The sequence below is a fragment of the Gouania willdenowi genome, chromosome 13 (assembly GCF_900634775.1).
Source record: "Gouania willdenowi chromosome 13, fGouWil2.1, whole genome shotgun sequence".
NCBI lineage: Eukaryota > Metazoa > Chordata > Actinopteri > Blenniiformes > Gobiesocidae > Gouania > Gouania willdenowi.
In genome coordinates this window covers 31,049,244-31,110,191 of record NC_041056.1, presented here as the reverse complement: position 1 = coordinate 31,110,191, position 60,948 = coordinate 31,049,244, and the positions used below count along the sequence as shown (strand labels likewise).

Below are 60,948 nucleotides of genomic sequence, written 5' to 3'. Positions count from 1 at the left end.
TAATCTGTCAGATTCAAAGTTTTACTGTAATTGCTGTTTGAACAAAAGTTATGTTCCCAGTCTCCCCCCCAGTAATGCTCTGGACTTTATCACTGCAAATCAATGGGTCATTTTGGACAGCAGATAGACATACATTTGAATAAAACTGAAAAATGTCAGAATTAGGAACGCTCTATTTTTCAGGGTGTTGACGTGCTAGTAATCCCTTGTTTATTATGGTCCATGGTTGTTCTTTTTATTTTATTTTATACCTGTTTGTATAAATTACAGTGCTGGTATTAATAATAATAATAATAATAATAATAATAATAATAATAATAATAATAATAATAATAATAATACACTTTACAGCATAAAAACAACAAGAGCATTGATAGAAAAAAATATGACATAGAGAAAAGAAGTGAGTGGGTGGGTGGGTGGTTTAAACATTAAAAGCTGAGTGAAACAGGTGAGTTTCTAGAAGTGATTTGAAGGATGGGAGGTCGGTGCAGTTGCAGATGTGGCTTGGTAGGGAAGTCCATAGGGTAGGGGCAGCAACAGAGAAAGCTCTGTCCCCCCAAGTTTTGTGCTTGGTCCTGGGACAGTGAGGAGGTTTGCATCTGAGGAGCGGAGTGTAGGGGTGGAGCAGATCTGTGAGGTAGTAGGGGGCCTGATTATTTAGGGCTTCATGGGTGAGAAGAAGGAGTTTGAATTCGATGGTGTTCCCAAGTCTGGCTCCACAGAGGTGCTGTTCTAAATTATTTTAGATGCTGGATAGATCTCCTTTAACACACAATTAATCTAATTATGTCATCATGTAGACTTTGGTGCCTGATGTTATTGGTGATATACTTGGCTAAAGTGTGTGTGTAATTCCAAGGGACCCTCACTCCCCTTTTTTTTCTTCTTCTTTCTTTTTTTCTCCTCCTAGCTGCTCTACAACAATTTTTCAAGACAATAACTGGACTAAACTTCAAGTATTAAATATGATATTTTGATAAAGCTTGCAAGTAAAATGCACAACAGGTGACCTGTAAAGGTTTGCTTAAAATCAGTCTAATTTTGAAGCAAAAAAGAGTCAAGGTCAAAGACATCATTAAACTTGGACCTTTTTAAGCTGCCAATCACTTCTTTGACAGCTGTTTCAGAGACACATATAATTTTGCAAAACTATTTTCTATTAAAGAAAACATATGTCCAGTATTTTCATTTTTAATCAGTTTTTGATCGTGATACCCATCTGAAAGTTTTTTTTTAGTAATTCCAGGCACATTTGCACTAGATTATAAATCTCATTAAGTACATATCGGGAATCACTGGTATAGAAATTGTATTTTTCTACAAAACTTTATAGGAGAGTTGAATTCTATAAGAATTATAAATAGTTGTATTGAATACACTGTATAGGAAATAGCACTAAAACTTTTTTGAATACGTGTACACATTTTTGAATAGCTCTGCAAACTTTATGTCACTCAGAACTATTTTGTTAGTATTTAGGACCAGGAAAAGGTCAGATATTGAGAAACAACAGCTGCTTTTCTCCTATTATGTTAGAGGTTTAAAATTGTTGATTAGTTTTTTTTTTTTTTTTTTTTTCCATTCATCTTCTGTACCAGTTTGACCCTGTGCAAGTTTACAGGTGTGGGCTGGAGCCAATCCCAGCTACAACCACTATTACTGTATGTTTGAAATTAGGTTTAAAATGGAAAATGTGGAAAATGTTCAACCCTGCTCAAGTTGTTTGTTTCATTGGCTGGTTCTAATGAAAGTGTAGATAACTAACCATGGCCAATATTATCTCACTGATAAAGAAGCTCCATCTGATAGAAAGTGAGTGTTCTTATCTTTAGACGCTCACTTTAGTCCTTTATCATCAAACATATTTGTGCTCGAAAAACATCATCTGACCAAAAAGTGTTGTCTGTTGGACAAACTGTCATTATAAATCAATCTAATGCAGTAACAACTGCAGTTACTACTGAACCCTCGCATGTCTTTATAAAGTTTATATCACCTACACAATGATTATCAGGTGGACTTTGCCCTTTGGTCCAAACACATGCACTGCTTGCAGTGGATATTTAAAGGGTGGGAACATTGTACCATCTCTCTTCTTTGACAAACCTACGTGGCAGCAAACGCCTGTGCTGACACATAATAATTGAAAATGCCTGCAGATTACAATGGACGCTGGGAGATGGTGAGCAATGACAACTTTGAGGATGTCATGAAGGCCCTGGGTAAGTTGCAAACATACAGAACATGGCAAATGCTTTATAAAGGACAAATGACAGCAAGGGGGGAATGAAGGAAAGAAGCAGCCGTGTAGAGAGGGCTAAATAACTCTGAGTGTGAGAGAGAGAAGAAAGAAAGAAACTGAGAGAAAGAAGGAAGGGGAAAAGGAGATCTGCAGCAGTGTAATCTGCTCATTGAGCTGCTGCCAAACCAAATTAACCTCCACTCTGTGTACGCATGCCATATCTTACACCACCAAATAAACATTGATTGACCCCTGATTACCGTCTTATCTCCCTGATCGGAGGTAAAGGTAGATCCTGTGGAAAGACTTTCAAAAAGAGGAAATGATTACAACAAAAAAGAAGAGTGGAATCGATCGGTGGTAACATTTTCATTATTCACAGCTCACGCACACAGTCCAGTAAATCCACGTTTGCTTCCACCTCATTTCCATCAAGCTGATGGGTAAACGACATCCTTATGGAAATGGCTCAAAAGTATCATTTGTGTGGGTAAATACAGGGGACTTATCTGTAAGAGTGATGGGAAGAAATTGAGTTTCCATTTTGGGGGTAAATGAGATATGAATACCTAAACGATGGGATGGTTGGTCGTTACGCAGAGCCCTCAGCCGAAGGAACTCATTTAAGCCCAGAGCAAGGTCATTTTTAAAGGCTAAATGAGATTGTGTCGTGTGCACAGACACATGGAACATAGGATGAGAGATTCCAGCTCAGCATCATCAACTTACCACCCAATAAAGCCAACCCTGATATTAGATTTACTTTCATCTGTGCAGACATCGACTTTGCCACTAGAAAGATAGCCTGCCATCTTCATCAGACTAAAGTTATTGTCCAGAACGGAGACAAGTTTGAAACCAAGACTCTCAGCACTTTCAGGAACTATGAGGTCAACTTCACAGTGGGGGAGGAATTTGAGGAGCATACCAAGGGTCTGGACAACCGCAAAGTCATGGTGGGAGAGGTTTCTTAATCTGTATACGTCTCAGGAATAATCCCGTCCCACTTATAGAATGTGTGTCTGTGTGGTGAACCTGCAGACTCTGGTGACCTGGGATGGGGACAAGTTAGTGTGTGTTCAGAAGGGTGAGAAAGAAAATCGTGGCTGGAAACATTGGATTGAGGGAGACCTGCTGCACTTGGTGAGAAACAAAAGCACAAATTACATATGTACAAGGAAAACAGTTTTCTGCTTCTTTACTTTACAGAAGCAATGCACAGTCAGACACCCATGTCAAACTAATGGCCTGGGGGCCTAATCCTGCCCTTATGAGCCTCCAAATCGGCCCTCAGGACAAAGTAAAGATGAAAGAGAAAACATGAAACATTGTGTAAATGAACTTAAACAATATGTGCAGAGGCTCAGAGTTTTCCCGGTGCCATTATTAACATTAAACAGTTGAAAAAACTCAGACTTCTTACAAAATTTTCTTCCTTCAATTTTCCTCAAATTACTACACAATATTTCCTGTAATTAAATAGAAATTGGTCACACGTATTATGGCCCTACGTAGAAGTGCAAACAAGGACACAATAATGTTAAAATTACTCATTTTCCTGAATAAAATCTGTGGACTACTTGAGATCAAACTGCTCCGCATTTGGCCCCTGAACTAAAATGAGTTTGACACTTCTGCTCTAAATGCTTCAATACACTCATTAAACCATTTCCCAACACACTAATCCGTGTCTTATCTATTTGTAATAAAGGTATCATGATCACTATCTAAAGAGATGTGGTTCTGTAACCAAGGGTCATGTAAATATGTTGCACCATGTTGGTGTTAGAGTCTAAAGGTCTCTGCTTCTTCTGCTCTTACAGGAAATGACCGCCCTCGACAAAGTCTGCCACCAAGTGTTCAAGAAGGCCCAATAACCTTCATCTGCACAAACCGTCTGCTGAGTGTTATATTGCCTATTTATAAAGGAATTTACTGCTCTGTATTAAACTAATGAAAACATCAGGTGTTTGACACTGTCTTCTTTATTATTATTATTATAAGGGGACAAATGGCTAAACAGTCAGTCCCTAATCACACAACTTCATAAATGACACAAAGGTACTGGTTGATTTGTGTTTTTTGTTGTGTTGTGGACAGTAGCCTACTTGTTTATGAGAATAGAAGATTATGATATATATATATATATATATATATATATATATATATATATATATATATATATATATATATATATATATATATATATATATATACACACAGTATATGAAAAAAAAGGAACACGAGAAACTAGAGAAATACCAGGGGCTCAGAGAAGAGTTGGAGAAAACCTGGAGGGTGAAGGCATCAGTGGTGCCCATGGTCATTGGGGCACTCGGGGCAGTGACCCCCAAACTGGAAGAGTGGCTCCAGCAGATCCCAGGAAATACATCAGACATCTCGGTCCAGAAAAGTGCAGCTCTAGGAACAGCAAAGATACTACGCAGAACCCTCAAGCTCCCACGCCTCTGGTAGAGGACCCGAGCCTGGAGGAAAAAAAGAGGAGGGTGAGGAAGAGTTTTTTTTTTTTATGAATTACATAGTATCATAAGATGATGAGGGATGATTTTCATATATAATTTCAAATAATTATATATATATATATATAAAATCATAATATATGCTTTTGACTAGAGATTGGCACAAGCAGATCTGGTTGATAAATAAGAAAAAAAAAAAACTATTAATAAATAAATCATGGTTTATTTTCTGTTAGACTCGTAAAATACTACATATTATTTAATAATGAGTATTACTTGTGTGTTAAGGCGTGTTTCAAAGCTAATATTCTGTACATCTATTTTCCGCTGTAGTTTCCCTCACAGGTACAACGTGTTCTGCCGGATCTGCTGCTCTGTAGAAGGCAGTGCATCCACGTCGCCAAACGCCAAACTCCATCAAGTTAACATCTGCATAGTAACACAAAACAGGAAACACAACACCTCTGTCTTCAACATAAAAGCCAAAAAAACCTTTGCTCACAACAAAACCTTTAACTTTGATGGATAAACAGGCATTAGTTAAATTAGTATGGGATGTCACTGTTCTTGATATAATCTGTATGTGTTTTTGGTAAACTGTTAAACATCAACATTAAACTTGAAGTTATTTTTATTGTGTAAGGAAAACCTCAAAGCTCACTTTAACCTCCAAAGAGTCTTTACAAATGAATGTTTTTGAGTGCCATTATATTTAACTACGAAAGCATATTTCTCTTAAATTATATAACACATGTTTGCAGTTTTTACCGTGTGGTTCACAATTTTCTACATTGAAGTCGATTAAATAATTAGACCTCTTATTTTGAAATATTTTTCGGAAATGGTTGGTCTAAGCTTTCACAAACAAATTTAAACTTTCTCTGCAGCCTGAAGAGAAAAGGAACAGTCGAGGAAACATGGTAAGAGCACCGTATAACCAGAAATAACTTTTTATAACTCCTAATTTTTTGTCTGCGGCTTCCTTTTTGTGTTGTCACGGCTGCTGTAACAACTTAAATACACAACATGCCGTGAAACAAACTGCTTCTCTCGTCTCCTTTTTCGGCATGTACAAAAAAAAAAAAAAAAAAAGTCAATGTAACCATGTCGGAAATAAACTGAATAAATAAATAAAAAAAATAATCACAGCTGTAACGCGACAAATCATATTTTTGAACACGCTTGTAGACGTGGATACTTAACTGTCTGTGTTTTCATTCATTTTATGGATATAGTTCATGGTTTTTAAACGCTTTATTTGCTGACAGGGTATAACTAAGGGCATTGGATGGTCATTGTTAGACACACCCCTTCGCAATAAAATTCCCATCACGTTTGTATTAAGTGAACTAACATGTGAACTTAAACCTTATTGGGTTTTATGAATGATGATCATGTCTTTTGCACTGCTTCCTCTAAACATATTGGTTGTGTAATTTGCATGTGCTCTTTCTCAAGTCTGTATGTCTGATTAAAAATGTACTTTGCTTTCTGAACCTTTGACGGTCACAGAGCGATTGATGTTTGAGTTAAAATAAGCTGTAATCTCTCAGATGCTTGAAGAATTTATTGATTCTTCTAATTTAAGAAATAAAGTAGGGATGCAGCGAAATGAAAATTTGTAGCCGAAGCCGAATAAAATATAAACGCTTTGCCGAATATCGAATGCGGTTAAGTTTTTCACTTTTTTTAATTTTTTTTTTTTGTTTTTTTGCTTTTTTGTTTTTTTTAAAGAAAGTGAATGTTTATTGAAAGTTTTTCATTTATATTATCCCTTCAAATAAAACAAAACATGCATTCCAAAAAAAAAAACTAAAGTGCTTAACGGGGAGGTATGATGAAAAAAATTACTTTTTAATGGTTTTACTACAGCGATATACTGTACATTCCTTTAGCGTCATTCAGAGGGCCAAAGTTGAAAAAGTTCTGTTTCCTCTCTCTCTTGTTATTCCACATTTTGTAAAAAGTCAGCTTTAAACAGGCGAGTTGGATTTTGCCCGCGTTGGCAGATGATGTCACCTAACACGCCTCCTAGAATGTGAGCTCCTCCCTCTCCATCTATCCAACAACTAAAACAACACTGCGGTTTAATATAGAATATATATTATACTTTATTGCCATATATGTAAATACAAACTGCACTACTGGACGCCCAAACTGCACTACTTCTTCTGCTGCCGATCGTGTTGGGAGTCACTGCATTTTTACACACATCAGCTGTTAGCACTCCGTGCTAATGCTACACCAGTCTATGCAGTGAGACCTGACATCGCTTGTGAACTGAGGAGGAAACAATGGGGTTGTTTACGAATTTGTGGCTCACAGCGCTAACAACGGACTCGGTTGTAGAACCAGAGCAGCAACAGCCGTCCTGGCTTCCAACTTTTATGCGGTGATGGGGGAGCGATAAGCAGAAAGGAGAGAGTCTGGCTGTGTTTGTGTGCATAAAGGAGGAGCTGCTGTTCTGCTTCTGCAGCAACTGACACACTTTTCTGACTCTAAATCACTGCACTTTGTTTGATTGCATCATTGCATCACGGGCTATTATTTGGCCACTAAACCGAAGGCCGAATGTTGCTTTTTTTGCAATATTTGGCCAAATATCCGGTGCATCCCTAGAATAAAGGCAGAGCCGGTGTAGTGAAAAATAATTCTACGCGTGAAAGCCTCCTTCAGTTGCATGCGCACTAATAGCGTTGTAAATATTTACACGTTTATGTAAAATATTTTGCTACCTCAAATTTTATTTTCCTCTTATGATAAACCCGAACCCTAACTATGATGGACGCGCATGCGCAATTCGCCAGGTGCGCATGCCCGTTGTCTACCAACTTTTACGCTAGGTTTATCTACACTACACCGGCTCTACCCAATGTGGTGTCCTAGGCAAGATTTTCTTTGGCGCCCCCCCTTATCGGCGATTTACTTAACAAAATTAAGAAATTGAATAGAGGGTTTTCCGGGCGCGTCATCAACCCAGAAGTTGCCATTTTGAAGATAAGCAGTAGGTTTACAAACAGCACACACAAGAAAATCCAAAATTCTGAGAGGAAATAATGAACTATTGCTGTGTTTTTGGCTGTACTAATCGTGAAAAACGTGGAGTTTTATAGACTGCCAAAAGTTATAACAAATCAGGGAGAACAATGTCTGCATTTTATAGTCAGTAGTTCTACATCAGGAGAGCAGTAACATGAGACTAGCTCACCATTGTTGCACCAGAGGGGTATTCCATAAAGGAGGGTTAACAAACTCTGAGTCTATCCATAAACTCTGGGTCAACATACCCCGCGATGGGAAACTCTGGGTATCGGATTCCATTACAGCTGGTATGAAGTGGGTCAATCAATCCTGAGTATGTAAACCTTGGGTTACTGACGTGCACGCGCGCGATAAAAAGCCATCATCAATGTATCGAAGATGATTCGAGCTGCCATGGCAACCACCTGGAAAATAGTGATTTATTCACCGTAATGGGTGAAATAAGCCGGTGTTTGAGGAATATGAGCCTGTTCTAAAGGTGCGTTCAGTCTTCAGTGACTATAGTGGCTTAAATCACCCGTAATTAGTCACACTTTTTGGTCGCTTCATCACTTTATTGCTTCAGTGACGTGACGAGCGGTGAATAATATGAATAAAATGTGTCTGAGGAGACGTCGGGGCAGCAGCATAGGATGGCTACATAGAGAGCCCTCCTGTTACACTGGATATAAAGACAGTAAATGCAGCTTGATATTGCATCATTTATATTGATTTTGAATGTAATATTGTCGCCAGTCATCTCAACGTCCTAAAAAATGTCATAAAAAAACACTGATGCGGGACGCAAACCCACGACCCTTCACTTCCAAGAGCAGCGCCACAACTCACTGCACCATCATATCTTCAAAGAGTCAATATCTGCAGATTTAACTGTATAACAATATAAAACAACAATTGAGCCTTAAAAGTGGATTTATTTAAATGATCATCTCCTCCTTTATATTATCCACAGGTTTGTATCCAGGGAACTTTACTACAGACGTCAGTAGTTGTTTTAATGCAGATCAACCTCTGAGTGTGTTTCACTTAATGATCTGCATCCACAATGTTATAAAGAAAATGACCGTTTGCACAAAAGATAAAAAAAAAAAGACTTAAAGCAACACAACATTAGTAATGATGTGAGCACGTCTGTGGTGTGTGATGTTACTAATGTGTTTCAGAGAAAAGTGTTAAAGTTTATTAAAGTGTTAAGAAACGGTGTTCAGGTGGGCGGAGCCAGGTAGAAACCCAGGGTTTCTTTGATAAAACCTGCCAGCGACCAGGTTTAGTTCACGGACAATGTTGCCATGGTAACAGACTCAGAGAAGAACATACCTCGCGTTTAGGAATGGTATACTCAGAGTTTCCCTCATTTGAGCCTAAACATACTCAGAGTTTGAACATAACCCGCTTTATGGAATACCCCTCAGCTGTTATTGGTGTATATGCAAACACAGCCGCCCTCATCTCCCGTCTTGCAATCTGAGGCTTGAGGTCTAGAGTAGTCGCATCTAACACACGATTGCCTGAATCTAAGGTCGTATACTATTTTAGAGTAACTACGCTGCAGGTTCACTGTAAAATAATTAGAAATGACTGAGTTATCTGCCGATATATATCCGTTGCTAATGCAAGGCTCTACAGCCGCAGCCAACCTCCAAACATCTATAAGATTTAAGGTCTTCCACTATGTATGGGCTTGGTGAAATCCAGGTAGTTGATGATATCAGGATACATAATAGACAGCAGACTCTCCGGGTCGTCATTGATCCAAGACGAGGGAGCTGACTCGTATGGATGTGAACCACCAATAAACCATACTTTTTCCAAATATTGTGCCCTTTCCTGCCCACCAAGTCCTTCCCTGTTTGCCTTTGCATTTATAATGGATTTTGAGGAGTTTTATGTGATTTATCCATCGAAGAGTACACTGCCATGAGCCTCCAACATGTAGTGTCAACATCTGCTTACCTCCAACATGGCTGCACATCCTGGTTACTGCCCAGAAAGTAATGTCGGTGAAAACCATCTATATAATTGTTTTTACTATTGACTTTAATGTATAACACAGACTGTCACAAAATATAGATGCTTAAAAATGAGAAATAAAAAATATGAAATATTTTATCAATATATTTACAACAAAATAAAAATCCTGTGAATAAATAATGATAGCAGTAAAGTATTGTACATACAACAATTAACATCAAATTTAAATAACCACACTGATTGCAACAAAAAATCTATTGCTACATTTATAATATGCAATAACTATATACAAAAGCTGTTCAAAATACTTGTATACAACTATTTGCAAACTATGTACAAAAAATGCATTCATGAAGTCATTGCAATGTTCAGATTGTTCACAATTATTAATTTAAGTTGTACAACATAATCATTCATTTTCATAATTGGGCCCATTGAAAACCAAGGTTGTTTTACAAAACATACATAAAAAAATAGGTGTAAACAATACATGAAAGTCCAACCTATACTTCGACTTAATTAGCTTTCAAAAAGAAATTATAGTTTTCTATACCTTGACTTAACTTTGTTTAGAAGTAATGTGAGAATGGCTTGCTGGGTTTTCAAAATGGCGCTTAATTCCTCCGCTACAAACAAATGGGAATATTAAAGATTTCTCTTTTTAAAGATTATATACTTAAAAACCGAACAGACCAATACACTCATCGTTGAATCCGACTAAAGGTTGCTATTCAGCGGCCATCCATTGATTCAATTCAGGACTTTTGTGCCGGTTCACAGTAGGAGCTTAACACAAGTATGTCTGGGTTGCTGATCACCCGGAACCTAAGACAATCATGACCCCATCTTGGAGGTAGAAAACACTATTATGGCCGGAAGGTTCTCAAAATAAACCAGTTCAAGTGACGTGTTTTTTTTCATAATTTTCTGGTGCCCCCCCTTTGGTCACTGCCTATTGGGCGAGCTGGCCCTGAATAAGGTTTTAGATGAGTTAATGACAATTTGTTGTGCATGACCTTTTACACTGTGATAAGTTTGAATACAAAGCATGCCAATATCAATGGACAATGCGAAAGGACGTTCCCACAACTAAAACTGGGCAAAATATCTTTTACTAGCCTACAAATTCAAAGTTTAATTTTACATGTTTATTAAGCATAATTTACTAGTCATTCATTAGTGAGTTTCTACTTTGTTCAACCACTTACACTTTAAATTTTTATTATTTGTTCTGTTCATAATTTTATAGTAATCACAATGATATTTTATGTTTTAAATAAGGCAGTGGCTATCCGTACGGATGCCGTATCAATACACCGATGATCTATCCATACGCAGCACCCCTCATTGGCCAGTTTTGGTCACGTGATAAGGTCAGTCATTGGCTACGTGACTAAGACTAAACCAAACTCTAGCCCGAACCCTAAAAATTGTTGCGATATAGGGTTACAACCTAACCTTAAAATGCTTTGTATGTGTACTTCAGTAAATGTACCAATAGTACCAGGGGTTGTCCGTACGGCAAGCGTACGAATAGACACTTTCTTTAAATATAACCACTACATTACAAATACGTGTTCTATGTCAGTGTTTTAATTTCTTTCTGTAAAACATGGTGTCAGAGTGCAACAGGGACCAACATTTGTGGGTCAAAACAGAAAAAATAATTATGACCAGTCGACTTATCGGGAAAAAAAATCAATAGATTAGTCAACTACAAAAATAATCGTTAGTTAGAAAAGTGAGCTCCTATGGGATCCTTCACTTCCAGCACTTTATCACCACAAACACACACACACACACACACACACACACACACACACACACACACACACACACGTCTGTATACTGTATGTTGCAAAGTAAAAGAAAAGTGAGCTCAGAAGCTCAGGAAAAATAATGTAACATCAACATTTGCAAATCTAGTGTCCAATAAGCCATGTGTTTTCAATGCTAGAAGTACATTTACAGTAAAAACAATACTAAAGAGAACATTAAGTTCCATTTACATTAGGAAACACAATACATTTCTAACCACAATAAGCTGCCATATTTGTGTTAAAGCAATAACAGAAAAATGTTTGTTCTGTAATTATGTAGTAAGTAATGAATTAGTAATTGAATAACAGTCTGAAAAAAAGTAAGAAAAAGCATAATTACACGTTTTCATGTTTAACAGTATCACAGGAATTTTAGTAGAATGAAGTGTTCAACAACAACAAAGATGTTTAAAAGGCCAAGTTTGGCATTTTAAATTCCCTAGATCTAAATCCTATCCAGTATTTGTGGAATGTCTTTGAAAAACAAAATATTTCCTGCTAATGTTATGGTACTGCATACCACATTATGGCCTCATGGTCATAACTGTTGACATGCACAATATTAGAAGGCAGGTGGTAGTCATGGTGTATAATATATTAGTGCCTGATCATTCAACCATTAAATAGTCATGTCTTATCTTTCAATGTTTAATATCTGTTTTTTTTATGCTTTCAGCCTCTGCGATTAGACATCAAACGAAAGCTGTTAGCTCGGTCTGACCGGGTAAAAAGTGTGGACCTACACCCCACTGAGCCATGGATGGTGGTCAGCCTTTACAGCGGCACTGTGGTGGTCTGGAACCATGAGTCAAAGGTCACTGTCTTCGACTTACACATGCACCACATCACTCATTTAGGTTAGTTTCTATTAGTCACAAAAACCAAAAAACAGAAGAAACCAATGACATTTCCTCATGAATGATTCAGGTCTGTCTGACAGAGGGCTGGTTGTGACAGAGTGTGACTGTTGTGTTTGCAGTCGATGGTGAAACGCTTTGAGCTGTGTGATCTGCCTGTCAGAATGGTGAAGTTTGTAGCCAGGAAACACTGGCTCATCGCTGGAGCGGTAAGAATATTTACTCGAGCTTTTATTATTCTGTGAATGTCAACAGAGACCACGTTCTGCATAATGTTTTACAAAGATAACCTGTAATATTTATTGACATTATTGTAATACATGGCCAACCAGCTCATGGGCTTTGTGGTACCACTTTGCATCACAAGGTGGGTTAGCTCTTCTTACAGCCTGATTGGATCCCCTGCTGCAAAATTAGAAAATTTGTCATTATCCCCATGGTGCAAAGATTTGGTTCAGCAGTGTATGGTTGGCAGTAAGGAAGTGTCTTTGATGCAGCTGCAGCCTGTGAACAAAAATAGAGTTTTCTGTTATTGGTGTGTATTAGTGTTTGCTGTTCTTTGCTTCTTGCTGGGGTGTTTTTTATTATTATTTTCACTGAAGTTTATTTGATGTTTTACCAATATTGCTTTTTTTTTTTTTTTTTTTTTTTTAATGTGTCATTCATTCTGTCATTAGCTGCATTACCATTACCCTTGGAAATGCAAAAAATCTAAGGTGAATGTGACGTGCATGGTCACATGACCACTTCTCTCCGAGAAAACATAACGCGGTACATGCAGACAAAAGAGGAGAGAGGAAAATTTCTTAGCATTATACTTAAGTATTATTACTGCCCCATTAGGTGTGAAACAACAAAGGAATACGCAGTGTTATAAAGAGGTTTGGAGCATCCATCTTCCTGCTGCGAAGTCTCCCGGGATGAGATTTCACGGGAGTTACAGCGTTCAATGAAAACACATTCAAAGCCCAATTATACTTTGTCGACATTTAGAATCATCGCTTTTATTTTGCAAAAATGTGTAATAGAAACCCAGCTACTGACTTACGTCTGAGAAGAAGGATAATGGGACCACTCTAGTCTACTGTAATAACGATGGAGAAATCATCAAATACTAAATGCTCGTCGTTTGTCAGACGTACAGTTACTGTGAGAAGCTCGAGCATTAGCAGAAAGTCTAGCCACCAGGGGCAGATCAAGAAAAACACACTATGGGATGGATAAAAGATGGTAGACATTAGACTTTACACCCATCTTATTGGCTATATCGGATCGGCCGATATTTTGCATTTTCTGCAATTAATGTGATCGGCTGTAATGTCTTAATTTGCCAATCCGATTAATGATATCATTGTCGTGATGAAACTTTATGTAGATGCTTCCATTGCATTGTTTTATCGTCTCATTTACACCAAAGAGTTGTTTGCTTTACGTGACACGGCTTTATGTCACTCACATTTGTGCACAAAGGTGAAAACCTATGAGTGAACGACAAAAATGTCTCTGGTTGGAGCGAAGCCCCTGAGCACCGGACTTCTTCCTATTATACTGGCAACTAAAAGCGGGGGCAGCGTCTGCTGTTAGCACCTGTGTGTTTGTGTGTATCTGTGCATGCGCGCCCCACCCTCGCTGTGCACCTGTGAATACGGACTATAAGCAACAGCTGGTTTTGCGATGCTACAGTCAGTAAATATGTCTGAGCTCTGCTAAATCTGATGGAGGCTTCACGTAGTTCCAATGCGATCTGCCTCCACAGCTTCATCTCCAACTCTCTTGTAGTCAACACAGCTGCTGTTCTGGGACTAAATGAAATGGTTTTCAAGTGCTCTGGTGAAGCACACATTTATATCTGCTATGTTTTTTGGAAGTGCTCAGTCTGCATCACATTTTAAAATGTGGAGCCATGGCGCTCTTGTGCGTGCAACGTAATTTTCAGGTCCTGCATGGAAATTCTTCAACTCTTCCACTCCCTCATAGTCACAAAGCTGTGTTTAGGTCCAGAAACATGGCACCATTTGATTTTCCGTAAATCTGTATCAGGTAGTACCGAAGGAATTCAGTCGGTACCTAAAAAAAACATCCTGAATTCATGTAATCGGATCGGTGTTGATTGTTTTTTTTAAACTCACTGATCGGTGATCAGCCTAAATATCCTGACTGTGTAAAGCCTACAGTAGTAGACACTGTGTTGCTGCTATTGTGCAGATGAGTGGAATCTGCTGTGTCATTGTACGGAGGATTTCAACCATCTGCACAATAGTGTTTTTTTCTTTTTATAAATATTTTACTTACTTTTTTGTACCAGCCACATTCCCACTAGCCTCCTGTATTCCATCAATACACCCCAGGTAAACACAAAAACACACTCTTGTTTTTGCTTTTTTATATTAATATTTAATTTTCTATTTGTTGACCAAGTTAATACAATATTTCTACAACAGTATGTAAACATTACAACAGCCAAGGCAACTGCTTGTGTGATAATTATCATTACTGTTTTTATTATTATATTGTTAGTTATTCTTAGTTCTCTAACGTGGAAAGTTAAATGTTTCCACACCGCTGACTTTAAAGACTGATCCCTTGCAGTCATAGCTGCTCCTCGCTGCTAACCATGCTAACCATGCTAAAAGTAAACAACTTTGTCAGCGTTGCCTAACTTTAGCGAGTTGTGATTGGCTTATTAACTCACGTGGCAGGGTGTCTTATCCCCTGCACGGTGACTCACAGGCACAAACAGAGAGACAGACAAGTGTTGAGTCTATACGCCAAACCGTAAAAACCGTGGTTTACAAGTCAGTTTCGAACCGTGGATGCCGTAACGAACGGTTCAGTATATTATTAAGAATTGATGCGAGCCTAATATACACACATGAAAAAGTGAAATGCTGAAGATGGGCCTTTGTTTTAACAATGACAGAGGATTATGTAAATAAGATAAACTTCTTCAATCATCTGTTTAAGTAAATTTATCATATGATGACTCTAATATTGATTCTCTGTAAAAAACAAATATATGTGACGCATTTATTTAGATGTAAGTAGACAAACTTAAATGGTCATTTTAAGGTTTCATAAACACTTGTGTTTGATTTTGTGCAGGATGATATGCAGATCCGTGTGTTTAACTACAACACGTTGGAAAGGGTTCACATGTTTGAAGCTCACGCTGACTACATCCGATGCATCGCCGTCCATCCGACTCAGCCGTACATTCTCACCAGCAGTGGTAGGAAACAACCCTATTCACATACAGCAACCAGGAATGCTACGGTTGTCACCTGAACAGCACCATCAGGATAAAGTTGTGTATGTAGTTGTGTGTTTTTGTGTGTGTTTTCAGATGACATGTTGATAAAGCTATGGGACTGGGAAAAGAAGTGGGTGTGCAGTCAGGTGTTTGAGGGACACAGTCACTACGTGATGCAGATCGTCATCAACCCCAAAGACAACAACCAGTTTGCCAGTGCATCGCTGGACCGAACTATAAAGGCTAGCACACACACATGTACACACACACGTGCCTGCTATGGGGAGTGGATCACTTCAAAATTCATGCACACCAGTCCATCGCACGTGTACCTGCCTGCCTAACTTTCACTAAACTTACTTCATTTAAGTAGTTAGGTGTAGTTGCAGGTGTGGCGTGAGTGACGCTATAGCGATCAGGTGCCCTTCACTATCACTGTCTACGTGACATGTAAACACTTAGAAAAAATTGTTTGGCGCTTACTCATGCAGGCGTGTACACGCGTGTGTGTGAGTGTTGAGTGTTGTATCCTGTTCAATCACAGCAACGGTCTGATTCAGAGCGTAACACTACAGTCACTACCACTTTATGTACGGGTGTTGTGACACAGACTGTAACCGGACTAAATGGTGGTTTGTTATACACACACACACACTTACATACCTGTACACGCGTTAGCGCCTATTATTTTTTCTAAGTGTTTACATGTCACGTAGACGGTGATCGATTGTGAAGGGCACCTGATCGCTATAGCTTCACTTACGGCACACGTGCGTCTACGTGTGACTGATATATTTATGTTTGTTAGGTGCACATCCAGGTGTGGTGTATGTGTGCATACACTTTAATGTGTATAAAAGCATCTGCAAACATGTTAACACATCTGCAAGCACACATGCAGACGTGACTTGTCTAATCAGCATCTTGATATGCCACACCTGTGAGGTGGGATGGATTATCTCTGCAAAGGAGAAGCGCTCACAAACACACATTTAAACAATATTTGTGAACAATATTTGAGAGAAATATGTCTTTTGTGTTTATAGAAAATGTTTTAGATCTTTGAGTTCAACTCATGAAAAATGGGACCAAAAACAAAAATGTTGCAATTATATTTTGTTCAGTGTATTTATATGTATATATGTATATGAAGGTAAGAAAAAAAAGTTTACAAAAATGTCAAGGTTCTGTGTATACTACTCTACAATGAAGCAATAAGCCCTTAAATCCATACATTATTGACTCACTCTATGATGTATTTAAATGATTACACTATTCTGGAAAACATGTTTTGCCTGCCACATAATTTAATAACGACGGCAAAGGTTTTTACGTTTTTGGCTAATCATCTTGTTACATTATTGACCAGTTTTAACATTTGGGGTTTTATTACATATTTTTTATAACAATTCAGGTCATGTTACATTTCGGGTCGTTGTGACATCAGGCTCAAACATGGTTTTACCTCCACTTTTGTTCTGCAGGTGTGGCAGCTGGGCTCAAGAACCCCCAACTTCACCCTGGAGGGCCATGAGAAGGGTGTAAACTGCATTGATTATTACAGTGGAGGAGATAAGCCCTACCTCATATCAGGAGCTGATGACCGACTGGTCAAGATCTGGGATTACCAGGTAAACACCTTCACTGTTCCTAAATTGTCTATTTGGTTCTTTTTTATGTAGGGCTGCATGATAATCACGATTATCAAAGTCAGGCCACCCCCCAAGGGCCCAGCCAGACCGCCAAACCGGCATGTGGCGCGCGCAGACCAGAGGCGGTAAAGCTCCAGACCCCAGCCTCACAGGGCACTGCCCAAGCAGGGGCATATACAGTATATAACATATTTTCAAAATAAGATAATTATGAAAAGTGTTAGTTTTTTTTGGTTGCTGACTAACATTGATGCGCCTTATATATGCGCCAATAATTTAAACTTAACTATGGGCTAACTATAAATACACTGTTACAGAGTGAGACTCCTTACAGCGTATAAAGAAAATTGAAGGCTAAAGTCTATAGGTTTTGAGCCAGAAACAGCAGCCTGACAACATTTTCTGTCTTGAGTGTCTGCTGGAATAATTCATTAATACGAACTAATTCAGGGTGACCGCGGGTCCTTAAAAAGTTTGAAATATTTTTTTACAAATAAAAGGCCTTAAAATAGCCTAGTGGTTAAGTAAGCATACTTGTAATCGGAGGGTGCCTGCAATTGGCAGCCCACTACTACCCCTCAGGGTAAATGGGAAAAAATGCAGAATTTCACTATACGGTGATTAATAAAGTATACAATATTGTTATTTTTCAGAATAATAACAAGTACAAAAGCAGTGCTGCTTGTTGGTCGCTCCATGACTCGCTCTTATCAGTCTAGTTTACCGAGTTACCCGAAGCTGCAGGGCCGCTGAAGTGTTGCTTCCTTTTTTATTAAGGCAGCTTAATTAATCCTTAATCATGCGTTTGGCCCCTGGACTACTGGGGTTGAGAAAATGTAAAAATCACAGACAATCAGGTTCATTTAATCGTGCAGCCTTAATTCTATGTACTGCCAATACATACATTGTCATGTTATACAGTTGAAAAAGCTTAAATTCAATATAGAGTGAGATGATCATCCATCCACTATTTACAGATTTTCATTTTGGAATGCAATGGCTAGTAATAGTATTAATATTATTCATTTGTGCGTGTGCACGTTTTCCCCTGCCAGAATAAAACGTGTGTTCAGACTTTGGAGGGCCATGCCCAGAACGTGACAGCGGTCAACTTCCACCCCGAGCTGCCAATCATCCTCTCAGGCTCCGAGGACGGTGTGTAACACACACAACCACACGTGCACACTCACATACATGACCATGATCTCCCATCAAGAATGCATCAGTCCCACTAACACTCATTCTTCACAGGCACAGTCCGAGTGTGGCACACCAGCACCTACCGGCTAGAAAACACTCTCAACTACAGCATGGAGCGCGTTTGGTGCATTTGTAGTCAGCAAGGCTCCAACAGTGTGGCTGTGGGCTTTGATGAAGGCAGCATCTTCCTCATGGTGTGTGCTCCTACATGTTGATGCTTGTTTCTTATGCATATTTTAAATACTCTTACAATACACACTGTCAAGTAGCTGCAATGCAAACTAAATGTAATATCTGTCCAAAAACGTTTTGCCAGCACTGCACCTGCAAGTCCTGCCAGTTTCTTATGTAATACACAAATGTACTCTCAGTGTTTCCTTGATCGTCCACAAAGATTCTCAAGCCCTGCAGTCATTTTGTATCATTTTCAATTTGTTCTGATCCTCATCCCTCTCCACCATCTGCCCGCTCTGTCCCAGCTGGGTCGAGAGGAGCCTGCCATGTCCATGGATGCCAGTGGGAAGGTGATGTGGGCCCGCCATTCAGAGGTGCAACAGGCCAATATGAAGACAATGGGAGACACTGAGATACGGGATGGAGAGAGGCTTCCACTGGGTGTCAAGGACATGGGCAGCTGTGAGATTTTCCCACAGACCATCCAACACAGCCCGAATGGGAGGTGAGACTAAAGCTTTGAACAGATTGGTTGACAATAAGGTGGACAGATCTTTCTGAAATGTGTTAAAAGTGGAATGTATGAATTTGAGAGTTTATTATTGAGGTACAAACCAACAGATCACCCAAAGAAACAATAAACTGAGCTCCTAGAGAACTATAGACACAAGAAAGGAAAATAAATTCCAATGACAACTGAATTATTAGTGAAAACATTGAAGTAAACACAGCAGAATGATTCAAATAATATAAATCATATGCAGTACATAGGGGCATTATGCTCACAGAACAACAGACGAAAAACAAAAAGACTATCACAAAATACAAAAGTAAAACGCTTAACCAATGAAGAAAAATTGCTGTGGCAAGTAATCTCTAATCATTTTTACTATTGGTAGGATATTCTGTTGTGATATGTGATTGTCAAAGGTGAAAGTATTGGATTACAAGTAATTGCATTACAGTAATTCAGTAGCTTTTATGGGTATTTGTACTTTTTGGAGTATATTTTTACATCAGTAAATTTACTTGTACTTAAGTAAAGTAGTTTGTTACATTTCTGCACCCCACCGTGAGTGAGTAAATTATATTTTTTTGTTTTAAAATGATCAACGGACATTTAGAAACTACAAAAAATGAAATGACCGGACGTCAATCAAAGCCGACCAACCAGATCAAATTAGGTCTGGTTATTTTTTCAGTTTTAGAGTTAATACATGGGTGTGAAAGTAACTAGTAACTACTGTATTTAATTGAGCTACCTTTTACTTGTACTTCAGTATTTTATTTATGACTTACTTGTACTTACTAGAGCACAAGTTCAATCAACTACCTGTAGTTCTACTTGAGTAGAATATATCAGTACTCTTTACACCTCTGTGGATTGTTGTGATGTTTTCAGGTATAATCTTACACTTTTCTATGATTTCTTTGCATCAGGTTTGTTGTGGTGTGTGGAGATGGAGAATACATCATCTACACTGCCATGGCCTTGAGGAACAAGAGCTTTGGCTCAGCTCAGGAGTTCGTCTGGGCTCACGACTCCTCACAGTAAGTCTTTGTTCATCTGAAACAAAAATGTATACGTGAAGATACAACTTGGAAAGAACAGATCAAATATATTTCTACTTCTAATAGGAATGTAACGAATAATCGCAAGGCAGTTAAAAATTGATTCATAGGTATCACGGTTTATATCGATACTCTGAAAATTGAATCGTAGTACTTTTTTTGAAACAGCAGAGGGTGCTATCTATTTATCCTTCTCTTGTCGAGAAGCGAAGGCAGCGGGCGGAATCGCCTACTACTCTTAAACGTGTTCATAAACGATTCCTTACCCCTTTAGCACTGAAATAATATCTGTAATATTACGTGAATATCTGTAAAAGTCACGTTTTTCTATTAGCTCTGTCTAGCATAGCGTAGCATCTGTTCTTCACTGCAAGAACAGCTGCATGCCAACCGACCACTGGGCTACCAGCGCCCTCTGCTGGTCCAAACAAATATCAGATGTAAATACAGTGAAATGAATGAATGATTTTTTTTTTTTTAAAGTATAATTGTTAAGGCGCAAAATACATTTTCAGTTGCACTTTTAAAAAGAAAAAAAACTATTGTGCAGTTTTGCATTGTTCACTGTAGAACCAGAATATAAATTAATAGGCTTCTTCTTCATTTGTATTATTCCTTTTTTTAAATTTCATTCAGGATTTATTTTTAGTTAAATTGCATTGTTTTGAATAGTTTATCAAGGGATTATTTTGACAATGAAAAATAAAAGGAAAATAGTAAAGTATTTTCTCAAGAAATATAAAGGAATATTTTTCAGTCATCATTTGTCTACAGTCCCATTTTGTAAAATAAATCATGAGAGAATCGTATTGTGAACCCAGTATTGGGAATCGAATCGTATCGGGCGTTGAGTGAATCGTTACATCTCTAACGTCTAAGCAGGTTGGAGTTGGCTGTAAATGTTAACTTTAAGAAATAGCTTGCTTTAAGTTTAGTATCTGGATGTGATGATAACATTATGTTCGTATCAATCAAAAAATAGTACTTTTTTTTGTTTTTTTTGTTTTTTTACAGTTCCAGCACCTGCTTAATGCTGGCTAAACTTTACTTCTGTTGGGAAAACAGTTCCTACACTTCAAGGCATGATCTTCTGACAGTGTGCTATACCATTGGGCAAAAAAGAAATCAACAATCACTATCAATTTAACAGGCAAAACCTTAAATAAATGAGGCATTGTAATCCTCACAAGGACATACTGTACATTCTTCAACAGAATGTATGTATATGTATGTCATAGCATAAACGCTGCTGTGGCAGGCATGCATAGATCTGTAGTAAAATGGCTGATAATGACATCCAAATGCTGCACCCACCGGCTTTTCAACGACTAATTTCTCATTTCTTGGTTAGTGCAACGACAAAATCCGTCCACCATGACATTCCTGCTCTTCTTAGCAATAACATTACGATCAAGGAACTGGATGACATTTTATCAAAGAGTTACATTGAACTGGCGATGCAAAGAATATCTCTGACGTGACTACAGCAACATGATATATGAACGCTGATTGGCTGAAATCTTTGAAATGGCAATTTCTAAATTCAATTCTTCTAAAAGTTGATATAAATGACTCCAAGTACATTCCTTACACAAATTAGTTACAAAGTTTTATTATTGAGCTTTAGACCTAGAATATCTAAAGTGCGTTCATGTGATGGGTTGTGTATTGCTTTAAATCCAGGTGCTCCCAGAAGGCAACTGGAGTCAAAAGACAAACTTAAACAGAACAATAACTATTTTATGAAATATTTCATATTAATAGGAATCAATTATTATATCTTTTTTATTAATAATAATTCAAATACAATAACAATAACACTGTGAAACTTGAAACTGAGTTGGAGACAAACAAATTACAATTTAGAAATTGACAATACTTTAAAAAACAATATTTTAAAAGTAAACTTTAAAAGATAAATGAGAGAAATTGTAGCCTAATAAGCTTTTTAGTTTTTAGTTTTCGTGTGACAGTGAGAGGTTTCTTTTACAGCAGCATCCCAGATCATCTCACAGTTCAAATTAAGGGTTGGAATATATTACATTATTATACAATTATATAATGAACTCATTAATTAATTTTTTGCAGGACAAGACGTGCATAGTTGTCACGAAAAGATGTGTTGACACTAGATGTGTCAACATAAAACGAAAAATGCAGAGATGGGGGGAAAAAATCCACAAATGATCCGTGGAGTCCTCTGAGAGGATGCTGAGGACACCAAGGACAGAAAGTCACCCCAATTCACCAAATGTAGAATTAAAACATATAAACACTCAGGACGACCCGGTTGATGAATGGGTTGACAGACCAAGGTTGGCAGAAGGAGGCTAGGAAGGATTTAAAGGATTTCATTAGTCTGTGACTCACAGAGCGTTTCAGTATTTGTAGCCATTTCTTTTAATTTAGAAAAAGGTTTTCCCACAAACGCAGGACGTTTACTTTTAATACGCTGGTAGTTTTTCAAGATTTCAGCACTTCACTGAATAGCATCATTCCACGCTCTGCATCGGTACCTCCAGTCGCAAAGTTCTATCTGATGAAGCGGGTTTAACTGGTATAAAAAAATCCCCAGTTCTAAGGTTTTCAATACTTAATAACTCTAATGTACCAGCAATTATACTTTTGAGTTGATACATGACATTATGGGGGACATTATTCTCATAATAACTGTGTGTGTGTGTGTGTGTGTGTGTGTGTGTGTGTGTGTGTGTGTGTGTGTGTGTGTGTGTGTGTTTGTGTGTTTGTGTGTGTGTGTGTGTGTGTGTGTGTGTGTGTGTGTGTGTGTGTGTGTGCGTGCGTGTGTGTGTGTGTGTGTGTGTGTGTCTGACCTACTACTCACACCTGCCAAAGTACAACTGACATTTCCCACGCTGTGGGCAAAGTATTCACACGAGGACATTGGTAGTTCATGCAAACTAAGGGAGGAGCAAACATATAAAAGCTTACATGCCCTTTATCCATATCATTCCTCATAGTGCTTTATGTGTATTGCAATCTGCATTCTCTCTCTCTCTCTCTCTCTTAAAAATGTTTTCTAATAAAAGGTTTACTGTCAATGAGGTTTTGCCACAGCTCTTTGACAGTGAAAGTGCCATAAAGGAGAATGTGTTTGACAGGATTTTGTGTTGAGGAGGACTCTTGACACTCATTTTCATCTGATGAGAATGAGTGTGTTGACCCTTCAGCATACACAATCCCCTTGAAAAATGGAAAGACCAACATTAATCAATATGGTTAATTCTGTGAAAGTCATGAATCCACACCTCAAATTAGAAAATATTTAGATGAAATATTTTTAAGATACACTAACTCTAAAACTGACAGTTTGACCTGATGGAGGCGCTGTAGGAAAGGTCATATCATCACCACAACCAATAGAATTCATACTCTAGTGGTCATTAGTGTAAAAAAATTGATTTGGTTGAAATCTACTCAAGATAAATTAAGTCTAATTTAAAAGTTTGGGCTGGTGATGGTGCTAGAGAACACATCAAGGTTTCATTATCGAGGGGTTATTTATGTGTTCAACTAATAAACAAAGTGCCAGACATGCAAATTTGGTCTACAATTTTCTCAATTTTCCCTGGGGTCAGATTTACTCTAAGGGTAATATGTGTTAGATTTGAGGATAATAGGAGGGTTAAATGAACAGATTGGTGCACTCGTGTCATGCCACTGTGTGATGAGACTCTGAAATGTCACTAAGGGTATAATTAATGCTATGCGTAATATCAGTGCTGCTCTCAGTCATCAATAATAACTATAATAATGCATTATATTTTATACAGCATTTTCATAGACACTCAAAGCACTTTACATTGCATTCATCTTGATCAAGTGCTGCAGCACTCTTGCCCCACAAGCACAAACAGGATATGTTCAGTAATATCCTCCTTGGCTAATGTTGGTGTTGTTAGATGTGGTCAAGTCTCATTGGCTTTGCGTCTTAAAACACAACCAGCTGCAGTTATTTTGTGCATTCCCTCTTTTCTGTCACAGACGGCCCTAATTCATTTTTCTGTTTAAGCTATAACAGCTCACAACTGGGTGTTAACTAATTTTTAAATATTTAGATTGATCTTTAAAACTGTAATTAGGTGATGGCTTGATGGTTATCTGTGTGTTTTATATCTTAGGTATGCTGTCCGGGAAAGCACCGCTGTGGTGAAAATATTTAAGAATTTTAAACAGAAGAAAGTCTTTAAACCTGACTTTGGAGCTGAAGGTGGGTTTTAACATTTATATATCTACTTATCATATATACATATGTGAGAATTGATGTACTTCCTACTACATCACAGGCATCTTTGGTGGCTTCCTCCTTGGTGTGAGATCCAACAGCAGCCTGGCCTTCTTTGACTGGGAGAATGCAGAGTTGATTCGTCGAATTGAGATCCAGCCTAAACATGTTGGTCCAGTGAAAGCTGAGCATCAAACTCATTGCTGTGACCTTTGAAATGATCATTTTCTCATGTCTCTAGATCTTCTGGTCTGATTCTGGAGAGTTGGTGTGCATCGCAACCAGTGAATCCTATTTTGTGCTGCGCTACTTTCCAGAGAGAGTGGCAGCAGCACAGGAATCCAAGGAGGACACCACAGAAGACGGGATAGAAGATGCTCTCGAGGTCAAACATTACAAAATCTAAAATGTTTCAGTGTCTTAGAACAATCTTATGTTTTGCAGGCTTTACTTCCTTTAATTATCTCCAGGTGCTTGGGGAGGTGCAGGAGGTGGTGAAGACTGGAGCTTGGGTGGGAGACTGCTTCATCTACACCAGCTCTGTAAACAGACTCAACTACTATGTTGGAGGCGAGATCATCACTATAGCCCACATGGACAGGTATGCTTAACCTTAAAGGTATGCAAGAGCCAAACTGATGCGTAGCACTCCCTCTAACTCGAGTTCTCCACATAGATTTGGGTCTGCCTGCCAAACCCTTTCGGAACCAGGGAGGGACATGAACAGAATGCTTGAAGCTGATTGGGCGAAGCCCTTGTCCACCATGATTTGTTTTAGCCAATCACACAGTAACAAATGATGATGTTGTCATCGGCATGCGCCGCAGAGATGCTGCTACAACAACAACAAGGCTCCGCTGGTGAAAATCGTAATGCTGCGGTCATTATGTCATTATTTTTGCAACACGAGTATGCAAATTAAGAGCACGTTAATCATCCTCCTGCATCAACATCTTTCTGTTTTTATTTGGAGCTATGCTAATAGCAGTAGCCCAGCTAGTTCCTCTCCCCGCAACTGCGCATGGACCAGTTTTGCTTTGACGCTTCTGCCTCGGCGCTTCTGCCTTTGTCACACCCGGATATCCCGCCCTAAACCACAACACTGCCTCATAATTGGTTCTAACCATTTTGGTTCGGATTTGATGGGAAAAGTACAAGAATATGACTCAGTGAGGGTCTGTTTACAGCAGCTGACTGTTAAATAATAGTTTTACATCTTTCTTCGCACAAGCCGTTGTGAAAGACCTAATAGTGAAAGGTTATTATTATTAGTATTATTCATGTTATAAATGTTAACGCTTTCTGCTCCTTACTACTGTATTAGCCTAATACCTGTTGAACAGTTCATATTAGTGTCTGTCTGGCAGACAAGAATATGGATATTGTACTATTGAAAGTGTCACTTTAAGTCACTCATTGAGAGTGATGCTGTGTCACGTTCTAAATGTGAGGAAACCATTTCTGTTCCTTATGTTGAATCTGGTTCTAAATCCCAACCCTACTGGTGAAAAGGCCTGTTTTTGTTGTGCCTTTTAAGAAGTTACATAAAGTGATGCATAGTAATAGTAGAGCAAAATGTGCACTTTTTGTTGAATTATTATCTATTATCTCTTTTCCTGCTTTAGGACCATGTACCTGCTGGGTTACATCCCAAAAGATGATCGACTCTATCTTGGAGACAAAGAGCTGAATGTGGTCAGCTACTCCCTGCTGCTCTCCATGCTGGAGTATCAAACTGCCGTCATGAGGAAGGATTTCAGCACTGCTGACAAGGTTTTACCCACTATCCCCAAGGAACAGAGGACCAGGGTTGCTCACTTCTTGGAGAAGCAGGTAGACATCTTTGTCTATCCATAATTAGAATATAAAGAAATGATAATGATTCTGAACATCAAGCACTCAGAAGGAACAACAGCTTCTTTACAATTGTTCCTATGTTTGTAAAGCTAAAGCAGAAATAGGACTGGATGGTAAAGGTTTGATATTGTGTGTTTGTGCAGGGCTTTAAACAACAGGCTCTGGCTGTGTCCACTGACCTGGAGCACAGGTTTGAACTGGCTCTACAGCTGGGAGAGCTCCAGACTGCATACGAGCTGGCACTGGAGGCAGAGGTCAGAGTCTTTACTGCTGGCTGCTCATAGGGGTTATCGAAGCACCCACATGTTTCTGACCCGGGCAATTTTCATAACATATTGAGAAGGAATAGTAATTAAACTGTTTTAAATTAGTGAAAGTACCGACACAAAAATCTGTTTTTTTAATCAAACGCTTCAGGCTAACACATAGGTCGACATAGGTCACAATAGTTGATTTTCCTTCAAGCCTTCAGTTTAAACGTTAGCTTACTGTTGCATCTCATTACTTCGGTCATGCCATGAAATGGACTTAAAATATATTTCCATCTTATTCACTTAGAAATGTCAAACTTTCTAAGTGGAAAACATATAAAATTTCATTTCTAGTGAAATACAAAAATGGATTGAAATACAGATGACCATTTGGTTTTAAGAACATTTTACTAATGAGAAAAAGGTGATGGCAACATAAACACTCCATTATAGAAAGCTGTTGTTGTTACTTCACAACCTATTTTGATAATACTAATATGTTTAGCAATGCTAATATTGACCCTTACCTAAAATGTTCACGTTTCTGTTCAATATTATTGTTTAGATTTTTTTCTCCAAATTATTGAACACACAATCTATCATTTTACAAAAATGTGGAAATTGCATATACAATGCCGGTTAGCAAATGTGTTGCTTACACTTGTTGCTAATTTGCATGATTGTAATGGTAGGCATATACAGTGTAGAGAATGTGTTAACTCCCCTTAGAATAAACTTAGTAACTAAAAATGGGAGCATTTGGATTTTTATTATTGAGGAAAGAATGTTGATCTGTGTTTTATACATTTGTCAGTTTGCTGAACCAAACTGTTCTTTATCAGCATATTTACTTTTTAGAATCAGGTGCATTAGTCCATTTAACATGCTGCTTGGCTGTCCATAACTAAGAACTCAGCTTTCATGTCACACTTAACGAACTGCTTGACATCGCATTGTTCTCGGGGTTCTTGCTGTCGGTGCTAATCCTGTGCCCTGTCTCCATGGCACCCTGACATACAGGGGCTTCAGTCGGAGCACAAATGGAAGCAACTGGCAGAGCTTGCCACCGCAAAATGCCAGTTCAATTTGGCTCAGGAGTGTCTGCACCAAGCACAGGATTATGGGGGATTACTGCTGTTGGCCACCACCTCAGGCAACATGGGCATGGTGGGGAAGCTGTCTGAGGGGGCAGAGAGGGATGGGAAGACTAACGTGGCCTTCCTCACATACTTTATACAGGGGAGGTGAGTTCATGAAGAGGAGGAAACTAGGAGTTATGATGGCGTATTAGGGCCACTTTAAAAAAAAAAAAAAGAAATCTGAGCACTATCAGATTATAGTCATAATATTTTGAGATTAAAGTTGTAATTTTATGAGAATATAGCCACGAAAGAAGCCATTTGCTCCAAATAAGTCTGGTTCTTTCTCTAAAACAAACACAAATGTCTGCAAAGTGACGTTAAAGTCCTTAAACTGATTATCACCACCGGTGTGGTGGTGATAATGGTCCAAAAGGTTCAGTATTTCACCATGTGTGAAGTATAATCTCACTAAATGTTCCACATTCTTCATAACGCACAAGGGAACGCAACAATCCGTGTAAATCCGTGTATCATTTGTTCATTCGTTTTTCATTATGTAACAAAAACTTGAAAAACAAAAAAACACTCATTATTTGATATTTGTTTCCAAAACCAAAATAAAAAAACGGAAAATGCCTTGTTTCCAAATTCAAGCTCTTTTGCTTCGGTACAGAAAATGGAAAACTGAAAACGAACACCTTTATTTGTTTTCTCCATTACCGATTTGCCAAAGTACGTGACCCGGAAGTGAAGCGTTACACATTCTGTGATATCTTTAGCTCTGCAACACTTAGGAGTCTCTAAATCCTCTTAAATGTCCGTGAGGAGGTTCTGTGCCCAACACCAGCTCAAGCAAAAAGGACACGTTTTGGATGCACAGCTGGAAGCAGCGATCTTGTCATGCCGAACTGCCGTTAGCATAGCCGTTAGCGTCGGATGAGTGTACACTTCCGGGTCACGTACTTTGGCAAATCGGTAATGGAGAAAATTAATAAAGATGTTTGTTTTCCGTTTTTCGTTTTCTGTACCGAAGTAAAAGAGCTTGGATTTGAAAAACAAGGCGTTTTTGTTTTTTTCATTTTGATTTTGTAAACAAATATCAAATAATGAGTGTTTTTTTTGTTTTTCATGTTTTTGTTACATAATGAAAAACGAATGAACGAATGATACACGGATTCGTGTACCCTTCGTTCTTTGGTCATTCAATTTTAAAACCAAATCAAAATAACAAATAGCGTGTTTTATTTGTTTTACTGACTTAAAACCAAAACACAAATACAGAAAAATCAAAAACCAGACAAGCAGCGTTTTTTCTGTTAATTAAATTGTTTGATATTTCGATATTCACGGAAAAACTATGCACGAGGGGACCCACAGACAGGGGAATTTTACCATGCCCGCGTTTGATAAAAATGGTCTTGTATCATGTTGTCCAGCTCACACATTTGTGTGTCAATGATGTTCCGTTAAAGAGTTATTGATGGTGCAAGTCTTAATCTGTGAATATCTTGCCAACTTTACAGAACCGTGTTACGGTCCAAATAGTAACCAAATAAACTGGTGATTGACTATCAACTGTGAGGCTGGTGTGAGGAATAGAAATTCTACGATGTGACACACTTGCAAAAACAATTAGTTTTTTTGAGGGCAGCAAAAATACACCAGTAGATTCATTACACCTCCTCTAGTGCCTTTAATCTCATAACATGTGCATGTTTTACGTAACATCCATTATTTTGTTTTGATTTATTGATGTTTTAATAACATTTCTATTCACCAGTTCAACAGTAATATGACTTGTGTAAAAGTCCGCTCCCGTCGGTGGGTCCACTCTGTGTTGTGAGATGAAAACATGAAGCTCTCGTCCATAGTTTCACACAAACAGATTTAAATTTAAAACAGAAAAATTCCGCTTATCTGATTTTTGAGTTTTCTGTTTTAAATAAACCACACCATGTATTTGTTTTTTTGGTTTGGTTTTAAATCAGAATAACCAAAGAATGGACTATATATAGCGCTTTATCACCACACTGAAGCAGTCTCAAAGCACTTTACATATCAGCTCATTCACCCAATCACTCTCACATTCACACACCAGTGGGACAGGAATGCCATGCAAGGCGCTAGTCGACCACTGGGAGCAACTTAGGGTTCATTGTCTTGCCCAAGGACACTTCAACACATAGTCAGGTACTGGGATCGAATCCCCAACCTCTCGATCAGAAGACGACCCACTACCACCTGAGCCACGGTCGCCCCCATACACAAGATCCTCTTTGTATTTCAGTTTTATTCTCATAAAATGACAGCTTTATTCTTGAAATTTTATGACTTTAATCTCAAAATATTATGACTTAAATCTCATAAAATTCCGAATTTATTAACATACGATTTTATTCTCATAAAATTGCAACTTTTTCCTCAAAATATTATGGCTTTAATCTCATAGTCCCAGGATTTTTTATTATGTTTATTAGCAAAGTTATATTGTAATTTTTGTGTGTACTTCCTCAGGGTGGACAAATGTCTGGACCTTTTGATCAAAACAGATCGACTTCCAGAGGCTGCGTTCCTGGCAAGAACATACATGCCCAGCCACGTCTCCAGGTAAAGTCTTCTCCAAGCAGATAACACAGTGTCCTACAAATGGAACTATAAATTAGGTCGAGAGACTAATGAAACATGTGCTTGATGTATTGTTTGTGTGCCTGTGTTCCTCCAGGGTGATCAAACTGTGGAAAGAGAGTCTGTCCAAGGTCAACCAGAAAGCAGCAGATGCTCTGGCTGACCCGACTGAGTACAGCAACCTTTTCCCAGGCCTCCAGCAGGCTCTGCTGGCTGAGCAGTACCTGCAGCAGGCTCGCACCGGGGTCAGAGCGGCTTCTGAGTACGCACTCATCACAGTGAGTAGGATGAACTGGTCATATGTATAAAAGAAAGTCTACGGCTGCTCAAACTGCTAAATTGTGTGTTTGTAAAGTAAATGTGATTATTCTCTGTGATAGTTTTTTCTGCTTACTGCTCTCTTCTTTAGCCGAATGAGGATCGTGATGTTTTGGAGGAAGCTGCAAGTTTCACACCCAAAGAAGCAGATCTTGTACAAGAGGTGAGGCTAAAGACCTGGTGCATATATAGCTTTTATTCTTGTATAAATTACATTTAATATACATTGACAACATGATACCTGTAGGCCCTCAATTGTTGCATAATAAACCGTGGCTCTGTTTACATGAGGGCTTTAATTCGCTTTTAATTCAGAATAAAAAATGAAATGTTCTTTATGAAAAGATTAAAAATGTTTATTCTGAATAAAAATGGCCATTCCTAATTGTACTTAAATCCAAAGTATGTGGCTGGGTTATTCTGATTTTAACTTCGAATTGAATAATTCCCCAATCTTCATTCTGTTTTAAATTAATTCCGGTCATTTTGCGCATGTTAGTCCTGTTGATGATGCGCTGGCGAGCACGTAACCCAAGATGGCCGTCTGAAGCAAGCGTTGGACTTCAGCCGAGACTATTTATTTAATAAAAGCCTTAGAAGACATGGATATAATGAAAATTGTGGATGGACAGAAGCAGAAACATGCAGACATTCACGGACATAATACACACACACGGGGACATGAAGCACTGCACCAGGACACAGAGCTTCACTAATGCAACGCGGGTCATTATCATCATCCTGTATAGTGGAGGGAGAGCAGCCTTTGCATTCACCGCTGGCTTTGATTGGCCAAAGTACAGTCTTCTATCTCCTTCTACTTATCAGCGGACCAAAGTGAAACAGTATGTAGTTTTGAAGCTGCAACTCGACAGTAACAATGTTGTAGTGTTTCTTTCATTAGAGTTGAATATGTGACGTTCTCCCCCTGTCCAATCAGAACCCTTCGAAACCCCCAGACCTAAAGCGGAATTGAATACAGGCAATTAAACGTGTTTCCATGTAAACCTCAATTCAGAAATGTAAACACAAAGCAGAACACTTTAATTCTGAATGAATAAACATCATGTAAGCTTGACCAATATGTGTTCTTTGGAACCTCAATAGGAATATGAACCAATGTTTTAACCAGTGATGTATTCGTTCTATGACATGTCATGTTGTATCAGTAAAAAGCATGAAGCTCATTCTAAGATTAGAATAATCCGTTTCAAACTTCAGATCAAAATTAAATTAAAGTGTAATTATTCTGTTTTCTTGGAACAGGAAGAGGTAATGAATGTGAGTGAAGACCTTGTGGAGCCAGAAGAACCTGAGGTTACACATGCAGAGTCAGAAATTGTGATGGAGCTCCTTCCACCTGAAGATAAACCTGTGCTGACACCACCTGCCACTCCTGATGCCACTATGGCAGAGGAGCATCCAGTGTCTACTGAGGCCAGAGAAGAGCCAGAGATATTAGTTCCTGTGGAAGAGAAGGTTGTGCAGGAAACAGCTCTGGAGATCACCTCTAAAGAAGCTGATATTGAGCTACGTGCAGAAATAGATGTTCCACAAACATCTTCAGTAGCTTTTTCTTTACTCTCCACTCCTGAAACAGAACGCATTGCTGTGACAGAAGAAGCTTCAGAATCATCTTCTCTTCCTGAAACACAAACCTTTGAAGAAGCTTCTCCTTCACTGGATGTTCTAGAAACATCTTCAGTAGCTCTTTCTCTGCTCTCCACTCCTGAAACAGAGAGCATTGCAGTGACTGAAGAAGCTTCAGAATCATCTTCTCTTCCTGAAACACAAACCTTTGAAGAAGCTTCTCCTTCATTGGATGTTCTAGAAACATCTTCAGTAGCTCTTTCTCTGTTCTCCACTCCTGAAACAGAGAGCATTGCAGTGACTGAAGAAGCTTCAGAATCATATTCTCTTCCTGAAACACAAACCTTTGAAGAAGCTTCTCTTTCACTGGATGTTCTAGAAACATCTTCAGAAGCTCGTTCTGTTCCTTGTAGTTCTGAGACAGAAGAATCAACATCCATAGAAGAAGCTCCACATGCTGTTGGCTCACCTCTGATGTTTGAAGCTTCAGAGTCTGTGAGTGAGGTCAAGGAAGTGGAGACACACGTCTACTCAGAAGCTGTGCCAAAGACGGACCCTGAAGCTATTGAACAACTTAGCTCATCATCATCATCTGTAGTGGTAGAGGAGCTGATCTCTTTCGAAACAGCGATGGATGCTCCGGTTCCTGTGCAGAGTTTTCCACAGCTGGTCCTCGATCCTCCAGCTGAGACAGAGCTAGTGTTAGAACCAGAACCAGTAGAACCAGCAGCACCAGAGGAAGAAAACACACACATGCTTCTAGTAGAACCTGAGGATGAAGCACAGGAATCGTCCTCAGCAGGAGCTCCAGCAAACGTAGGAGTTAAAGAAGATGTGAAGGAGGAGGAGAAAGAACCTCCTGAGGAAACTGAGGAGCGAGCAGAAGACCTGGAGGCAGAGCTCGATGATGAGGTACATACAGTACATGCTATTATTTCTGTGACAAAGATGAAATACTGTAACATTGTACTGTTTTGCAATAGATTAATTTACACTGATCACATGTAAATACAAAGATTTCTGACAACGGTCCCTATCTTCAGGACCTGGATGATCTCGATCTGGACAATTTTGACTTGGAGGACATTGACACCACAGACATCAACCTCGATGACGACATCCTAGAGTACTAAGAAGCACGTGTTTGTGTGCAGTATTGTTTCAGTCAGGAGTTAAAACAGAGGGAGATGTAAGACATTCCAAAGAAAGACAAGCACAGATATCAGTATAAAGCTCTTCTTTTACAAATATGTTTCTTCAAGGTTATGGGTTCATAATAATTATATATATATTTTAATAATACATCCAACCTTTTTAGCACACTTTTATGTAATGTATTACATCTGTTGTTGCAACAATACATTTGAAAATAATTCCAACATACGTTTTAAAACGGAAAAGAAAAATAATTTTAAAATTGTGAGGGTGTGATTTATTATGCAGCTGGGGAACTCCTAATGACATGATTGTCTTAGTCTAATCTCTCTGTTATATTTCTATTTCTCTCTCATGCTGTTCCAAATGTCTTCACGTCTTGAGTTTACACATACAGCACTGGTTGTATTTATGTGAGGGTGCACACCAGTGTAGGACGTGTACTGTACAGTGTAACACACACACATTCTGTTCATGCACTACAACATTCATAACTACCACTAAACAAGCTTTTTACGTGACTCAACATTAGGCTCAGTAAATGGAGATTAAATAGTTGAACTAATCTCTAAACTGAATAAATGATGCAAGGATACATTTTAGGTAAATACCTGTGTTCATGTTTAAATGAACTTCAATCTCTGCTTTGTGTTAAAATCAATCAAATGTGGTGATTATTCATTAAGGTGAGTACGTCCACCATTTGGATGCTATGAGTCTGAATAAATCTAAATATAACTGCAATGTTTATCATTTGTCATTCTACTGTTATAGTTACATTAAAAAGTGTCACATTCCCAATGGACTGTGGAGAGAAAAGAAGCTTGTGTGCACTTTCTGTGTCTGTTATAACATTTATACTTCTGTATGTGGAGTAAATCAACCAGTGCCTTATTTTACAATGGTTGTAGTGGGAATGCTGGTTAATCCTTGGAAGAAGTTTACTATTATTTCTCAGCCTATACCTCAAATGGATCAAACTGGATGGTTGAACCTACATGGCTGTTCTAAATGCCTTCTGTGCTCATTAAAGTTCTTCATTTTTAAACTCCATTTAAAATAAAGTTACACCTGCTGCCTCTGAATCTTACATTTGAATAGTTTGTCATGTGTGCATTATGATATTACATGGTACATGATTTTTTTATATATCCATCCATCCGATTTCAGACCCACTCATTCCCGTTTATCAGGGTCGCAGGGGTCTGCCGGTGCCAATCTCCGGCTCTCATTGGGCGCTGAGTGGGGGTACACAGACAACCACTCACTCCTATCAACCTTACAGTCATGTTTTTGTATTATGGGAGGAAGCCCACGGCAGCACGGGGAGAACATGCAAACTCCAGAACCTTCTTGCTGTGAGGCGGACGTGCTAACCATTAAGCCACCGTGCACTAATTTTTTTATGTTTATATATATATATATATATATATTTTTTTTTTTTTTTTGGACCAGTATGAAACAACTTTGAATCCAAAATTAGCTTATTTTTACATTTCATATGTATATTTTGTTTTACGTGCAAAACTAGAATTTTTCAAACTCGGTAGTTGACAAAGATAAATCAAAATTTCATTAATAGTTGGTGTTAATACAGCTGATCTAAATACTGTTAATGAACATAACGGTCAGTGCCCAACCCTACGTCACTCCTTCACTCACAGCCCCTGGGACGTGATATTTAAATGTAAACCAACCATACGACGTTTGGTAAATACTTTAAAAGTACACATGTAAATATGTGACTGTTTTTAATTGTTGATTTAAAACAAAACAAAAAACCACAGCAAGACAATATAAACAAAAACTGATCTAACAATACACACTATTGACAACCAAAAACCAAGCAGAGTAATAAAATAAAAACCAAAATAAATTGGAATTCACTCAAAACATACATTTCTAATTATTTTTAAATAGCAGGATTTCAACCTTTTAAATGGAACACAAACTGTCGTAAAATAGGGTAACCGGTTGTAGACGCGTTTCACGCATGCGTTGAAAGGATCAGGTTACCATGGCAGCACACTGTGTGCTCTCCACTTCTGGAACTATTTTTGTTGATGGAGCTAAATGATTAAATAAACTAATCATAATCTCTTGTCACTTTTTACTATTAACTAATAAAATGAAGTTGTGGAACTGTTGTATAAAAGCAATGACACTGGAGGTCGTGCTGAAATATCAGCACTCTACAGCCTACTGCCTACGACACAATCACACCAGTGCTGATAATTCAGCACAGCCTTGAGTGTATATTTTTCCTAAATATAACACATTCTTTTTGCTAAATGGTTGCCACAACGTGGGTGAATTTCAAGTAACTTTTAGAGAGAAATTCAAAAGCAGAATCTACAAACATCCTGATAAACCCTTTACAAGCAGGCATCAATGATGAAGCTTTCAATTACAAATGTTCTTTTTATTTTATGTACATTATAATGGGTAACATAGTGACAGAGTGGTTCAGATACATGCCAGATGTTTTCTACTGTAAATGAAGTTTTCCTTCGACAGGAGCACTCATCAGTCTAGGACCAGAGAAGGTCAGAACTCAAACGTCCATGTTGTTCATATGTGATGCAGAGTCCAGTCCACTTCTCCCCAATGACATGATTCATAGCTTTTCTGTATCCTGAGAACCGATCAGGCTGCAGAGCCTTCAGATTCCATCTGCTGGAAGGCCTGCAGAGCCAGCTCGATGTATCCTGACCTCTGAGACTCCTTCTGGGCGTAGATCTGCAGGGACAGAAATCAGCAACGCAATTACTTCACTCACATGTACAAACACAGGAGGAAAAATCTGAGGAATAGAAGGAGTGAAGGAGGTCTGCTATGGACCGTGACTAAACCAAAGGCCTCACACACACACTGGTGTCCTCTGTGGGTGACCCTTCCCTTTAAATGGCTGTCACTCCTAATGTTCTTTCACTTTAAGGTCAACATGAGAGCACTAATAAGAGTTGATTGATCCAGAGCTCCACCCCCTCAGTTCACACGCTGTTCACAAGCTTAACTCCAGCTTTCAGTAAACCTTAGAGGAAGTGGATCACAACCAGGGTTGGGGTCAATTGTAATTGTAATTGCATAATTGGTCATTATTTACAATTATAATTGTAATCGTAATTGAACACTTCTGTTGCTGTTGTAATTGAATTGAAATTTAGTTTGATCATTGACTTTGTAAATGTGATTGTATGGAAATTCTATAAACACTCATTGTCATTTACTATTTAATTAAACAAACCTGTGGAACCATGTTAGGATTCTAAAGCGTAAACATACATAGTCAACAATTATTTAAATGTTTTTCAGATCAAGTTCACCAGTTAGTTCTCTTCAGGGACATTTGACCATCTACCTATAAAAGCAAGGAATGTTTGTGTGGATGTGTAGGTGCGTGTGTGTGCGTGTGGAGCAAATACTGTATCTCCCAGACGCGGTGCGAGTTCAACCTGAAACTTAGTCAACGGGTTCCAAATACCCCAAGTGTGTGTATCTGGTATTTTGGAGTAATTTGGTCATTTCCAAATGTTTATTTTAATTTTATTTCACTTCTGGACGGCCCTGAAATGAAACCTATTCAACTTTTGACCTCAGGGTATGAGGGGGCGCTAGTGCACCATCTATATCTATTTCACTGCACAGCTCACTTCCGGTGCGTGCACGAGCTCCCGTGGACTTCTCTTTTCTCTTTTGAGGAAAAATACTTTTTTACTGTTATTTATTTTGTGATGACATTTCGAAACGTTTATTTTCATGTTAGTTTGACCGTTCGCTATTTAGACCGGACAGACCTCACCCGGAAGTTATTGACGGCAATGGCTGCTGTGTTGAAAGCTGCACATTTCTCAGCAGCGTGCGTGTGTGAGAGAGAACTAACGGAGATTTGTGTCCAAGGTGGAGAGTCTCACACAAAAACACCGATCAGGTGCGCTTCACTATTGATCACTGTGTGTGTGTGTGTGTATATATAACGGACCACCCATTAGTCCGGTTACAGTCTGTGTCACGACACCCGTCCATTGGGTGGTAGGGACTGTAGTGTTGAGTCAGATCAGTAAACGGTGCTACGTAGTGAAGCTCGCCTGATGATTACTGTAGCTTCACTCACGACACACCTGCCACTACACCTAACTACTGAAAATAGATAAGTTTAGTGAAATTTAGACAGGCACACACACTAAACGACAACAAAAAATATGAAAATGACTCAAAATACACAAAACTAAATATTTATACAAAAATTACACAAAAGACAACAGAAATGCAAAAAACTACACTAAAAAAAGATACAAAATGACTCCAGAATCACACTTCTTAAGGCAACAAAAAATAATTATACAAAAAATTTACAAATGACGTAAAACAAAAAACTAAACAATATTTATACAGGAAGTACACAAAACGACAACAGAAATGCAGAAAAATGTACAAAAAGGCTCCAAAAAAACACAAAATGACTCCAAAAAACATATATTACAGAAAAGTACACCAAACGACAACAAAAACATGAAAATGACTCAAAATACACTAAACTAAATACTTATAATCCCATATGAATGTACACTTCCGACGGGCACTGTAAAATACACCAAACAAAAAAAATATAAAAAAAGAGTTAAAAAAAAAAAAAAAAAACACATTTATCATGCGCATGTCTCATAGAATTAAACCAGGGAAATTGCACACGCTATTTTATTTTGCACCTGCAAATATACCCCTTTATAATGCTACAGAGTATGTTGTTATTATTATGCCCATAATTGACAACTCTTCTTAAGCTCCCACTATACGAATACATACTTCCGACGGGCACTGTACTGGACTTCAAAAAAACATACATTTACAGACAAATACAACAAAAATATGAAAATGGCTCAAAATACACAAAACTAAATATTTATACAAAAAATACACAAAATTACTCCTGAATCACACTACAATAGCAACAAAAACAATAATTATACAAAAATACACAACTCCAAAAAAACATACATTACAAAAAAACAGCAAACATTTATGCACAAAAAGACAACAGAAAGATACACAAATACACATGACTCCAAAAAACATACTTTACAGAAAAATACACCATACAAAAAAATATAAAAGTGATGATGAAGTCATGCACATGTCCCATAGAATTAAACCAGGAAAATTGCACCCACATTTTGCACCCACAAATATACCCTTTATGCTCCCACATGAATACATACTTCCGACGGGCACTGCATTAGTCTACCTATAAAAGCAAGGAATGTCTGTCTGTCTGTGTGTTCCTCAAATATCTCTGCGGATCAGGATCAGACTGACCTGAGAGTTTCAACAGCGCTTGTTTTCACGCGTGTGGCTTTTTGAACTAATGTGATGCCTCTGCTCAGCGCAGACAGAAACAAAAAACACATACTAACCAATCAAATGCGGCTTGAAAAGAAAAAAATGCAAGCAAAGCAGCTCCCAATCAAGAGCCGGCTCTCAAATCCGGTTCGTTCGTGACCGACACTTCACACAATTAGGTACTACTGAACGTAAAGCTGTGGGTGTATGGGTCTGTGGGTGTATGGGTGTGTGTGTGTGGGGGGGGGGGGGGGGGGGGGGGGCAAGTACACGTGTGCCAACCTGTATGTTCTTGCATGTTACTAGCATTTTGTTACATGCATATATATATATATATATATATATATATATATATAGTGCCTTGCGAAAGTATTCGGCCCCCTTGAACTTTTCGACCTTTTGCCACATTTCAGCCTTCAAACATAAAGATATAAAACAGTAATTTTTTGTGAAGAATCAACAACAAGTGCGACACAATCATGAAGTGAAACGAAATTTATTGGATGTTTTTAACAAATAAAAAACTGAAAAATTGGGCGTGCAAAATTATTCAGCCCCCTTAAGTTAATACTTTGTAGCGCCACCTTTTGCTGCGATAACTGCTGTAAGTCCCTTGGGGTATGTCTCTATCAGTTTTGCACATTGAGAGACTGGAATATTTGCCCATTCCTCCTTGCAAAACAGCTCGAGCTCAGTGACGTTGGATGGACAGCGTTTGTGAACAGCAGTTTTCAGTTGTTTCCACAGATTCTCAATTGGATTCAGGTCTGGACTTTGACTTGTCCATTCTAACACCTGGATATGTTTATTTGTGAACCACTCCATTGTAGATTTTGCTTTATGTTTTGGATCATTGTCTTGTTGGAAGACAAATCTCCGTCCCAGTCTCAGGTCTTTTGCAGACTCCATCAGGTTTTCTTCCAGAATGGTCCTGTATTTGGCTCCATCCATCTTCCCATCAATTTTAACCATCTTCCCTGTCCCTGCTGAAGAAAAGCAGGCCCAAACCATGATGCTGCCACCACCATGTTTGACAGTGGGGATGGTGTGTTCAGGGTGATGAGCTGTGTTGCGTTTATGCCAAACATAACGTTTTGCATTGTTGCCAAAAAGTTCGATTTTGGTTTCGTCCGACCAGAGCACCTTCCTCCACATGTTTGGTGTGTCTCCCAGGTGGCTTGTGGCAAACTTTAAACGACACTTTTTATGGATATCTTTAAGAAATGGCTTTCTTCTTGCCACTCTTCCATAAAGGCCAGAGTTGTGCAGTATGATTGTTGTCCTGTGGACAGAGTCTCCCATCTCAGCTGTACATTTCTGCAGTTCATCCAGAGTGATCATGGGCCTCTTGGCAGCATCTCTGGATCAGTTTCTCCTTGTATGAGCTGAAAGTTTAGAGGGACGGCCGGGTCTTTGTAGATTTGCAGTGGTCTGATACTCCTTCCATTTCAATATTATTGCTTGCACAGTGCTCCTTGGGATGTTTAAAGCTTGAGAAATCTTTTTGTATCCAAATCCAGCTTTAAACTTCTTCACAACAGTATCTCGGACCTGCCTGGTGTGTTTCTTGGTCTTCTTGATGCTCTCTGCGCTTTAAACTGACCTCTGAGACTATCACAGAGCAGGTGCATTTATACGGAGACTTATATCTTTATGTTTGAAGGCTGAAATGTCGCAAAAAGTCGAAAAGTTCAAGAGGGCCGAATACTTTCGCAAGGCACTGTATGTATATATATATATATATATATATATATACTGTATTTAATCATTTAGTGTTTATGATTTAAATGACCCTCACTAACACTAACCCTCACCATTACTGAACTATTTCTCCTTCTAATGAAATCATCACTGTGCTACAACAGCTGTCATTCTCTATCTACCTTACCAATTTCTGTCTTAAAACAATTTATTCAAAACTTAACATATTAGTTAAAACATACTAAGGGTTTGTGTTTAACACCAATGCAACAGCATAATCATGATGGATAACAAATTCATACTTCTTACAATATTCGACCATACATACATTTTATTTATCCTTGGCTTAACAAGCAAAAAGACACGTCCCACCTTCAAACACAACCTCATTGGGTCATCCATGAAAAAGCTGCTTAACCTCCCATGTTGCTATAGCAATACATACTTCCTACGGGCACTGCGCTAGTTAAAAAAAAAACCTTAAATTGAGGGTATACTGACAGAAATAAGGCTCAGACGTCCACACCAAAAATATTAATACTAATATTTTCATTGATTAGGAAACCTAACAAGGTAACCAAGAGATTAATAAAAATTGGATGATAGATAATGTTTTTTAGTGTATTTCACAGCTGATTTAAGAAAAGATGCTAACAGAAAGCTAACAAGAAGAAGGCCACGTTTTATGGGCTTATTTTTTAAAGGTTCCGTAATTGCAATTAATTGTAATTGAACTTTAGATATTGAGAAAGAAGATATAGTTGACTTACAGGGGGAAAATAATAATTTTAATTTTAATTGTATAATTGGGAAAAATGTTGGTCAACGTAATCATAATTGAGTTGTAATTGAACATGGATAATTGAAGATGTAATTGTGATGTAAAAATGTAATTGACCCCAACCCTGTCCTGTTGACACTGATGAACACCTGAATGGTACCTGATCAAAAATCAACACTAGAACAGAGGAGAGATGATTGAGATGTCCTCACCTTTATTAGATCTATTCCATCAGCCTGTTGGCTGGCACACTGTTGTGCTGAGTCACTGTTAGGATGGACCATGTGGAACAACGTCACCAGACTGACAGCATCCTGAAATCTGCAAACACAAACCAAGGTTTTGTTTGCTCATCTTAACACAGTTTTTGTTAAAATATCTATTCTCTATATTAATAAATGTCTTTGTTCTTTTTAACAACTACACTTTCTTCAATATACTTTCCCAAACAGACAATAAAATAAAGCAAAAGTGGGAGGTTGACCTTAATATTACAATTCATGACATCATTTGGAAACAAGGATTAAATGATGTTCATTATTGTTCTATTATTGCTAGATTACAATGAATTCAATGTAAAGTTTTACATTAGTTACACTATGGAAGGACCTTTATGTGAAAGGTTAAGATCTCCAATGGTTCACTTTAGGAAACTATATCACAGCAAAACGTCTTTGTTTGTTCAGAGGGCCACATTATCAACGTTCATGTCAGCATTTAGAATAATGAGCGATCTGAGCATTAATACAATAAAGAACAAGACATTTTTATAGTAATTTTGTGTGTTTTCCTGTTATTCTGTCTCACTCGTTGTGAGGCGCTTAGTGCATTTATGCAATCCTTTAGTGTATTTTTCCTGTAAAATATAGGTTTTTTGGAGTCCAATTGTGTATATGTGCTGCCAGTTTGTGTTTTTTGGAGTAATATTTGTCGTTTTTGTTCATTTTTGTAGTATGTGTGTTTTTGGACTATTTTCTGTGTTTTTCTCTTGTCTTATACTGCATTTTCCTGCAATGTTGTAATTATTTGTATTTTTTTTATGTATTCTTGCTCTTGTTTTGTGTATTATTCTGTAATTTACTTTGGGGGCCGTATAAAAACAAACCCAGGGCCACATGTGGCCCTCGGGCCACCAGTTGCCTAAGAAATGCCCGAAGATTAAAGACCTTTGGTGTTCAATATTTAAATGGTATTTTTTATATTTAAAATTCATCTTGATGGAGACCCGGAATCTTCCTTGTTGGGCATTTCGAGCACTTTGGAAGAGAAGGACAAATATTTCTGTTCAGTGTTTGCTTATGGTATAATTATTGCCAAGACATGTATTTTGAAAATGTGAAAATCTGATGCCCCACCCACATTTGAAGCTTGGCTGAGAAAATGTGTTAAATAAAAACTGAGATCTGAACAAGTGTCAGGGAACCTACATACATATTACAGCCTGTGGAAACCAATCTTGCAGTAGAGTATTGACCCCTATTACATGCGGCTAAATTATGGATATTTTAGTAGGATGTTATTGTTCTCATTGTTGTGTATTTAGTTGTTTTGTGTAGTTTGTTTATCCAGGTCTACTAGTGTTTATGATAAACTCTAGACTTAGTACTGTATGTTTATGTACACTTTGTCTTTAAGTATTTTCCTGTCTTACTGTGTGACATGTAAAATGTTAAAACCCATAAATAAAAAAAAAAAAAAAAAAAAAAACTCACAACTCTTTCCTCAGCATGTCTACTAACAGACCGTCCACACGGCGAGCTTTGACCAAGTACCAGGCCATGCCTCCAAAGTGCCTGGTGGAGCGCAGCAGCTCATATTTGCCTCGCTTTTCCAAGTCCTCGTACGTGGATTCATGCACCTGGAAACATGTGCTCCATATCTGATTGTTCCTCAGCACAGCAGAGTAAATACAATAACACTTTACAGACTGCTCACCCTGATGTAATCTCCAGAGTCCGGCTCAAACTGGACCAGACACAGGTCTAACACGTCCTCGTGACGCTCCTGTGAAAACACCATCTGATGTGGAAGCACAACAGGAAGTCAAACAAGGAAAACCAGGAACATTGTCCTACTCACTGCATACGTTGCCGCCAGGGGGTGGGATCAATTATAATTGTAATTGCGTAATTGATCATTAATTACAATCATGTCGTATCTAAAATTGTAATTAAAAACAATTTGTTGCGGTTTTAATCATAATTGAATTGTAATTGAGTTCAGATAATTGACTTTGTAATTGTTATTAATTTACATTGTAAACGAATGCAAACCTGTGAAATCATGTTACAGTTCTATGGCTTATGCATATGTAATTAACAATTATTAAAATGTGTTCTATATAATCTTTTCCCACTACCTGTCAGTTCTGTTGAGAATCATTTTACCATTTAAAAAATAAATAAATATAGGGATATACTCACAAAAAAGGCTCAAATGCCCACATTAACAATATTAATACCAATATTTTCATTGATAAGGAAGCTTAACAAGGTAATTAAGAGATGAGAAACAAACTGGATGATAGATACTATTTATTAGTGTATTTTACGGCTGATTCAAAACTGAGACGTTATCATAAGAGATGCTAACAGAAAGCTAACACAAAAGGAAGGTTACGTTTTATTGGGTTATTTATTAAAGGCTGACTAATTGTGATTAATTGTAATTGAACTTTAGTAATTGAGAACAATTGTAATTGACTTTCAGGGGAAAAATAATTGCCATTTTAATTGTAATTGGGGAAAAATATCGGTCATCGTAATCAGGATTGAGTTGTAAAAGATGTAATTGTAATAGGAAAATGTAATTGACCCCAACTCTGGTTACAACCATTAGATCCTTATTGAAGACTTTCTCCACACAAATATTTTCTATGTATTTTTTTAAACAATTGAACAGAGGAACCAAAAAGCTTTTGAAAGGCAGGAGTTTTTAATATGCAGACAAATTTAAACATTAGTCAAGGATAACACAAGTAAACACAAAATGCAGGAGTGATAAACCACAGTTATGTTTTAACAAGATCTGGGGAGCAAACACTTTGGATTTTTCTCTTCCTCATTAATAATTCCCTTCATTTAAAAACTGCATTTTGTGTTTATTTGTGTTATCTTTGACTAATGTTTAAATTAGTTTCATGATATGAAACATTTAAATGTGGAAAACATGCAAAAAAGTTAAAAATCAGACAAGAAATAACATTTTATTAAAAGACTAATTCCAAGACGCGCTTTTCTAATTTAAATGAGGTATTAAGTGGAACCTGCAGTAATATTGGAACAAATAAAAACGGGGGCATCCGAGCAGATCGCCTGTATTTAAATAGACTGGGTGGCTGATGAATGTGTTTCTGGGTTATTCAAATAAAAAAGAGAGTTAAAACAACCCGTGCATCGGGTTCTGGATCTGGGATTGATCCCAGGAGGAGTTATTATGAAAAAAGACCATTACTAAAAACTGGTTAAAAAGTGATGCTCCAAAAACAGGGCCCTGGATGGTCATTATGGAGGCGCTCTATACAATCTACGAATTAAAGCAGGTGACTGTGCACAAAGGAAATGGACATTATTCAAAAACAAAGACAATGCTTACTCAACTGACTGATCATTTGTATGCCCCCCTTTTGTATTACTGTGTTATTTATTTTCTCTGCTCCTACTGTCTCTATACAAACAAAACTAAATAAATATTTTTTTTTTTTTTTTAAACTACCCGTGCACACCTGGGAGTCCATTTTGTGTCCAAGTGTGCAACAATTATTACGACGGCAACAATTAAAAAAAAAAAAAAAAAAACAGAAAATCCCACTAATGTTGCTAAAAACTGACCGTAGGGGGTTCCATCGCTCCGTAAGGTAGCTAAATTACAACGTCGGGGGCTCCTACGCTCACCAGCGCTGGTGAGAACCATTTTTTCGTCTCTGTCACTAAGCTTAAAAGCAAACTAACTTAAATTGACTTCTTGAAACAAAGTATTTTAAATGTGTACGTATTTTTTTAATGTCTCCTAAAAAGTAGTCAGAACTTTTGCCTCTCCTACGTGTAGCAATAAAAATATGATTGGAGCAACAATCACTGAGTCCTACCTTGAGGTTCTCCTCCTTAAAGATTAGATGTGGTGTGATTTTGCGTCCGTTCTTGGGGAAGTAAACCTGAATGAGGCGGTCTCTCTCCTCCCATGTTGCCTTCCTAAGAGTCCCTTCAGGCTCACGGACAACGATGAACCTCTCCTGACGAGAGAAAGATCAGCACATGCAGAAAATATACTGTATTTGGTCACAGAGTACCAAGTGCTTTTTAATTCATTATTATTTCTTTAAGTTAGCATGTTTACAAAGAGCCATTATGCACAAGCAGATAGAACACCGTGTGTGTGTGTGTGTGTGTGTGTGTGTGTGTGTGTGTGTGTGTGTGTGTGTGTGTGTGTGTGTGTGTGTGTGTGTGTGTGTGTGTGTGGTGTACCCTGTGTGGGATGTCGTAGGTGATGTCTGTAAAGACGTATTTGGCTGAATCCATTCCGTCCAGTATCTCATCTCTACACAGCACGTCGTTGATGGGCTTCCTCTCTGGTAGGACGGGAGGCATATGCAGCAGCTTCCTGGCCTGCTCTTTGGCAAACTCCACCTCCTTCAAACACACACGCACACACACACACACAGACAGACAGAAGGATGGAAGGATGCTTTACATCCTGGTGTGTGTCCGACAGCTCATCTTGAACTGTACCTGCTCCAGCTGCTCATCTGTCAACAGTTTATATGTAGGAGGCTTCAGCTCCTGTTTGACGGGTCGGAACACTTTGTGCAGCTCCAGGCCTGTGATCCTGCTCAGGATGTCCTGCACAGCTGGATCTGTGAACTGGGGCTTTGCGTTTTCTGGAAGAAGCAAGAATTCAAGCCTTGTCATGTTCCAGTACAAGTTATAAAATGCTGGAAATAAACAAAAAACGAGGCTGCTGCCCTCTCCACAAGCTTTCACACAGCCTGGTCATTCTGCTCATTAAATACAACCATTCAGTCCTCAAGGTAAACTACCTTAAGTCTCACCATTTTACCAAAGTCTAAGTCAGTGGTTCCTAGTCTTTTTTTATCCTGTGTACCCCCTTTGCATTTTTGTCAAATCATATGTACCCCCCCCTTTGTATCATAAGTACCCTCTCCTTAATTTCTTATGCGTTTTTATTTGTGGAACAGCGGGCTCTCCTAAACCCCCAAATGACCACATTTACATGAGAGCTTATAGTGCTCTTTATTTCAAAATAAAAGTTAAATCCTCTTTAAACTGACTTTATAAATAAACACTTAATTCTGAATGTAAATGCAATTCCAAATTAAACTTAAATCCAAATTAGGTCCAATTTTAGTTTCAAATTAAACGTGTGTCTGACATTGGTCCCTTAAGGCTTAATCTACAGATTTTAAACAATGAGTGGAATTCAAAGTGGAATTTAGTTCAACTTCTATTTTGATGTGATTATTTCAATATTAAGTAAATAGTCTCCTTATTAAAACAAAGCTAATTATTGTCTCCTAATGTCTGATGTGTGATAAAACTTGCCTCTACAGTAGAAAAAAATCCTGTTTCAATGAATTACAAGAAAATTTAGTATTTTATTGAGCAATTTTACTGTTAGTTTGTGGTGAATTTGTTGAAAAAAAAAAAAAAAAAAGCCTAAAAAGCAACTAGGAACAATTCCTTATTATATTTAAATTAATTGTTAAATCTTTCCATGTACCCCCTGCAATGTGCTCCTGTACCCCCAGGGGTACACGTACCCCTGTTTGGGAACCACTGGTCTAAGTGACGCACTACAGAGCAATATTTCTTCCTTTTCTTTTTAAACAGCTTATAGAAAGCTTATAAAAATATATGTATTTTCTCACCGCGGGGCAGGGTTTGCACTATAACAGGGGCAGCAGAGCCACACAGTTAGTAGGCATATGCACTCAGTGAATTATAACATACTGTACATCTTTATATTATGTACAATTACTGACAAAAGAAAATATCACCAAAGCAGAGGAAAGGTGGGTAATAATTCTCCCTTTATTGTCATGATGTAGTTCTGCCTAAATAGCAGAATTGTAGAGTTTATAGGCAGTAAATACAACAGTAAATAATTAGTGTTTTCATATAAATTAAGATTATATACAGTACAAAATGAACATGATGTTCAATAAAGACCCAGATGGACTCAGGCTTTTGTTGGTGTATTTCTGGTCTCCTTTAACAGCTTAAAGGACTGAGCAACATTTAGGACATAATTAAGCAGAAGTGATTATTAATCGTTAAGATGGTATAGATAGATAGATAGATAGATAGATAGATAGATAGATAGATAGATAGATAGTACTGTCAATGTACTTTTCAAGTTGTAGGAGATTTCAGAGGATCAAACATCAATGTGGATGCCACTTTGTAACAAATCCTTGCTGCAAACCATGTCCACCCTTTCACATGAACAGTGTCGCTAATGACACAATGACTTTTTTTTTTAGAAAAAAAAGAATTATTTAATGGTAAAATGCATTGCAGCAGGCAACATAAATATTATCAAATGTGAACAGCTACAGGGTTGCAATGAATTATAACAGCCTGTGTATGTATAACATAATAATAGTAAACACACCGAATAACGCTTTATATGGGACAATTACAGTGACTTAGTGAGTTGATCATAATTGTTAATGCTTATTAAAGCTTAATGCGTGCATCACAAGGTCAGCATAAGAAAGTACAATAATAGTGTGCTTAATAATCACTGTAGTAAAACAAAATAAACCTACCTTTAATGTGTGTGTCGTTACAAAACGTCCTGACGCCACACTGAAACACTAATTTATGACACTTGTGCACATTTTTTACTCGACTGAAGCTGCGAAAGAGACACCGTGCACCACTGAGAGCCGCCATCTTTGTTATGACGCCACTGCTATGACCGGATGTCAGAGCCCGCAAAGAATCATGGGAAATATAGTATTTTATTCCCGCTGTCATCAGAGACAAGCGTTTGTATCTCTTCTTTTACTTCTCATATTTAGCTGTTTCCCATGGATAAGTATTTTTTAAGTGTTTTTGGTGCTATTTCACCTATTTATTTTATATTATGATATCCAACTACAAAATGTAATAACATTTTCAAAAACAATTTCATTCCACTTCTGTAAGGTTTATATGACTAAATACAACACAATCCGCTCGTGTCATATCAGATACATCTCAATGAATCAGATTTCTTTTGTTTACTTTTTAATCTAAATTTTTCTTATGTTTTTACCTGGTGAAAAATAAATGTGTTTAAGTACACTGAAATTTTAACATACTTTTGTGTATTTGAAGCCACACTAATCATCATTATACTTCAAGTGTATCAATGATTAGTTAACTTCAAGCATGGTATTTTGGAACAAATAATTTTTGAACTAAATATATTTTAATTGTAAGTAAATTATTTTTAAAAAGTTCAACTTCAAGTGTATTTAGTGTATTTTTATGTGCTGAAGTGGAACACTTAAAGTGTATTTAGTATGCTTTAAGTCTATGACTTTAAATATCAGTTTATTAATTTATGCTAAATTAATAAATGGGTTGAAGTGCATGTTCACAGTAATACTATTGAACACTTTTCAAATAATTTTTTAAGGTACAAGATAACTTCTTAATTAGACTCAAATGTAACTTATAATACGTTCAGACCTAATATCAGAGTATTAATATTAAAATGTTTACTTCTGAAATATACTCTCAGTGTATGATAAAAAGACACATTTAAGCATACATTTTTGTATATAAAAATATGTGAAAAAACAAATTTCAAATAGTACACTTTAAAAATTAAAGTATATTTTGTAAAATATATTTTTCACAAAGTGTAATAGAATACAATTGCTTTGACGTGTGTTAAAAGAGTTTTTGTGAAAGTGTGACGTACAGTATACTTTTTATATATTTACAAAAAGTACAATTTGTGTAAGTACATTTTTAATATATAGTAGTGAACCTTTTAATATACTTAAAATAGAATGAAGTACCTTTTTTTTTTTTTTTTTACCAGGGTTTGTATACTTTAGGAAAAAGAATGGGAATGTATTTGTTGATGGGAAAAAATCCATAACAAATACACTACATTTAAAATAATTAAATATTTTACGATATACCACCCCAATACACTACCGAAAGAAAGAAAGAAAGAAAGAAAGAAAGAAAGAAAGAAAGAAAGAAAGAAAGAAAGAAAGAAAGAAAGAAAGAAAGAAAGAAAGAAAGAAAGGAGTTCAACTCTCTTTGTGACCACCAGGGGTCCATATATCACAACACAACTTTAGCTATCTGCTGCTGTGATGAATATTCTCATAGGCTGTCACTCTTGAGGAGTGATTGAGGAGTTTTTGTGTATTTATTCATATCAGAGTCTCACAGCCCCTACTGGTTTATCTTTCTCTTGTAGCCTACACACATTCCTCACTTGCCTTCGCAGCAAGTTCTCGAATTGGCTGATAAGTGTGTCATCTATCTGGATAATAGGTTACACAGCCTGGGAGAGTGGTGAGAAAATCACACACTGTGCAGATCATATAAAGATCTTTGTATAACAGTTTCCCAAAATGGTTGGTTGGTGGGTGGATTGGTTGGTTGGTGGGTGGGTTGGTGGGTTGGTTGGTTGGTTGGTGAGTTCGTGGGTTGGTGGGTGAGTTGGTGGGTTGGTGGGTTGGTTGGTTGGCTGGTTGGTTGGTTGGTTGGTTGGTTGGTTGGTTGGTTGGCTGGCTGGCTGGCTGGCTGGTTGGTTGGTTGGATGGCTGGTTGGTTGGATGGTTGGTTGGTTGGTTGGTTGGTTGGTTTATTTGGTTGGTCGGTTGGTTGGTTGGTTGGTTGGTCACATCATTACATTAATTCTTATTTGCTCTTAATATTTTGCATTAGTACGATACTATATTTTTTGTAAAGGAAAATAGATTTTAAAAATTGCAGTTGGAAAAAGAACATGCTTTTATTTGATTTCATCATGTTGCATATTGTATTATCTATCATTAATATTTACCTGTTATTTACATTTGTTTCAAACTACACAAATTAAATAAATTACGATATTTTTGAAATGTAAAATTTCAAATGCTAATTTATATTCTAAATATTTTTTTATTTTTTTTTTGCATGATTCCATCTAATTCAAGTCTATTCAGTTGAAGTCAATGTAAACTAAATTCAGTTCAGGGTTTTAGGGGGACAGTTTGACCCTGACTCTCTGTTTCTTTTCCGCACTTTTTTGATCAGTTTGGTTAAATTCACATGTATTTTGTTTTTGTCAGGCCTATATTTTAATCCACAACAGTTATGGTGTTAAAATAAAAAATAAAAGTTTCACTTGAAAAAAGAGAAACCCAATGACTTCCATTCCTTAGATAAAAGAAACATTCTGTGCAGCAATAATAGTCGTCCAGCAGCCAAAAAAATGAAAGAAACTAAATAAATAACAATATTGACATAACTAAAGAATTGGATTGGAGCCATGATCCTGACAGCTAAAGTGTCCACCTTCAGTTCAATTAATTTTAAACCAAAAGACATCAATGATATAACTTTCTCTATGTTCAAACTCTTCCTCCAGGATCGTATTTCCACAGTTCCCTAAGGTCTACATGTCTCCTGCTCACTAATGTGCAGTAGGATTTAGATATTAGGCAGACAGATGGAGGTGTGGCTCTGGCAGTAATGAGGTGAGCAGAGGCAGTGAGTCCGGAGGCCCGAACACCGGCCAAAACGATGTGTGGATTGAGATGTAGGAGGCCTCTACGCTGCCAGATGTACACAGCTGTCACTCTGCTGACAGGAAGTAATCCTGAGACTGTGGAGCACAGTCAGACAGTCCTTTGGGGCTTTAACCACACTAGTAGCTGTGTTTCTAAATTCAGTTGTGAATTCATCCATCCATCCATGTTTTGAAAATGCACACGGCACAATATTTTAACTTAACTAAACAGTTACTTGTTACATGTTTTTATTTTTGTTTCTGTTACACCATCAATATTAATAATAAAATTACTAACTATTTAATAAGCCCCATTAGCAGTAAGGCTAAAGGTTAAGTGGGTTTGACAAACAAAACATGTGATAAGCAGGTCTGCAAGACGAGCTATAGCTTTTACACATCAAACCAAAGCTTCTCATTAGACTGAGACTTTAAGACGAATCACTAATAATGGAAATAAAATGATTGGTTTAATCATACTTGGCATGTTATGCAGCGTTAGCACAATGAAACTATTTAAAAGCTTTTATCACCAGGTCCAAAAGTAGTGTCAACATCACCATTCTATATTTTAAAATAAAATGTCTCATGATTAAATTGGGAATTATTATATAGAAATAAACAGGAGAATAGACATGAGCCCAGGAGGAATGGCTCAAATTCAGCTGCCATTTTACCAGGGGCTAACTTTACACATAGTAGCTATAGCTTCTACTCATGAAAACAATCAGGAAATCTATCATATCCATCACACTAAAGAATGTATTTGTTAAATTTAGCAATATGCAAGATTTACAGCTTACACATTTATTCCATGTACTATAGACCCCTTAATGATGGCTGGAGGCAAAAACAGGAAACGCTGCTGGCTAAAGACTGTGGAGGCTAGTAATGTTACAGCTTCAGAATGTCGTCTTTTTGTGTGTAAGGGTGCCAGAATAGGAGGAATAACCTTAGTGGAGTTTTAGAGGATTCCAGTGGACACTCGTGCTCAGAAAAACAAAGACAATTATGGTTTTACCTCCAGGCTAAGCCCCGCCCAACAAAATACGTTATAATGTTTATAAACCATCAAAGGGTCTCTAGGTTTTATTTGTTGTATAAGTTAGAGCTGTATTCAGGAAAAGAATAGGGCTCAAACTCGTACAAAGCTGTTTTTTTTTTCAAAGCCTGAACCCGAAGCCTTTGATTCTCCTCAAATCTGGCCATGCGCACATTCTCCAGGAGACTTAAGTTATTTTCGTCTTACGCGCTTCTGAACCTGGAATAAGTGCAGAGCCCCAATAAGGTGAAATATTATACTGCACTAGAAATTTGGACTCAATTTAAGCCACATGGACAAAATGTGTTACATTTCATTATAGAGACGGTAGGTGGTGCACAGTGGATCTGATCAGATGTGAGCCTCGGCTGCTGCTGCTCGATAAATGAAACTCTGAGTCCACGTTGGTCACAGTGATGTCCAACTATTTTCATACTATGTCCAACGTAAAGCCACAGTTTCATCCACTACAGAGTAAATAATATGTGAAACAAACTGTCATATGCTGAGGTTGGCGTCGGTTTCCACACATATTTAAATGAGGTTCAGCTTCAGTCAGGACTCGCTCACATCAGCTCCATAAGGCTTTAAACAATGTATATTTAAAACTGCGTATTATGGAGGAAGTCAGTGGTTCTGTTTCACTGCAATCATCTCTGTCTCCTCTGGATTAAAGCAGGATGCTCTGCGGGATTATTTCCTCAATCCTCCAGCACATCACACTCTCACGCTTTACAGCAGGTACTGTATTGATGACAGATGATGTTGATGCACTGATCATTTCTGAATGCAGTAATGAAAGAAAATCAAGCTTTCCACACAAACAAACATTAATACATCATTATATGAGGAGGAAAAAAGAAAGATTTTAACTTTGGTTCGGACAGAAAAATGTGTCCGATCCTCACACTGCAGTAATCTGATCAATAATCTGATCAAATCAACCTGTTACATTGTTTATCAATGAAGGCGTTTCAAATTAAAAGTGTGCTTTATCATTTTCACGGATTTCAATGACATTTACAAGCGTTAGGAAAACTCCATGTTCTGTGAATTGGTGGGCGTGTCAGGAGTCTGGACCGGAGATTACGAGCAGGAGATAGGCGCATAACTGCAGGCGTGTAAAAAAGGGCTTAAGGGCCCTTACTGCACAGAGCCTGAGCCTGTGTAAAATGATAGAAGTTAGGACCAAACTCTGGCCAATCAGCTCTCCTCAGGTTTGTGCAAAGATCTTCAGCTTTAATATAGTCCCTATTTGGAGCGGCACAGCTCATACGGCCAGTGACGTGGAGTCAGGGTAGGCAAGGTAGGCAGTGCCTACTCAAGGGTGAATTGATATTTTGATTATTTGTTTTAATTATAATATAATTGTAAATTATTTATTTTTCAATTTCCGATAGCCTACAGTACCTATAAGTTTGAAAGTGTCAGCATTTTGTGCTTTTCATAACCCAAATCAAAATCAAAGCTAAACATCACTATTACCTAACCGCTGTAAGGCAGGAGGAGGCCACACCCCTTCTCAAAAGCACATTGCTGCTCTGCCTCTGGCTCCATAGCGTGTTTTACGTGTTTGCACATGCGCAATCAGTTCCCACAAGATGACAACCATTTACGTCCAAAGGCAGCTCTCTACGTTGCCTTTGGACGTAACCGTGCTATGCTAAATGCTATACGTAAGTTCACGGTGCATTAGTGAATTGATATCATGTGACCGCAGCTGCTACGTTCTCTAGCTAGTGGACGGGATAACACTACAGGCAGGATGACAGCGCTAGAGATGATAAAGAAACTTTTTTTTAGGAAAAACAGCAGCTTTTAAAAGATGGGAGACCAACACCAACAGTTACTAGACCTTCAGCAAAGGTAAGGTCAGAAAATTGTTCATATTTTCTACAGTGAGGATTTTCCGAGTTGTTGTTGTTGTCATTTTCTTTGTGTTTCTGTGTTTCCAACACAAACAACAGATGCGCTGCCGTGTCATGAGATATATCTTGTTGGGAGAGTATGGAGGCTATATTAAATAATTGTTTATGATGTTGATTTTGTTAGATGGCTAAATACTTGTTCTTGTGGATCTTGTTGGGTTTTTTATTTCTTATTCTGAATTTTATATTTTGATAAGCGCATTGAGATGACTTTTTGTAAATTGCGCTATACAAATAAAGTTGAATTGAATTGAATTGAATTAACACTTGCCAGCAGAAACATATGAAATTGTCAATGATGTTGACATTGGTGGTCTAGATTTGGAACGCCCTGCCTACCCTACCCTTGTGCTCATGGCACGTCACTGCACACGGCTGAGTTGAGTAATGTGACTCCCATTATTTTAGGGATTAACTATTATTTTTCAGTACTTTTTCCGGCTTTGTTGAATCCTGAAAAATGTCCTTTATTTTGTTGCTATTGAGATGACCACCCTAATAACGAGTAAAGCCAGGGACCAATGACAGCCAACCATGCCAGTGTTCATTTTGAACAGAAATATTTTTAGCTACTGAGAAAATTGCCCAATATCTCCAACATTTTGTATTTTATTCAAGTCGGTAGTACATCCACCACTATTTGTTCCCACCAACAATCAACTAGAACAATTCCTGTCACTCGTTGAGTGTAAGAATGAGTCAGCGTGACTGGGAGCCGCAGGAAGCTGAAGGATGAAATCTGAGTGTAGAGTGTGTTTGGGATGAGGAGGAGGGGAGAGTGTGGAAGTGTAGGAGGTGATTCAGGGAGAGACGATACAGCAGGTTTGGACTATGGTGAGCCATAAAGGAGCTGCACATGTTTATTTAGATTTCTGTACGGTCAATGAGGAGCAAGTTCAGAACAGGGTGAAATGAAGACGTGTGTGTGTGTGTGTGTGTGTGGGGGGGGGTGCAGGATGTGGGAATGAGGGCAGATTAAGGAATAAACTACATATCAATCAATCAATCAATCAATCTTTATTTGTATAGCGCCAAATCATAACCAATGGTATCTCAAGGCACTTTACAGTAGAGCAGTCTTAAGGACGGACTCTTCATTTTATGGATACACACATATGCATATATACGTATATACACATACATATGTATCCCACACCCAACATGAATTCATCATGGCGGCAAGGAAAACCTTCTGTTAAGCAGCAGGAACCTTGTGTGGATCCCATTCCTATGATGAACAGCCATCCACGTTATGCTGTGTTGGGTGTGTGCAGAGAAAAGGGTGGAGACAGAGTTGTTGAGACTCTGTAACTCCACACTGAGGATCCCACGGACCTGCAAGACAAAAGCCAGAAGGAGTACAGGAGCAAACACACAAGGGAGTAAGCAGACATAGAGGGAGTGTTTGAAAGAGGAATGGGACCCTCTCCGGTCCCTCTCTAACCTAAATGACCTCTCTCTTAACGCCCTCTCCAACCTCTCTCCAACCGAGCATGCCAGACCCCCCCCCCCCCCCCCCCCGGCAGTCTATGCCTATTGCATCTTAATTATGAGCTATGAGCTGGTTCCTAACTAAAAGCTTTATCAAAGAGGAATGTTTTGAGCCTAACCTTAAAGGTAGAGAGGGTGTCTGCCCCCCGAACCGTGGTTGGTAGATGGTTCCAGAGAAGTGGGGCCTGATAACTGAAAGCTCTTCCTCCTATACTACTTTTAGAGATGAATGGAACAACGAGTAGTCCAGCATTTTGAGAGCGTAGTGTTCTGGGGGGATTGTATGGCACTACAAGCTCCTTGAGATAGACTGGTGCCTGTCCATTTAGGGCTTTATAAGTGAGAAGAAGAATCTTGAATTCTATTCTATATTTTATGGGAAGCCAATGCAGAGAGGCTAATACATATTCCACAATTGTCCATTTGTTTGGCCTATTGTTACTTTTAAATACTGTGTATGATAATTGGATGCACCAAAGATAATTTGTGCTAATAAAATTCCTTCAATTAATAAAACAAAGTGAAATACTATGTCAATAAAATAAATAATAATAATAATAATAATAATAATAATAATAATAATAATAATAATAATAATAATAATAATAATAATAAAACAAAACCCCTAATCCCGTTGCATCAGTTCAATCTTTTAGAAAGAACATGCCGTATGTCATTTAATAGAAATATTCACATATAGTAAATAACGAGTCAGCCTTTACGGTAAAATATGGCTTTGTCTTTAAATCTGTTTCCAGCCTTTTCCATGGTTTTGTTTCAGCTTTTAAATACATTATAGTAATATAATATAAGTAACTGCATTATTCTGCAAAATAATCTTTTTTATTTGGCAGCCTTTTCAAACCTTTTTTATTCCTCTACTTAAAGCTGATATCTGGAAATCTGTTCTTTTGAAATGCAAATAATACCTAACTAGTCTTTTACTATGGTCTACTGCTGGTGGTCATTCATATACGTCAATGTATATAAGTCCCGACTTTGTCCTATAGACCCCTATACAAATATAAAATCACGCCGCGATTACAGAGCCAATAGGCTTCGACTTCCTGTAGTGGAGACTGTCAATCAAAGTGAAAGCGCACGCGTAAACTGTGCACGGAAACAAGGCTGCTCATCACAACAGCAAACAGGTGTCACTCTGAGCAGCATAGCATCATGGAGGAGCGCTTGGCTCTTACCTCAGAAATGTTCATCACCAAAAGACTAACAATGACCCATAGACCTACAGTAAATCAATGCAACCCGATGCAACCTTGTTATGCTCCGCTGCGTACACAAAGTAGAGGCGTGGCTTCTGGTAGATTGGCAGAGGCAGGGGGAGGAAGTGAAGTGGAGCTGTTTAGGGCGGGACATCAAATATGTTCTCTCTCTCTTTTCATCCTCTGGATAATTGCTTTAAGATTTTAACTATCAGACTCAGAAGTGCATTGGTATTATTTATTACAATCTATAAACTCCTTTAAATGTTTTTTTTTTCCTGTGAAATGAGATTTTCACTTTGTCTACCATACAAATTCTGTTCTAATAAGTTTGCGACCCGACCATGTGGCTCAAGTCATAGCCTCAGGTAAGGGTTATGCTAGAGCTAATTATTACTCACGTTGAAGTCTCTCCCTAAACCACCCTCCCCTGTCTCTTTCTCTTAAACTGAGCCAACTCACAACCCATAGTATGCTTCAAACAAATATATATATATATATATATATCTTAAAATGTAAATATATATATATATGTATATATGTAAATATATATTTATATATATCTTAAAATGTGTAATGGTTAATAAAAGACATCAAGAGGTCTCTTAATTTGTGTTTCATGCAGTTTATTCATGTATAGTACAATAGGAACACAGGTACCACAAGTCATTTATATGTTTTATGCAGCTCATTAAGGGAGTCGAACGTGTGTGTGCGCGTGTGTGTGTGTGTGTGTGTGTGTGTGTGTGTGTGTGTGTGTGTGTGTGTGTGTGTGTGTGTGTGTGTGTGTGTGTGTGTGTGTTGCACCTGTATCTAGCTGTGTTGTGGCGTGGGAGCTGGCACTCAAGGCCAGTTTTCTTCTTCTCCGCCTCCTCCGTCGTGTCTTTGAAGAGGAGTGAGGATGGGAGAGAGGGCAGCCTGAAGGTCAGAGCAGCCACAGCGATAGCGAGATCCAGGGAGTGGGTGAGAGGGGAGAGGTGGGGGGTGGGGGGGGCAGAGGGCACGGTGACATTGCCTCCATTGACTGTGAAATCACTCTGGGAAGCTGAAAAAGTGAACAGGAGTCGTGTATGTCAGGGTATGTCTCAGCATAAATGACTTAAAGCAGCTTTTTCTCAATCCATATATGTATAAATCAATCTGTATTTGTATTTGTTTTTATTGAGTTTTAGAAGTCTAAACTTTTATAAGAAGTTTTTTTCCAAAGAATTTTAAAAAGACTGGTAACACTTTACTTGAGGTTTTATACATAAGGCTGACATTACGCTGTCATTATCTGTCATTAGCATGAATAAGGTGTTGTTTGCTAAACTATGACACCTTTCGAGCTATGCTGGCATTTTTTGGGTTAGGTGGAGGAATCGAGTGGGGTTAGGGTAAGAGTTAAGGTTAGGGGTTAGGGTAACAAACGACACCTCATTCATGCTAATGACAGGTGTCACATCATGACACATCAATGACAGTGTAATGTCAGCATTATGTATAAAACTTCAAGTAAAGTGTTACCAAAATATTTGTAAAAAGATATATGAATTTAGCCAACAACTATAACTACTTCCTATTCTGTATTTTTCTTCTCAGTTTTGTAATTGCATTGTTCCTCTTTGAGTTGAGTATATCCCTTCATTCTATTCTAGTTTGTCAGTGTCATTCCATGTCCTGTGGATAGGTTGAGGTTCCGATCATGTTTCCAGCTCTTTCCGGTCCTATCTGTGTTGTGTTTGCTGTTAGTGACTGAGTGGTTGGCATCTCTCCCTCACAGGTGTAGTTCATCTTCCTAATTAACCTCATTTATTCATGCCAGTTTATCTACAACAGGTCACTTCCTCATGTGCCCTCGTATTATTCTAAGCTTTTGACTTTTGGTTCTTCCTGTTGTTCTTTATTTAAGCATTTCATTAAAAGACCAATTTTTCTCCTGCCTTAATGGCCCAGCCCATTGTTCCTACACAGCCCCTGTTACAGGTCGAGTCAGATCATCAATAATACTGCAGCTCTTAAAGGTGCAGTCTGCAACTCTTATAAAAGTAACTTTTTGTCAGATTTGCTAAAGCTGTCAATATGTAAGGACAGCTTTACATCAAACTAGTAGTTTGTGTGAAAAAAAAAACAGGCTCAATGGCCACGTTTACATGGGAGCTTTAATTCCTCTTGAAAGTTGAATAAAAGTTCATTCCTCTTTAACCTGACCCTGTAAACATATAATTCCTAATGCTAATTTAATTCAAATTAAAGTTAATTCTGAATTAGGTGGCTGGTTTATTCAGTTTTTAATTCTGAATGAGATAATTCCACTTTCTTGTAAACACTTCACTTGGTTAAAGCCCCTTTAAGTTCATTCATATTGTTTTGCGCATGTGCGATTTGCGGCAATGACGCGCTGGTGACAACATAATCCAAGATGGCAAAGGCTCGGACTCCAGCTTAGACTATCTAATAAGAGCCTTAAAAGACATGGATATAATGAAAAGAGTGGATGGACGGAGGCGGAAAAACATGCAGACTTTCACACGAACACACACAGACTTATCAAACACACACGGACCTCAGTAAACCAAGCAGGCTTTACTGGACAGCTGGTACTAGGACCTGGAGGCGGAGTTAATGCGTCCCCGTACGTACAGGCTGTAATATCACAAAGTTTATCATTTTACCAGTTGTTAGCGCTACTGTCTTTACCAGGGAGCAACTATTTATTCTTGGTGACTGTTTTCCAGAGTTTTACTGGGCTTTATTTACAGGTGATTAGCTCCTATCTCCTTCCGCTCCGCGGTCCAAACTGAAACCATGTTATTGTCCAGCTGCTGCTTCAAAAGTACAATCAAAATAAAGGTGAAAACAGTTCCCATGTGTGGTTTTCTGTGCTACAGCCAACAATAAGAGGTTTGTTGTGTGTTTTTCCTGATTGACCTGATACGTTATGTTGTCCCCCTGTCCAATGAGAGCCTTCCCAACCCCCAGACGTAAAGCGGAATTAACTAAAGCCGAATAAAAATGTAAACCTCGTTCAAGAATTACTATTACGATGTAAACACGAAGCAGAACAATTTAATTCCAAATAATTAATTCTGAATTAAAAAAACATCATGTAACCATGGCCACTGAGTCCCTCCTGGGGCTCCTGCAGCCTTTGGCAGATTGCCAGAATGCACCGCGACCGAGCAGAAAAAACCAATCAGAGCCAGGATTATGTTTGATAGGCTGTCTGACAGCTGTTGCTCATTGTCCCCGCCCCTTTCCCGGAGCTAGAGCGCCGTCTTTTTTACAGTGTATGGTCTGGAGGTGTAGAAGATGGAATTGGTGACTTTTCTGTTTGAAAGGTAATTACTGCTGCTTGATTTACATTATGTTTCATTTGTAATTGTTACACTAGAACTCTGTGGTGCATGTGTTGTTCATGTGAGCACAGCAGCCTCCGTGTGGCTGTTGTAAGTGACACGTGTTGTTGCTGCTGTTGCTGCTGCTGAGGTGCACATAAGTGTGCACATAGTGCACACTTATGGTAGTTTGATTAAAACATGTTTATTACCTGTCCATGAAAAATGTCGCAATCCTTTTAAAAGTCCCTCCACCTTTGAAAAGCAGCTCTGAGATAAATTCTGTTGCCGTTATGAAGACGTTTATCCTCAAGCTTTGTACGCAGACTTTTCTTTTGTTTTTTAGTAGAAGCTTTGGAGTTTTGGAGCGCTCCTCCATTATGCTATGCTGTTTAGAGTGATACCTGTTTACTGTTGTGACGCACAGCCTGGTTTACATGCACAGTATACTATTGGCTGTGTGATCGCGGCGTGATTTTATATTTGTATTGGGGTCGATAGGACGCAGACGGGACTTATATACATTGACGTATATGAATGATCACTGGCAGTAAACCATAGTAAAAGACCAGTTAGGCAATTTTTCCCTTTACAAAAGAATGATACATAAAAATACACTACCGGTCAAAAGTTTTAGAACACCACACTTTTTCCAGCTTTTTACTGAAAATTATTCAGTTCATTGTGTCATTGCACTCTGAAATAAAAGAATAGAACAAATAAGCAATTTGAATTGAAAAAGAAATCATGGAATCCATGAACAATACTGATGCTCTTGAGTTTCTGGTACCACTGTGTTCCAACACTGCTTTTATACAGACAGAGGAGGTTGTAAGTAACCAAGAAAAGTTGGAACACCTGTAAGAATGAGTAGCACCAGCTTTTAAGGCTGATCCAACCTCCATTGCTGCAGAACAGCTTTAAATTCTTAACTCCATGTTCCCTGTAAAAGGCCTATTTGTATAATTCTGAAATGTAAATTCTTTTTTTCAGTTTTGGG

General features: G+C 38.1%; 3 protein-coding genes across 4 annotated transcripts; 2 read left to right on the top strand and 1 right to left on the bottom strand.

The window, feature by feature from the left end:
• Positions 1 to 2,069: 2,069 nt before the first annotated feature.
• LOC114474338 (retinol-binding protein 2-like) lies at positions 2,070 to 4,210 on the top strand. The gene is made up of 4 exons (XM_028464575.1): positions 2,070 to 2,225; positions 3,023 to 3,201; positions 3,287 to 3,388; positions 4,069 to 4,210. Exons 1-4 carry the CDS (start codon positions 2,153 to 2,155, stop codon positions 4,120 to 4,122), a joined length of 408 nt encoding a protein of 135 aa, XP_028320376.1. The 5' UTR covers positions 2,070 to 2,152; the 3' UTR covers positions 4,123 to 4,210.
• A 1,386-nt stretch (positions 4,211 to 5,596) lies between these two features.
• LOC114474714 (coatomer subunit beta'-like) lies at positions 5,597 to 34,474 on the top strand. Of its 2 annotated transcripts, XM_028465186.1 has the most exons (22): positions 5,597 to 5,645; positions 12,235 to 12,372; positions 12,538 to 12,624; positions 15,518 to 15,644; positions 15,759 to 15,907; positions 17,150 to 17,296; positions 18,373 to 18,472; positions 18,569 to 18,711; positions 18,997 to 19,196; positions 20,132 to 20,242; positions 24,403 to 24,491; positions 24,568 to 24,674; positions 24,748 to 24,891; positions 24,977 to 25,107; positions 26,132 to 26,339; positions 26,507 to 26,617; positions 27,635 to 27,858; positions 30,211 to 30,303; positions 30,419 to 30,599; positions 30,731 to 30,802; positions 31,906 to 33,141; positions 33,273 to 34,474. In XM_028465186.1, the coding sequence occupies exons 1-22, from the start codon at positions 5,643 to 5,645 to the stop codon at positions 33,360 to 33,362; spliced, it is 3,891 nt and encodes a 1,296-aa protein (XP_028320987.1). In that variant the 5' UTR covers positions 5,597 to 5,642; the 3' UTR covers positions 33,363 to 34,474. The 2 variants fall into 2 exon arrangements, with proteins under 2 accessions (XP_028320987.1, XP_028320988.1); XM_028465187.1 differs by lacking the exon at positions 5,597 to 5,645 and having other exon boundaries at positions 12,277 to 12,415.
• A 1,311-nt stretch (positions 34,475 to 35,785) lies between these two features.
• On the bottom strand, positions 35,786 to 48,135 carry mrps22 (mitochondrial ribosomal protein S22). Its single transcript, XM_028464788.1, has 8 exons — positions 47,994 to 48,135; positions 45,934 to 46,082; positions 45,670 to 45,834; positions 45,294 to 45,437; positions 43,142 to 43,225; positions 42,919 to 43,064; positions 41,419 to 41,527; positions 35,786 to 36,123 (listed from the first exon to the last, which is right to left on the bottom strand). The coding sequence occupies exons 1-8, from the start codon at positions 48,118 to 48,120 to the stop codon at positions 36,031 to 36,033; spliced, it is 1,017 nt and encodes a 338-aa protein (XP_028320589.1). The 5' UTR covers positions 48,121 to 48,135; the 3' UTR covers positions 35,786 to 36,030.
• Positions 48,136 to 60,948: the final 12,813 nt, after the last annotated feature.

Coding starts and splice junctions, on each gene's coding strand:
- LOC114474714 (XM_028465186.1), top strand. Junction 25,108..26,131: donor ACTATAGCCCACATGGACAG/GTATGCTTAACC, acceptor TTCCTGCTTTAG/GACCATGTACCTGCTGGGTT. Junction 33,142..33,272: donor AGGCAGAGCTCGATGATGAG/GTACATACAGTA, acceptor CCCTATCTTCAG/GACCTGGATGATCTCGATCT.
- LOC114474338 (XM_028464575.1), top strand. CDS start 2,153: ATGCCTGCAGATTACAATGGACGCTGGGAGATGGTGAGCAATGACAAC. Junction 2,226..3,022: donor GGATGTCATGAAGGCCCTGG/GTAAGTTGCAAA, acceptor TCATCTGTGCAG/ACATCGACTTTGCCACTAGA. Junction 3,202..3,286: donor TGGACAACCGCAAAGTCATG/GTGGGAGAGGTT, acceptor GTGAACCTGCAG/ACTCTGGTGACCTGGGATGG.
- mrps22 (XM_028464788.1), bottom strand. CDS start 48,120: ATGGCGGCTCTCAGTGGTGCACGGTGTCTCTTTCGCAGCTTCAGTCGA. Junction 46,083..47,993: donor TAACGACACACACATTAAAG/GTAGGTTTATTT, acceptor TGCTTCTTCCAG/AAAACGCAAAGCCCCAGTTC. Junction 41,528..42,918: donor GACATGCTGAGGAAAGAGTT/GTGAGTTTTTTT, acceptor TTGTGTTTGCAG/ATTTCAGGATGCTGTCAGTC.